At 36.2% G+C, this 54,861-nt stretch overlaps 2 protein-coding genes across 2 annotated transcripts; one reads left to right on the top strand and one right to left on the bottom strand.

Annotated features, from left to right (window-relative positions):
• Window positions 1-574: 574 nt before the first annotated feature.
• LOC129266810 (glutathione S-transferase alpha-4-like) lies at window positions 575-12,507 on the top strand. Its single transcript, XM_054904603.2, has 6 exons — window positions 575-879; window positions 5,654-5,705; window positions 8,944-9,076; window positions 9,899-10,055; window positions 10,466-10,609; window positions 11,238-12,507. Exons 1-6 carry the CDS (start codon window positions 790-792, stop codon window positions 11,364-11,366), a joined length of 705 nt encoding a protein of 234 aa, XP_054760578.2. The 5' UTR covers window positions 575-789; the 3' UTR covers window positions 11,367-12,507.
• Window positions 12,508-19,137: 6,630 nt separating this feature from the next.
• On the bottom strand, window positions 19,138-52,780 carry LOC129266328 (fasciclin-2-like). The gene is made up of 18 exons (XM_064103567.1): window positions 52,762-52,780; window positions 49,712-49,864; window positions 42,519-42,656; window positions 40,550-40,723; window positions 39,993-40,142; window positions 39,004-39,138; window positions 34,952-35,234; window positions 34,534-34,738; window positions 33,541-33,697; window positions 32,272-32,465; window positions 29,383-29,476; window positions 27,919-28,086; window positions 26,719-26,874; window positions 25,197-25,319; window positions 23,638-23,768; window positions 21,558-21,765; window positions 20,696-20,918; window positions 19,138-19,873 (listed from the first exon to the last, which is right to left on the bottom strand). Exons 1-18 carry the CDS (start codon window positions 52,769-52,771, stop codon window positions 19,810-19,812), a joined length of 2,766 nt encoding a protein of 921 aa, XP_063959637.1. The 5' UTR covers window positions 52,772-52,780; the 3' UTR covers window positions 19,138-19,809.
• Window positions 52,781-54,861: the final 2,081 nt, after the last annotated feature.

Genomic DNA, 54,861 nt, shown 5'->3' on the forward strand with positions numbered 1-54,861 from the left:
ATTATGATAAGAACTTCACATATACTTTGTAAAAAAAATCAAGCATACAATTCTCATTTGTAAGCAGGAATACTTCTTATGTTGGTGGGTCAATTATTCCAATTACCTCCTTCTCCATCTGAATGAGTTTGATTGAGAGTAAAGAGAGAAAGATAAAAAAAGCAAGAGAGGTGGGGGTATATATATATATATATATATTTGCGCGATCGCGACATGCATTGTTCAATGGTATTGAAAAGTTTTATCAGTTGCCTGAAGATCGCACCTCACGTAGGTTGCGTGAAACTCAGAGTTGCAATTACATTTGATGAACCTCCAGTCAACCTTGTGAACTTGTGTTTATTATTATATATGTATATATATATATCCACTTGGTATGGGATTGGTTGAGGTTTAGAGTGGTCAATGCCGGGGCAGAGCAATACATGTATCTTGAAAAAATGACATATACTCTGCCCCATGTATTTACTCTTTATATCCGACAGTCGCCATTGTGCATCAAATGATTAATATAACTCCCAGACATCGGAGCCCCAATTAATGTTGTTTACAGCTAGACCCCGGATATTCCTTGATACGACCCTATTTATGTTGTCCACAGATGGCTGCACTTTAATCATTGGTCTTTTTAGGCCTTGATGTCTCGCTCTATTTATAACCTTATTATTGACTATTATATCCTTACTCCGTTAAATAAGAACGGAGTGACCAACTGCAGATATTTTCAAAGGCGATTTGACTTCGTGCAAGCGAGGTTTGGTGATCCATGTTAACTTCTCTTGTTAAACGATGGCAGCAGATATAGTTCGTCTATCATATCCGGCCTCAAGAGGACTTGGAGAACCAATTCGACTCGCATTGGTTGCAGCTGGTATTGAAGTAAGTATATGAATTCGAATCAATTCACAAATGGAACTCTGGGATTCATGTTAATGAATTGTTGTAAATGACTGAACAAACCTATTGGCAATAAAGTGCTTATGGACAAGATGGAGGGATGGAGGAATGGAGAAAGATGTAAAGGGAGACGTACCAACGTGATATCATAGAGATTTCGCGCCCCAATGCTGAGCGGGTTCAATAAATTATTGAAAAATGCCCATCAAATGACGATAAAGAGCCAGGAAGGTCTTTGTCTACTTTGGCTCACCCTATATTATTTCGCAGTTCTATTTTTGGAACATCGATGCTTACAGCCATGACAAAAAATGTTTATCTGTTATTGCATGCATATCAATTACATCTAATTTTTAACGATGTTTAATTACGCATTTTTCCCAAAAAAATTACTGTCACCCTTTCATGCCTGTGTTACGGAATGACATAAGACTTTAAAATACTATAAATGAAGCCTACAAATTAAATATCTAACATTTTCCCCAAAAAAAAATTACTAATTAAATATGTTGCAGATTGGAGCTAACACGCACCTGTAGCCAATTCTTGCTTTTTTCAAATTTGTCAAATTTATTAAAATGTAGTTGTTCTTTGCTTTTAAACTGACTAGAAGTATGAGGCTGACAGTCAATAAAAAATAATACATGTTTAATTTTCTATTTAATTCTAGCTAACTTAATTTACCTGCACGCTTATATCTTCTTTGTGAATGTACATCAACTTAAAAAGTGATGCCCATAGTCTTTAAATAATTCTAAAGTGAAATTAGATCCAATCTGTAATGAAATTAAAAGAAATTAAGAAAAAGGTTTTTGAATGTATATTTTGGCAAACATTTCCCTACTTAATCGTATATATTCTTAGACAGATCATTAATAATCTAACTGTATATAATTCCAAAAGTGGGTTTTTGATAATAATTGAACTTTATTTTGTTTAAGTAGTGACATTTAACGCAACAAATGTTTTAAATGTACAAAAATCATGAGCTAAGCATTATTATCCTTTACCGCATCCACCGGCTCCGCCGCCAATGTAACTTCAAACTTAGTGTGCTGTAGTTTTTGTTGCTAATATCGTATGGATATATTTCTAGCTTCAAAATGATACCTTACACAACAGATTTGGCCATGGGCCTGTGATGTAGCTACAATTTATCCACGGCACTGCGTGAAAGTTTGTTCATCCGCCACCCTTTTTGCATATACCCACATTATGAAATGCGACCATCTGTAACGCTATTTTGGTTAATGTGAATGTAATAATACCTGGTGAAAAAAATAAACACACTCAGGCTTTGGTTCAAGAGGACTTTGATACCTTTAACTCATTATCAAGGAGGGAGGACACAGGAACATTCTACTATTTGCACACATGGGGACGCTACATAAGAGCTAGTAGGCAGGACCAGGTATTGAATGTAATAATTAAATGACCGACAATGATCACCATCATGTTAATAGACCCTATTGTATAGAAAGGAGTGCATGGATTTTTATTCGGTTTGTCGTTTGAATCATTTCTGGTAAACAATATATAACCCCTCTCAACAAAAAATGGTTGTGTCCTTGAGTTGAAGGTCAGTTAAGGGTCAAGTCTACAGACCGTGGCAATGACACAAAACAAACATTACATACACATGTTTTCCACGTAGATCATGTAGAAAGAGGAATGTAATGTTTCTGTGATCTGCCAACCTCGTTGAAATAACAATGGCAGCAAGTAATATTCGGTTGACATACTCCGCTACCCGTGGACTCGCGGAACCTATTCGACTCGCACTGGTTATATCTGGTATAGAGGTAATTCAATTTGATTATTTATCATTGATAATGATGCAATAATGATGATTTGATTTGACTGATTTATTTATGTTTTTCTACATAACAATGTAATATAACATAAAAATAACAAATACATTTTTGACAATAAATCAGACATATATATTGAACATAAAATCAGATGCAGAAGATGAATTGCCATTGTAAGCAGAAATGCTTGAAACTATGGCAAACCGAAACATAAATCATATTAATTATATAATCTAAGAATTATCAAAGCAAATATAAATTCAATAAAAAGAAATAAAATCAAACAAATTAAACACTTGCTATAATATATAACCTTGAAAAAAAAAACGATGATGGTGAAAATGATGACGATGATGATGATAGTGATGGTGATGATGGTGATGATGATGATCGTGAAAATGATGATGATGATGATTATGGTGATGATGGTGGTGGTGATGATGGCGATGATGGTGGTGGTGAAAACGATGATGATGATGATGGTGATGATGGTGGTGATGATGATGATGATGATGGTGGTGATGATGGTGATGATGATGATGGTGAAAATGATGATGATGATGATGGTGAAAATGATGATGATGGTGATTATGGTGATGATGATGGTGATGATGGTGGTGATGATGATGATGATGGTGGTGATGATGGTGATGGTAATGATGATGATGGTGAAAATGATGATGATGGTGATGATGGTGATGATGATGATGGTGATCATGATGGTGATGGTGATGATGATGATGATGTTGGAAATAATGAAAATGGTGGTAGTGGTGGTGCTGGTGGTATAGGGGAAAAGGAATAGGAAATGATTATGACACAGAAAGTTTACCTTGCATATTCCGATCGTAACATGACCTTAAATTCAGATTTAAATGAGTGTATGAAGCAAGATGATTAAATTGAGTCTGGGAGAAGATTCCAAGGGTCAGGACCACGGTGTCGTACGGATCTCTGGGCAATAAGTAGTAACCACCATTACAGGTTAATTCATATTTTCTTAACCCCCCCCCCAAAAAAAAAAAAAATGGTCCGCGAATTTGCAGCTAAACTTGTTCTGAAAATGGAGGCATGGATTTGCCCCTGGAACGAATCTGGAAATAACGATTGTTGAACGTATAGGTTTCACACCTCTAATTTTAAACGAAACAAAAAACAAAATAAATAATTCGACCCAACCCATTCTCAAGATGTTTCAAATTAAAATACATCTAGCAAATTGACAAAAAAATGTATGCATATGATATTTGCCATATCTGATTCTAGGAAGGGTAATCTATGAACTTCCTTTGCCCTTTGGAAAGAATTATCTTATGCTTTTTGACAGTAATGACTGTCTGAAAAAATAAGGATATTCTATTGTTTCAGAAGATGAAAGAGATCGCCTCACGAGATACGTTTTCAGACATGTTCATTTATTTCTGAAATGAGGTGGTTGCAGGGGCGGCAGAGCGATGTTGAATGTGTGGGGGGGGGCAGGGGAAAAAGGGCACCTTTTCTTTCGAAAACGTCACTGTCGTAAAACAAAGAAACTCACATGACTCGTGAAACTTAAGGCACGTATGATTATTCTTACAATATTTTTTTCCTTTATAAGTAGTAACATATGAAAATGAGAATCACGTTTTCTTGTTTTTTTTACCCAAATCGCTTAAAGAATTTGAACGAATTCGCTAAATATCACTAACAAGGGGAGCGTTTCATAACAGGACCTTTCGGGCGTTTTATCTGACAGGTCCTGTTTTATCCATTAGTTGCCATAGTAACAGTACTCCTCAGCCAATCAAAATCAAGGAAAATTGTCAGATCTGACAACTTGGATGGAAAATGTTGATGAAACGCTGTCCCATAACACAAAGGTTAGCGATTAATCGCTAAATGAACTGGCCTATCAAGATCATCGGTGTATGCACATTTTCCTTCAGTAGACTGACCAGGAACCAATCAGAATTGTTCTTTCAAATTAGCGATTAATCGCTAACCTTTGCGTAATGGGGCCCTGATCTCCTCAATATCAGTAGTTTCAATAGATTACTGTATAGTTTGAATATTTAACATAGGCCTACTCAACACTTACCTTTTATCAAAAGGGGAAACTCTGAAAAGAATGACTGTCTCCTCTGATAACTTGACGCATTTCTATTTGATGTCCTGCGTGTGACACGCATGGAACATTTCAGTTGCGCGTATTGAACACGCTTACGTTTTCGTCTGCGCAGCGTTTTGTTAGAAAAGCAACAGCCTCGTATATTCCTCGAAATAATTATGTGAAATTCATCAATTAACTTTTTTTTCAGAATTATAGAACACTTGTTCCAATTAAAGGACAAGGAATCCCATCAGAACATTAACAGACCGAACATTTTGAACAAACTAGAAATGAAAACTTGCTAGAGGCATAAAACGAGTCCTTCTCAGGTATGAAAAAAGGCACATGACAAGTTCGTGAGGGGCACTTTGCTTGGGTAAAAATGGGCAATGATTCGAGAAAGGGCACTTACAAGAAGGCAAGGGAGCACTTGCTCAGACATAAAACGGTTCCTTCTCAGGTGAAAAGGGCACAGAACACGTTCGTGAGGGGGCATTTTGGGAAGATAAAAAGTGGCACTCATACGACATAGGGGTTCGTGAGGGGGAATTTTGGGAAGATAAAAAGTGGCACTCATACGACAAAGGGCACTTGAAACACCTAAAACGGATCCTCTACTGATGAAAGGGACACAGTAGACGTTTGTGATGGGCATTTTTCTTGCGTAAAAAGGTCACTTTTCCAGTGCTTCAAAAAGTGTGGGGGAGGCACTGTACCCCCCAGGATCACCGCCCTTGGATAATTGCTTGTTTGCTGTTGTGTGTTTTACGGGGGGGGGGGGTGGTTAAGACATATCATTTGGCATGCACGATCCTCCCTATTTGCCATTAATCTGTATTTGTTCTTTTCGTTGCAGTTTACTGATAATTACCTAAGAACCAGAGATGATATGGTCAAGTTAGTGGAAGGTAATCATATTTGTTAAGGGGCATCAACTTAATTAAGCTTATACACGGGTAGACTATACAGTTCGTATCAAAAAAAAGTTTACACTTTGAAAAAGCCCTGGGAATTTAAAAATATACAACATGTGGGTAATTTTTTCACATATAATCTTGGGTTTGGGTCTCATCTATCCAATGAAAGTTAAAGTTTTGACAGAATGTTACACTTGAGTGAGCACTGTCCATTTTTGTAAAGCTCGCAGAAATCTGTTTGCGCAGAAATGCTCATTTTCACGCTGTGTCAAAGGGAAAGGGCAAAATCAAACTTACCCTGCGAACATTTCTCATACATTTCCCTTGCACTTTTAGTCAATTGAAACAATTGAATTCAAGTATTTTGTAACAATTTTGCCACCCAAATTGAAATTTCAACACTTAATAGGCGCAACCTTTACCCTTTTTGTGCCAGCTGGATCTGAAGACATAACTGAATCTGAAAAAAAATTATGTCAGACATCTCCAGCATTTTTTCACTAAGTTTTTATCATTTAAAGTGGGTTTACATTTCATTTTTCATTTAATACTTGTTTCTCCACACTTTTCCCGAGCTTGACGATGAATAACAAAATGAAAATCAAGCCTAAGCCATTTCATGTAAATCACAGTTCAATGTAAAGCAAATATCGTCACGATGGCCTCGGTGTGTGGGGGAGTTGGGTGGGGTGCAATGCACTCTTCGAAGTGTTTTGGGCAAGGAAACAAGTTAAAAGGGGTATAAGATATCTTCAAATAAATTTTACTAGATAATTCCACATGTTCTTCATGATTAAGGTCTGCTTTTATTCGCATAACCAGTCAGTCCGCAAGCCCCTGTGTTAATGAGCAAATGAGCAAGATTTATCCAAGTCCTCTCGTGGCTGAATTCATGTCCCTGCAAAATCTCGTGAATTGTGAGACTTTCTTTCTCAAAGAATTTAACCACTTTCTCCTTGAGTAATATTGATTATTTTTGTACCATGGGCAAGAGTAAATGTTACTCTTTTATATTGGTCATTTCTTTTTAATGAAATATTTTGATAAATAAGTTAATTTTTTACGTGAAAAGATGCATCAAACAGAATTTTCTTCCTCTGTTTTCACTTGCAAATTGTGCAACATTATGTGTTTTAGGCACCAACATTATTTATATCATCAGAAAGCTCAAACTCTATACTTTCTTCCAATGTCACTCTTGATATGTGGCATCTTTTAGATGGGTCAGCAGCCAGCTTTTTCCATCAAGATGCAAGACGAGATTTCTGAAATTTCTGAGTAACATAAATTCCAGAGTTCTGATTGGCTGAATACTGTTTTCAAAACAAACAGGCGCGGGTAATTTGAAGAGATTACCACATGGTGAGTGTGACTTTGCAGAGGCCCAGTGTGGGGAACATTGAAATTTGCGTGGGTGTGAGGTCTCTATGACCAATCAGAGCGCAGTATTCTTGTTTTTGAGCTGCAAAATGTACTTGGCCTATGAAAAGCTGGCTGCTGACCCATCTAAAATACATCTTCTTATAAAAATTATATCATATTAAAGCTTAGATCTTCAGCTTTATCATGATATAAAAATCATTTGTGCCCAAACAGAAATTAAGTGTGAAAACAACAACTTTTGTTGCATGAAAAAAAATATTTTGTTTCATGTTTTAGATCAAAAGTTTTTCCTATATTACAACATTTTTTTAAATATCCGAACACATGACCTGAAAGAATGATTCTTCTTCTTTACAAAGATACCAAGAACATGAAATTTGGTCAATATTTAGAGCAGCAATGGCCGAATAAAAAGAGGTGTTTTGGTTCGCACCAAGCTCATTAACTATGCAAAAACCCTCTAGTCATGAATATCACTTGGATAAAAGAAGCTACTTTTTCAGGGCTTGCAGACTGACTGTAACTATTTCAAAGTTCTGCGCAAATCATTTTTCACCTACTTTTCAAAAGTACAGTGTAAGTGGTGCTCACTCAAGCGGAAATATTTTTCGACAGTTATATCGTCAAATGCTTAAATGGATCTGTACCAATGATAAAATGTGGAAAAAATCTTCAGGATATTACAAATGTATAATTTTACAGGATTTTTCCTAAGTGTAAACTTTTTTTTTATACGCACTGTATAGTGAAGATGAAAGACCTAAAGGGAAGTTCACCCTGACAAAAGAACATTGTAAAAATAGCAGAAATATAATACAAAAACATATTTGTACAGATTTGAGAAAAATCCATCAAAGATTAAGAAGGTTATTAGAATTTAATGTTTTGTTTTGTGACATCATATACAAAGAGCTGCCACATTTGTTATATAATATAAAATGCATGAATGAAAACAAAATGATGGTTCGTGATGACTCGTGTTTTTATTACTTTCGGGAGCGCGTGTGAAAGGATTTGACTAATGATATACTGACGGTACAACAAAAACTGGTTCATTTTGCCCCCGACGAAGATTCTGCTAGGATCGAAAGCTTAGGCCCCTTTTGACTCTCTAAAATGATTTCCCCTTAGACATCAATGTACGTCACTAGATATTGTGCATTTGGAAAAATGTTTCTGCAACATCCGGCCACTTTCTACTCGTGTAGTCTGTTTTTCTTGTTTCATTGATTAGTGAGTGATAAATGTGTTCCAGGGGGTGCTGCCTATGGAGAATAATACACGCCGCACTCCCGCTTCCCAGGGCCATGGCCAGCACCCCTTTTGAGAAAAGCGTTTTCAGACCTCTGCCTCTCTCAGAAGGCCTATAATTTTTCTATTATTTTCATGTTGTTTTAATTTCCCTTTAAGCGTTTTTCTTGCATAACAATCTATCCTTCTGTCCGCCCCTTGGGTTTGTTTCCGCGCAAAATCTTGCCTGATGAAAGTTATTATGAAACGAGCCCGAGGGTCGGGTTTGGAAACTGACTAATTGTGAAAAATGGCTGCCAAGAAAGAATATAACAGAGCTGGTGAAAAGGCAATTACCCACAGGTCCTAGTATTAAATAATGTAATAAATGGAGAACGAAGGCTGATAATTATCTGGAATTAGAAAAAAAAGAACAGTGTATATAATAAAAAACCCATTTTATTTTTTATGTCTTCATTGTTCATAACAAAAAAGGAGATAAAATAAATTGAGATAAGATGAAATGAAAACAAAAGAAAGAAAACAGATTGAATAACTTTAAGAAGAGAGGAATTTTGTAACATGAGAAATTCTTCATCTTTTCAATTGCTTTTAGGTGGAAATTTGATGTTTAAGCAGGTACCTCTGTTGGAGATCGACGGGTTAAATCTTATTGGATCTGAAGCTATCCTCCGCTACGTTTGCCACAAAGGTGGACTCGATGGAAAAACAGACGAAGAGAAAGTGAAGTAAGCAAGTTTGGAGGTGTTACGGATGGGGGGGGGGGGGGGGGGGAGCGGCGACCGTGCCCTCTCCTGAGAGAAAATTAGGGTTTATTTTCAATTGGTATACTGCCAATTCGTCCAATAACCAACTCGGCTAACTTATCATTTGGTCTACCATCAGTTCGTTCCCTATCCACATGGTCTAATTACCATTTGTCCACTCACCATTTTGACCTGTTAGCAGTTGGTCCTATGGCCATTTAGTCCATATACCATTCGGTTAAATTGGACTAAGTGTTAATTGGGCGAAATGAATGAAAATCGGGCAATTAAACCAAAATTATGCACTGCTTCTGAGTTTTGCACTGACACTAGTCCATACTTTATATCAGACCACTTTAAATTAATAAATTTTGACATTTTTACCAATTTTTTCACTGTTCCTGCAGTCAGATTTCTTGGAAAATACCATATTTTCAATTCTTATACATGAACAAAGGTCTGAGGAAAAAAAATCATACTTTTGTCCACAGTGTCCACAACTGGGGTATTTTTACACTAACAGACCAGACTATCTGGTAAAGACACACTGATAAATATTTTCAAAAAATATATAAATTGCATATTATAGTTTCGGTTAGAAAATTGAACTTATTTCTCACCAAATGTGAAAAAGGGGGAAAATAAACAAAATTAATATTTTTGTATATATTCTATACAACTTAATTCTACTACATTTTAACCCAATCAAACTCTCTATTCGATCCTTTAATCCGACTGACCATACTCAATGTAACTCATGTTCTATATCCCGCCGTTCCCCAACCCCCTGGTGCTATATATCAGAATTGACATGCTGTCTATGGGAGCGAAAGACATGGTGTTCCACAACGTCATATATTCCCGGTTTCACGAAATCCTGATATCAAAGGAGAAAGCCGAAGAAGATATCCGAACCGCCATCAAGGAATGCAAGAACCGATACCTCCCGGTTTTTGAGAAGGTAAATAATTAAGTGCCTCCTTTTAGTCAACATTCAGAATTGGGTGATCATTATGGAGTAATTGTCCTCTGGATATTATTATCCGGGTAGAAATGGTGCAAAAATTATACACGACCAAGCGAAGGTTTCACATTTGTAAAGCTAGGACACTTTTTTAGAATGATGAAGGGACGTAAAGTGTACTTGAACCTATAAGGTGGATCGATAAGTGTGTTTTTATCTGGAAGGGGGGGGGGAGGGGTAATGATGTACCAATACCTTCTACAAAGCAATTATAAACATTCAAGGAGGTCAACATTCACCACCACAAGAAATTTGACCTGGTCCCCCCCCCCCCTCCTCTCTCTCTCTATTTATACCCCTCCCTCGATCCACCTCTCTCTCCCCCTTTTTTTATATATCATTTACAGGTATTGTCGGAGAGTAAATCTGGTTTCTTCGTTGGTGAATCCCTTACTATGGCTGATATCATGCTATTCGATGCGCTGAGCTGCGTCAACGAGATACCCGAATTTAAAGAAATCCGACTAATGGACGAGTACCCGCTCTGTGTGGTAGGTTACCCGGTTAGGCATGTCGTTTTTTTTTCATATTTTTTTACAATTATAATTAAGGTTGGTACGAATCAAACGTGTTTTTCCCCCTTTTTTCTTTGTCCCTTTTTTTTATATTTATTTTTACTATCTTATGTAGCGCGATTGCATATCATTAGTTGTTAGATGTTGCAGTTTTAATTGAAGCCAGCAAGGGCATGGGGACAATTCTTAAAGGAAAGAGTGGTGCTGTTTCTTTTTTTTTTGGGGGGGGGGGGGGGTGACAACAAGCCAAACTAAACAAACACCATACCCAATGAAAATGATTTTGGTCAGCGGAAAGAAATTGACAATTAAAAAAAAGGATAATTTTACTACCACTGATACCACTGAAGGTGACTTGGATCAATTCTTTTTTTTCATTATATTTTACTCCCCAGCATGCACCCCCCTCCCCAGCAGCATTAGTACGATCTTATAATCATACGCATCCTCCCACCCCACCCCCTCCTCATTTTCCTATTCGGTCCGACTCGCTTATATTTTCCTCTCATTATTTTGATCTCTCATTCAAAATCTTATTTCAGTTATCTGTCTTATTTTTCTTTTTTTCTATCACTCCATTTTACAATTAATTTTTTTTTCTCAGGCGTTCATTGATCACTTCTCCAACCAACCGAGGCTTAAGGAATACCTCAGAAGTGAGAGGCGCCATACTGTTATTGACCTTGAACAAGCAGCTTATGCCTCCCGGGTAATGGGCTGGCTACCATCTTAAGATATCTAAGAACAACCAGGGGGGCGTTTCATGAAAGGACTTGTCGGACGTTTTATCCGACAAGTCCCACTTTATCCGACAGTTACCATAGTAACAGTACCTCTCAGCCAATCAACATCACAGAAAGATGTCAGATCTGACAACTTGTCAGATGAAAATGTTGATGAAACGCCCCCCAGGGCCCCGGCCCCCGTTTTACCAAGAAAATTAAAATGCGATTGATCTGATCAACCACAACTTTGATACGCCATCAACGTCAGCATATAAATTGTACCTTTGTTCAAAATGCTTTCTATGTTTGATGCATAAATTCACCGAGTTATTGACAATTCATTATGCTCCTATTTATTTACAAAAAGACATTGTGCAAATTTCCTGAAGGAAAATTTATGACAGTGATGGATTTCCATGTAGTTTTGGTTGATCGGATCGATCGCAACTATTTGTAAGAAGGGGCCCTGGTATGTTTATCATTGGTGCGGATTTTAAATCATAGAAAATGATTCAGGTGCTTTTAACTCTTTTATACCTCTTTCCACGCTGAAGCTGCAAATCTAGGAGATAAAAAGGAGAATGGTTTTTATAGATTCTTTGAATCTAGATATGGATATTGCACCAAATTAATGATGTTGCCCTAGAACTATATCGTCTTTATTACCTTATCCAATATACTTATACTAGCCTATCTGTTACGACAATGAATATTACGAATTGACAAAAAATTGGAACATTGCATTTGTACCAATCGGTAATCAAATCAACAGTTTAAGGCTGTTTACCTTCAGTACATAAACTATTATTGAGTTGTAAATTTCATTTAAAGGATACACCCCCTCCTTTCCGCCAAATATATACAATTGCTTCGGCTCAGTGTATAAATTTATATGAAGTCAACATTTTCTTCACCTTCCAACAACACGACATTTAGCCCGTTTCATTTAACCTGTGATAAGTTTGCCAAAATAGTATAAAACTACTAGAATCATTCACTTGGATTGACTGGTAGAAGTTATAGAAACTGATTTTTCCCCCAGTTTTTCCGCATCGCAGAAAGCTAGGTGTTCAATGCTAAATTTTCTCCATAGCGTGGCACAAAGCAGTACAACAACAATAAACACCATGCTTAAAATTTTTACAAGTATTTTCACGTTTCTATCGTTGTTGATTTTTGTCATGAACTGAAGCCCAGTGCAGAGAGAGAGATGATGTAAAACTATAAAAAAAAACAATAGAGTGCAGAAGCCAAAAATCAGAGGCATGATGACTTGTGCCCAATACTTTTTCAGTTGTGTTTAAAGGCAAATTTCATTTGCAGAATGCTCCTGGTATGGATTGGCCTGTATCTTCAGGGGTGTGAGTGGTCACAAATAAAAAGATCTGAAAAAAGCTGAAGGGTGTTGAAAAAGTCTGAAATAGAAAGAGCTCCCATACTTTTTGTACAGAGGAAAGCCAAAAATAGGCTGAAATTGAGCTGAAAAAAAAACCCCTGAAATGGCTAAAAATCTGAACTCTCACACCCCTGTATCTTCTATTTGTATTACTTTCTCTCTCCTCATATCCAATGCTCTCTACCCCTCTCTTTCCTAGTCTGTATTTTTCTGTTTCTTTCCCTCTCTTGCTTAAGGCGGGGTTACACCGGAACCGAATCAGCTGCGAATCCATCCGAAAGCATTGGTTTCGGGACTATTCTGTGCTCCCTCTGCGAATGCGAGGAATTCAGGAAGGATTCGGGAACATTCGAAACCATCTGAATTCAGCTAGAATCAGTCCAAATTTAGTCGGGAGAATTCGTTTTTTGTGTAACCTTGGCTTTAGTCTATCCTATTCCTGTCTCCATCCCTCTTTTTTCCTCCCTTTATACACTCTTACAATATACCCTGAGAAGGAACTCTAACATTAATTGCTTTAGATTAAAGCAAGAAAATTTGGGAAACATAAATGAAGGTTTTGCTAAAATCCATTTAAAAATAAATTAATTTCATTTTAAGTTCTTATATGGAAGCAGCTCCCTTTCATATGCAATATAAACTCAATAAATAGCCTTTTCCTGAAAAACAATGACTTTACCAATGCATTCAATAAATTGTAAAACATGTCATTTATTCTTGTTTCTGTTCAAAGTAAATTGAATATTTATAAACAAAATGGCACTTTAAGAATTGTATACTACACGATATAGATAAGGAAAGCAGCTTCCATGTGACATCACAAAAATCAAATTTTAAATAACCAAACTGATATTTAGACAAAAAACTTCATCTTAAATATTTTTTCATATTTCTCTTCTTTTAAGACTATCACATAACAAGAGACAAAGACATGAAGAACAGAATTACAAATACACCAGAAAAATTCAATAGAAAAAGCATTTGCAATATTATTTACAGCTCTTCTTGCACAAAGTATGAAACTATTGATTATGAAACAATGTATAAAGCATATCACTCCTGGATCATGTTTCACAAATATTTAAGTGCGACTTCAAAGTCTTGCTAAATCACCAATGCGCACATCGTACATAACATTATTGACACATATGCTGTAGCACCCATCCACTGAGCCGATGCATTACATACCAAACTCAAATGGAAATTTAACTGCATTTTTAGTCACACTTAAATCTTTGTAATAGCACTCCCTGACTGATATAGGCCCTATGCACTACTTGGACTTCAAGTTTAAAACAGAGGGATAAAAATTTCCTTGTGAATTATGCATCAGACCATGAAAATAGGAGGATGGTCAAGGATATGTATTTTCACCAATGCATTGGTTATACTGACTTATTATTTCTACATTAGTGTACAAAATACAAATGGGCTATTCCACGGTTACTCACGTTACATTTGGAGACACCTTGACTCATACTTGGAGCTGTAACTCCATTATTATTGATAGGAACTAAACATCTTTTTATCACAACATAGTACGCAGTCTGACTATCCTTTGTATAAAAACAAAACTTGGGAAATTTCATTATGCTCCTGGCAAATCTTTGAAATGTGTCGGTTACTCATGTTACATGATTTGGACATGCATAAAATGAAAAGTGGACATAAGTGAAAAGTGTCCTCATGCAAGGCTTTTATGAAAGTTGATTATATCCATTTCAAAGAAGTTTATTAGGGAGACAAATTTGTATATAATTCAAAAAATAAAGAACACATGGTTTTTACTAGGGGTGCAGATAAAGTGGTTACTCACGTTACAGTTCAGATGGGCTATATGTACAAAGACACATTGAGCTCATGCCCACCAACCTATGGAATTGCCCAAATTAGGAATAAAATGTGAAGTGCAGCTTTTCCAATTTGAAGTTTGTTACATCAATATCATACATTAAGAATGTTTGATTTGGTAAAGCCACTTTCATTAGGATTATGTTCTAGAGGCACACATTTAAATTTTAAGTAAAAAATAATCTTCTTTTGCTCATGAAATTGGCAATAATCATTAAAGGGGAAGTTCACCCTGAAGAAAAGTTTGTCGTAAAAGTAGTAGAAAAAATATTGAAAATATTGGTGAAGGTTTGAGGAAAATCCATCAAAGATTAAGGAAGTTGCCTCATATGTTATGTAATATGAAATACATAGATTTCACATATTTAATGGTAAGTGATGACTTATTTTTGTTGTCTTTTTACAAACGGGTGTGAAATGAGTTGTCTATTAACATACTAAAGGAACAGTAAAAACCATCATTTTCTGAGAAAGACATTTTATTGATTTTTCGCTCTATGGTATGTAGGAAAGCTGCTCGCATATGACGTCACAAATCAAATAATCAAAATTCTTATAACTTTTGTATTCTTTGATAGATTTTTCTCAAACCTTCAGCAATACTTTTAATTATTTTTTCTGCTATTTTTACAATATTTTTTTTTGTCAGGGTGAACATCCCCTTTAACTTTCCAATCATTGTAACACTGAAAAAAAATATGGATATGACAAGAGACAAAATGATAGATAAAATAATCAACTTATGGAAAAATTCTAAATTTTCACTTTAAGACAGTGATTTTGTTGTTCAGCTGGTACGCATTTATGTAAACTTTAAACATTCTGATTAGTTTCAATATCATGTTGAGATATACAGTCTTATAAAACATATTATGAAACTATACTTTACATGTTCTTACCAAAGTTCGTTTTCAGCCTCTGTAGTATAAATAGGTGCAGAATAATAAAATGATATGGATTTTTCCCAAGAAAATTTCGTATTCAAATAAACTTCAAAGTGATTATTAAATGATGTGGCACTTGCTCTCCCCACACATAATGAAATAAAAATCTGTCAGTAAACGAATGGATATTAAAAATATAAGGCCTATTACTATCTTTTTGTTTGATTAAACTGGAAAATAACCTTCAATATTCAAGAAACCCTGTTCCAGTCATTGCGAGGTATGGTGTCTTAAAATAAACCTCTATAAAAACAGCTACATGTATCAGCAGTATTCAGCCAAAAAGAGCACCTAAAAACATGATAAAAGTCATTTATACAGAGGCACTTCAACTTCAAGGTCCAGAATACAATAGCAAATAACCTAAAACGTCTTCTAATTTAGGTTTATGGATATGATGTCAAATGACTGAAAAGATCTACAAAGTTAAGTTCCTCCATTATGAATTCAATGGGAAATAACTTAAAATGTCTTTTATAGTTAAGTTTCTCCATTATGAATACAATGGCAAATAATGTCAATGGTCTACTAAGTTAAGCTTCTTGATTATGAATACTATGGGAGAAAACTTAAAATGTCTTTAAGTTTATGAATATAATGGTGAATGACTTCAATGGTATACAAAGTTAAGTTTCTCCAATCTGAATACAATGGCAAATAATTTCAATGGTCTACAAAGTAAGTTTCACCATTATGAATACAATAGCAAACAACTTCAATGTCTACCGAGTTAAGTTTCTCCATTATGCCTTTGGCAAATAACGTCATATGTCTACTAAGAATAAATTTCTCCATTATGAATACAATGACAAATGACTTCAAATTTATCCATTATGAATACCGGTGCGATGGGAAAACAACTGCAATGGGTCTACAAAGTTAAGTAACTCCATTATTAGTATAAAGTAGCAAATGACTCAAGAAGGTCCGAGCTTAGTTTCTTGATTGTGAATAAAATGGCAAATGGATTCAAATGTAACCATCATGAATACAATGTCAAATAACTGCAGCCAACTTCTATTAAGTTAAGTTTTTCCATTAAGAATACAATAGCTAACGACTTCAAAGTTCCGTAAAGTTCAGTTTCTTACAAATACTTTATATTTTTTCTACACTGTCACCATCAACACAAGAAATCTGAAGTCAGCAAGTGGAATTCATGATATACACACAGTATGCTAAAACACTGATCAAAAGACTGTTTCGTGAACCATCTTGTCGGTGGTTTTCACTGATAAAATTTGCTCTGAGCCAATCAGATGCAAGGATTTCAGTAGCTTGTAACAAAAATATGGGAAATCAATGACTACATGTACGTGTTTCATGAAATGCTCCCTACGAATATTTCTCACATTTCCATCAATACATGGTCATTAATTTGCCTTTTATCAACAAAAGATATTTAACTTTCACAATAACAATGCTCATTTATGTGGCATACACTGTACCATACCCAAAAAAGCAGATATCATTGTTACATTAAAAGAAGCAATGATCCAGCGTATAAGTATACAAAAAAAAGAGAATGAGAAAATTAATGACTGGAAGCTGACGTTAATCTCGGAGTTATACCACTGTACCACTCACATGTTTCAAGAATAAGCACAAAAGACAAATGTACACATTGAATACAAAATTAAATGACAAATACAGGAATACATAAAGCAGAAATTTGTTTGTTTGCAAATATTATGTACACACAATTGCTGGTATAAATATATATATACAAGTACCTTAAAAGTTCTATATCAAATTTTAAAAAGCAGCTATCTCACTTCCATTCACAATATAAAAAGAACATTTATAAACATACAATACGTCATTTCATTTTTTGGTATCGACATCAGGCCTTCAAGATGTTACAAAACTACAGAAATGTGACAACACTGAAACTTATACAGCTTGTCTTCAATTTTATAAAAGTATTGTCCCTGGCTGAAGAAAAATTGGTGCTTGAATTTGAAATACTTTCTTTCAAGACCATTTGGAGGAAATTACACCACTATATAATGTTCGTCACACCAACAAAATTTGACTCCAGGCTGATCAAAGCTATTATGTTATTACCAAAGGCACAACATCAGTTGGTTAGGAGTCACCTTCGTTGGTTATGACTATAGCATTAGGCTAATGATCATCAAATCACATATGACATCAAGTAGCCCCTAGTGCAATCCAAAAGCTAAATTACAGACTTCTGGGGAACATTTCATCAACATTTTCATCTGACAACTTTTCTCGATTTTGATTGGCTGAGAAGCACTGTTACTACGGCAACTGCCGGATAAAATGGAACTTGTTGGATAAAACGTCCGACAAGCCTTTTCATGAAACGCTCCCCTGAAGTACGTACACCTGGCGAGCTTTTCTCGTAAGGACTTGTCGGTCGTTTTATCCGACAGTTACTATAGTAACAGTGCTTCTCAGCCAATCACAATCAAGGAAAGACTTCTGGAGAGCGTTTCATGAAAGGACTTGTCGGACGTTTTATTTGAGTGTCTATGCTTCTATCCGACAATTACTATTGTAACAGTGCTTCTCAGCCAATCACAATCAAAGAAAGATGTCAGATCCGACAACTTATCAGACAAAAATGTTGATGAAACAGTTCCCAGATCTGACAACTTGTCGGACAAAAATTTTGATGAAAAGCTCCCCTTAATATATCAAATTCCATTATCACCTTTTTTAACTCAAACACTATCTCTCATTTCTTTTTCCTTTATATTTGCAACACCCCTTCTCTCTCTCTCTCTTTCATTATCTCTATACATGTACCTATCATTCTTTCCTAATATCTAAAATCAAAGTGGAACAAGTAACATCTTCCTACAAAAAAGACCCTGTACACTTTAAAGGATAATTATACAAAATATTGCATTAACTAAAAACTTCAGAACCATGAAAACCAAGGACAAGCAAAATCTGATAATTCATATTAGAATATAGTAGTAAGCATGAAGTACTCAACAAACGAGTATATGCATGAGGCCAAAAAATAGTACAAAGCATGATAGGTATTCATAGAATATGGATTTGGAAAATAGTACTGAAAAAAGAAGATATTTACTACATGTATAAGCTCAAACGAAGAGTTTTGCAGTAAAAACGATGAGTACCATTTTGTTATATTTCAAAGAAAACAAGATGTCATTATCACTTGAAAGTAAATCTCTATGCTCATTTTACATCACTAATAATTTTTCAAGTAATGATTGAGTTCATAATTCAACTGAGGGATTTTCAGCTATAAACACCATGGCAGCTTTAATAGATATAAGGCTTAGCATAAAGGCATGCTTAGAATGTTTGGATTTGCACTCAATCAATAGAAATGCAAGAATTAGCAAAGCACATAATCAACAAAACAAAAGAGAAGTTAAAATGTTTTTTTTTTTTTTGCGGCAATTTTCGATATAAGTGACTGACACTAAACCAAGGTTTAGTGTCAATTTTTCAATAAACATCATTGTCTGATAGTTAACTATAGCCCAGAAATTGGTTTGCGCTTTTTGTTCAATTTAGCTTTATGCTTTTCTTTGTTTGATTTATAGCTCCTTTTTATTCTTTTGTTGTTTTTTTCTTAAGAAGAGTAGGTCAAATCTGTTGACCATGTCTATACATAATTTCTTACATGATTTACCAACTCTCATATCAGATCGCAAAGCCTGGCGTACCATTGTTGACTCATTCTCAGATGCGTCCGACTTTTAGAGTTGTGTACGTCTATATCCGGCACTGGTCTTTGTGGTACCAAACAGCTTTTTGAAACCACTTTGGCGATAAATCTCTTTAAAATCAATGCACAATGTAGAATTGTTAAATTCTTCTCATCATAAAGGCTCATCCACTACAAGGGACAACAGCATTCTGATTCATTTTTTTTCAATTTCATTTTATAATTCATTTGAGGAAGAGGAGTAGAAAACATGATATATTGAGTATTAGATTATTAAGTGCTTATAAAAATCCCTTGTGACTTGATTCTGGCATTTTGGAATAAAATTTCATATAAAATTACATACCTCTACTTCATCTGTTGCAAACAAGTATAATTTAGCCAAAATGATGAAACATCATTCTGCAGAAACATTACTGAACAATTGATTGTTTTTAATCAAAAACATTAAATGAAGAACATTTTTTTATATAAATTGGCATGTTTAGGAATTGGAATATACTTATTTCAACTATGGAAATTGATTACATGGCGAGAATTCCTTTGTCCATTCACATGTGGCGGGGTCCCTCTCTAGACTGTCAACGGACTTCAAACCGATGCTTCTCCTCTTCCAAACTATCCCAATCTCGCACACTTTCAGTTCTGCAAAAAAAGGGTAAAATGGGAGAAAACATGACAAAAAGTTGTGACAACACAGGACAAAATAAAATGTAAATGTTTCTTTATTCATTCTTCATTTGAAATAGAAATAAAATATCACAAGTCAACCTCCAGTAAACACGAATATTTACTCAAGATGAATAATTTTTACACCACATTATGCAACCTGGAGGAGGCTACGATATACAGTATAATACTGTGCATATGCGACATGGACCTTAAATTGTACTCTAGGAGTTTGTTTGAGGCGCTGATTAACGGAAGGTAGTCAAGCTTTCAAGAACTTATAAAGATGGAATTTCCTCAAAACTGCAAAATAGGAAATTATAAATGGGAGATGAGAGAATGGTGGAAATATTTTGTTGACGGATGGTCATTTAAAATTTGATTTAAATTTGGGCTGAGTCGCAATGTTTAAAAACCGTTCAAATTATTAAAGAAAATTCCCTTTTTTCTGGACTCGATCTACCAGCATGAAAGTCTACAAGTGGGAATACAATACATAGAATATTGCAGTCCCAAATTTGTGCAACCTCCTAATTGATGATAATGTTCTTCTTTTGCTTGTCAGAGGACCACAACTACTTCTGGGTTTGAATATGATTGAATAGACCAATCTCTGCCAGAAAAAAAAGTCTGGTGAGTGATGTGGACAAGCAAAGTCCGGCAGTGGGGCAGGTATAGTGATCGTGCATGGTCTGCCTCTTCACCGCCAGAGTTTTTGTTCTTGCTTGCCCACCCGTCTTGATGCTAATTATACATTCAAGCTAAGACAATATTTACTAATAATGAAAAAGTTCATACCCATATTCATTCTCGCCGAGCTCTATTTCTTGTCTCGTAGAGGGCGGTGTCTTCCCGCAGCACGTCACACAAATGAACATCAGCAAGCCGCAGTCATTGATACAGTAGCAGCAGACGTCGGTGACGATGATGAAGACAAAGATGAGGACGACGATGACGATGATGATAATGACTGTGGTGTTCTCGTTGAAGAGACCCCAAAATCCTGCATTCCTTGGTCGTGCTATGATGACAGATGAAAAGACGAATTCGAGTTTTTTTCCTTTCAAGCAACTTTGGAGATCAAATCTGCTATGCCAAGGTAGGCAGTTTTTAAATCATGCAGCATGTCAGACAATTGCTCAAATCAAATAACAATAAAAGCTAGGCTTTATATAGCGCTTTTCCCATATATGGCTCAAAGCGCTTTTCAGCATATTATTACCCTGTCATTGGATTCATTTCCATCCCGCACAAAAGTACACATTTTCCACTCCCTGGGGAGCATTCCTTGCAGCCTCATAATGTCGCAGGCAAATTCAAACATACAATAGATTTCACATCATACCAGGTATCCAATTAACACCTGGGTGGAGAGTGGCAAGCGCAGATCAATGCCTTGCCAAAGGACGCTAGGCCATGGTGGGATTCAAACACACAACCCTCTGATTGAAAGGCAAGTGTCAGAACCACTAGACCATGACACAAATTCTGTTTCAAGCCAAATAAGTGGATCAACATTTTTACTCAACTAATTAAAATAAAATAATTTGAAGTATGTTGTTCATGATTGGAGAATTTCCATTAAAAAACAAACAAATAAAGACATCATAAATTTCAAAATACAAGAAATACATAAGAAAATGTGAAGCAATAAACGTACTTGGAGGAGTTGTCATGAAAAAGAATGTTCCAGCTGTCTCGATCACAAAGTAGGATGGATCGCTGAAACCCAGGTTACTCTCCGCAGTCAGCTCGATGAAGTAATATTGTCCTTGGTTTAGAGGACTTAGTTGTACTGATGTAGCGTTCCCATCAACGCGGACACTAACTGGTCTTGGTGACAGTTCTTCTACATCCTTATCTCGAGACTGCAAAATGCAAAATAAGGAATAAAACAAAAATAAGTGAATCGAGTGAAACACCACTTGCAGTCTTGCCTGCATTACGCAATTCAATACACCAGCAGTGCCTTTGAAACCAGCTAAAACCTAAAATGCGCTGCAAATGTGACCCGCTTCGTTGCAGTAGGATCGCAGACCAAATCTCTTAGATTTGACATGTCAAATCTTTTTGTGATTTTTCTGCCATTTTGCTAATTTAAGCCAATCAGATTTGTCCTAGACGTCATGGTCAATTTGCTGCACTCCTGCAGCCCAGACAACATAAAGAAGAGGCGCCATGAGAGCAATGTGTGCCCAGGTGGGTGTTTCATAAAGCTGTTCGTAAGTTAAGAGTGACTTTAAGAACGACTGGTAAACCTTTCTTGTGGTAAATGGTATGTACCTAAATGTCCATTGATGATGGATTAGCACGTAAGAAAGGTTCACCAGTCGTTCTTTAAGTCGCTCTTAACTTACGAACAGCTTTAGGAAATGGCCCCCTGGGCTGCGATGGGATTGCACTAAGATGGAAATGGAAACTTGTTGCAATCGGATCTTGGTGCAATCACGTCGCTTAGTGTGCGCTGGGCTTATTAGATAAATGATTTTTTAATAAGAAAGAAAAAGACAACATTCTTTTAGGAAGCGCCACCGGCAGTCTCACCTGCATTACGTGATTCAATATAGCAGCAGTACTGACTTTGAAAATGACGACAGAATAACCATTCACACACAAAAAACATTCATATGATGATAAAATACTATGTTCATTGACCCAAAATGAAGTTTAACCTTGATCATGTGACCAAAGACATCTGCGAGACGATCAGTGATACTTGATTACCCTTATGTCCAAATTTTATGAACTACATCCATAAACTTTCAAAGTTATGATGGCAATGCAACAAATACCCCCAACACAGTCAAAATTCATTGACCTCAGTCATGTGACCTGAAACTCATGCAGGATGTTCACTGATGCTTGACTACTCTTATGTCCAAGTTTCATGAACTAGACCCATATACTTTCAGAGTTATGACATTTTAAAACTTAACCTTGGTTAAAATGTCATTTTGATTCCCAAACATAATCTTAGTTCATTGACCCTAAATGACCTCTGACCTTTGTCACGTGACCTGAAACTCACAAAGGATGTTCAGTGATACTTTATGTCCAAGTTTCATGAACCAGATCCATAACTTTCAAAGTTATGATGGAAATCAAGAAATACCCCCAACATGGCCAAAGTTCATTAACCATAAATGACCTTTGACCTTGGTCACATTACCTCAAACTCTGGCAGGATGTTCAGCAATACTTGATAACTATCATGGCCAAGTTTCATGACATAGGCCCATATACTTTCTAAGTTATGATGACATTTCAAAAACCTTTGATTAAGATTTGATGTTGACGCTGCCATCGGAAGAGCGGCGCCTACAGTCTCTGCAGGCGAGACAATAAAATTGTAAGTTGACCTCAAATGGACTTTGAGCTTAAATTCATCTCATATTCTTTTTTTATGATATCCAATAACCATTTAAGATCTGAAAGAACCTTTGGCCAGGTAACCTTACATGTAGACACATGTAAATATATGAATATTGTCATCTTATCTCTGATATCTCCACTAAACACCGACCGGGGGGCCGTTTCATAAAACTGTTTGTAAAAGTTAATAATAATGTTAATGATAATAATGTTCATTGGTGATTATTTAGCATGAAAGAAAGGATCACAGGACATTCTTAAAGTCACTCTTAACTTAAGAACAGCTTTATGAAACACCCAGAGTATTGGAACATGATAATAAAAGAAAAAAGATTTAACATACAAAATATCACTGTTTTCTTACTGACCTGGGAATATTTTACATGATAATAGTTGACCTTTGACCCTCCGTCATCATAAGGAGGCCGCCAACGAAGGATGTAGCGATCTCTTCGGTCAGACTCTCTACTGGAAATGATGATGGGAGGATCTGGCACAGCTGAAAAGGAAAAGAAAAAAAAATTATTATAGATTCAAGATTTATTTCAATATTCCATCCGATAAGATACAAATGCACATTCAAATTCACACATACATGTATACAAGATTTACATTTACAAACAATGTAAGTAATACAAACACGAAAAGGGTATTGATTTTACATACAAAGAAAAAAAATCAAATGGAATAGGGTCATTGCAAAAATTGAAAAAGACTTGAAACATGCGACTGTCATTGTGCTCTGAATATTATTCTTTGTCTACTTTGCTCCTACTGTGTTCCGCCATCAATTAGGCAATGATTTTAAATAAGCAATTCGTGATTAGATATTCGTAATTAATATTAATATTGCACAAACTGTATGTGCAAAAGATGATAAGTCACTCAAATCCTGGAAAATTGATGTGCAGTCCTGGTTTACCTTTGGTTATCTTAGTTCCATCTGTTTTATTTGGCAACATGTATGCAAATTTCAAGATAGAGGTAATACTCTGATTGATTACCTGAGTCATATCGTGTAGAGAACTGTTGAGGTTATTTAGTGCGTGCGGATAAAAATAGTAACCCATTTTATGTCTCAAAATTGTCTGCTTCTCAATTTTGCTGCTCCAAATCTAAAGCATGTTGATTGAAAAAAAATTCTGATTCAGGGCATCAGCCAACAAATACCAAACCCAAGAAAACCATCCCTTAGTAAGTAATCAGATAGGCCTTGGTAGTCGCTATTGTCAAAACACCTGTATGTTCTCATTAAGATGCACATAATCGCTAGGTGGCAGATTTCATTCGATCAAGGAAACGATCGCATGGAATGTCAATCTCTAATAGGTCCATGCTTAAATCTTAGTGAAATGTGCTCAAGGTAAATTTCCATTTGAGTCTTGACAACATCATATGTAACAAAGTGAAAATTAAACAATTTGGGCATTGGATATAGACTATTAAAATGACAACTAAAATACATTGGTATAAGGCAAAGTGAAGTGCAAACCAAATAGCTATTACACTCAATTGAAAGGAGACCGAAAGGCCCTTATTCTAAAGTCATGCATGTTTAACTTAAACCACGGTCCAACTCTGTGCTAAGAGATTATGGGTCGCCAAAATTTAAAAATTCTGTTTATATTGTACATTTCTTATGTTTACTATTTTCATTCCTCTTGTTTTCATAATAAAGGAAAATACTTCAAAATACTTCAGTTATCATTCTCAAACAATTTGAGTGTCAAATGAGCTAATATATTGGATGTGCAAGGTTAGGGATTCGTGCCCCAATCGGATCTCCATACTTAAACCACAACTTTAAACCAGGGTTTAATTCAAACCTGACTTCGGAATACGTGACAAAGGGTTTAGCCTGTTCGGTAATAGATTTTCCGAGGAGTACACAAATCGCTTATGGACTAAATGAATATAAACCACTTACAGAAAAGATCAGTGCCGCGCGATTCTACGTTCGAGAAATCTCCTGGTCCGAGCTCGTTTCTAGCAGCAACACGGACCTCATACGTCTGTTGAGCCCGCAGTCCTCGTAAATGGACCACGATAACTGCCATGGAAAAGAGATGCAACGTTACTCAGACAATTGTAACACTATAAAAAGCAACCAAAACCCAATGGGACAATTGTTCATATTAGAAAGAGTTTAACCCTAAAATGGCCGGGGGGGGGTTGAATCAACCCCCCCCTCAACATTTTCTGCGATCCTTCCGCCGCGCGAATTTTTTTGACCGCGCCACTCGCAGAGTTTATACTTTTAAGTCTCGCGCATCTTTTGAGACCAAATTTACGACGCCCGGGTACGCGGTTCCGAAATTACGCAACATTTTGTACGTGCATGTCATACCAAAAATTGTTCCAAAACGTGATTTTGTGTACAAAGTCAATGCAAATTGAGTTTTCTCATCTTATTCATAAAGATATGATTATTTTTACTATAAACAGCTGAAAGCAATTGATTTTAGCATAATTATGCTTCAAAAAGGTTGTGCAATAAATCTGGTGAAAAAAACAAAGAAAAACAAAAGGTTGAAAAACAAAGAAATACATAAGAAATTCATAAAACAATAAAATACATAAGAAACTGATTTCCAAACCGAAGTTTTTTTCAATTGCCATTGTTAAGAATGCTACAAAGAATATTTTTACCAAAAATTAGCATTCTAGGAGCTTTATTTAGTGAATTAGAGCAAAAAGTATGATTTATGCATAAATTAGCATAATTAATTCATATAAAATAAAATCTCATTATTTTGGAATATTTTACCATACAGCCTTGTAGATTACATCGCACACTACCAGCGTGCAAATTTTTGCGGCGCTCGCGCGATCGGCGGCCGAGATCTCAGGGGGGGGTTGAATCAACCCCCCCCCGGCCACAGAACAGACAAAAAAGCCCGGCCTAGTTAGGGTTAAAGCAAGTTTTATCAAAGAAAGTAATGGAAGTTAAAAAGTCTTGTACAATTTATGGGGTCCTCAAATTGGCGAACATGCTTAAAAATAGATGATTTTGTGGACAACTCTCCATTCGTTTATTACCCCTATATTTTATATATTTCTGATTATTTCCTCCTGACCTTGATGTATGTCGTGTGAATTATATTTTCCTAAATGATTAATATTTTAATACTACATGCATATATCATTGAATGAAATACTAAAATGTTTGTACAAAAATAATAATTACTAGTTATTTCTACACTAGTACTTGCCTTTTTTTATACTGAATTTAATTTTAAGTATTGTCATCTAATATTCAAATGGACGCTTTATCTGTTTGCATCCATTATGTAAGCGTGTAGTCACATTCATTGTATACAATTTTTATGTAATAATTGCTTTATATCTTCAATATTGTATTTTGATGTTGTTTGACTCGAAGTTGTGAACGAAACAAATTTCCGATAGGGACGAATAAAGACAGACTTCGAACTTGAACTTTGACTTACCACCCTCATATAGAGGTCTATCAAGGCAGATGCTACGATCTGCTACCGGACAACAAATGTAAAACTGAGAGTCCTCACAGTAGTTTGTACATTGTAACTCTTCACCGGTCAACATTGGAAGGATCATTCGTCGGCACGTCATTTCATCTGATACAGCTGTGGAAATTAAAATTTGTATTTAGCAGGTTTATTTTGTTATTGTCATTAGTATTATGATAATTATTATCATTTTCAGAATCATAATTACCATTATTATCATTTTCAAGATCTATATCATCATCTTCACCACCATCATCATCATCATCATCATCATTATCACCAACACCATCATCATCATCATCATCACCATCATCATCACCATCATCATCACCATCACCATCACCAACACCATCATCATCATCACCAACAACGCCATCATCATCATCATCATCAACATCACCATCATCAGCATCATCATCATCATTATCTTCATCATCATCATGATTTTTATTACCATTATAACTATTATTAACAATAATAATATTACTATTTGAAATTAATATAGTGCATAATAGTCAAAGAGACTCTCTATGAATTGTATAAATAAAAAATTTACTAAATTATCCAAATTATACATTAAATCTAATCTATTACGCTGGTGAGTATGCTGCAATGATCTGGTAAAACTTCATACATGCATCTTTTTTAAAAAAATGCACAAAAAATAGTTGAAGGTTTTTAGTAGGGTATAAAAGAGTACTTATCCCTTAAATCACAAAGACATAAAAACAGCAAGCATTAAATTTAAACTTTGAATGAGAATATCTCTAAATTGCTAAAAAGAGAGATATACATGTACATACATGTAGTTTTTGCCATATCATGACTGGGGCTTTTATCCTGTCCTAAGTTATGGACGCCGTCTTACAAAGAGTTCCAATTAATCCAATTAATCTCAACTGTATGGAAATCCATCCATACCATAATTTTTTCTACAGGAAATTTGCACTATTTCCTTAATAAACAAAGAGAATCACACTGAATCTTCAAGAGAATGACAAATGTAAAGTATACTTATCTAGGAAATATTTTGTACAAAACATGCATTTCAAATGTTGACCATGCTGGCTCTCCATACACGTAGTTGCGGTTGATCAGAACAATCGCAACTCTTTGTAAGACTGGGCCCTGGTTTCCACACAACTTTGTATATGTACTTACAACTTTCATACTCAAGAATGGTTGGTCTTGAATCGGTGCGGACTTTGTATTCAATGGTATACCCAGTGATGAGAAGCGAACCATCGTCATTTGGCGGACTAAACTGAATAGACATGGTTGACGAGGTTACGTCTGTGATGCGTAGGCCTACAGGTGCGGATGGCCTCTCTGTAAAGAATCGATTACCATTATCATTTTATCTTTTATCAAATCATTATTATCAAAATCATTATCGTCATCAGGGGCAGATCCAGGATTTTCGAAAGGGGGGGGGGGGGCACATTTTCTCAAGGAAAATTTGACATGCAAAATCAAAAGGTTTAGTTGTTTTGTCCACCGTAAAATCTGACAAAGCAAAAAAAAAAAAAAAAAAAAAAAATTTGTGCTTAAGGTCATATTCCCCTTAAAAAATGCCCTGTCTCTCAAGAGGAGGGCAAGGGGCACACTTATGTATTAATGGCATATTTACATTTACATTAAAAAAATTGACCATGGCTCTCAAGAGGGGGAGGGGGGGGGCACAGGCTGGATGTGCCCCCAGATCATCATCATTACGCATAGAGACCTGTAGGTGTTATGCATCTATTAACCCTAAAAAGACTGCTATTTCAACACCTAAGATGGGGGGGGGGGGCTGATTGAGCCCTCCTTCTACACTCCCAGTCAGCTATCTTTGACTCACAATTACCTGTAAAGACAGATAATGGTCAGTCAAAGATAGCCGACCGGTTGTGCATGATCTCGGCCACTGATCGTGTGATCGCAACGAAAAATCGGCATGCACATTGTCCATGGCATAATCTACAAAATTGTTTGATCGAATTCTTCGAGAAAATTCATTTCTGATTAATTATGCTAATTTATGCATAAAGTATGAGCTTTGTTCTAATTAACTAAAAAATGCCTCTAAAATGCTAAATTTTTGTTCACAGACTCTTCACAGGATTCCGATCAAAAGAATGTTGCGTAATTTTGGAACTGCATACCCGGAGGTCGCAATTTTGGTCTCAAAAGTTGCGGGAGACTTGGAAGTAAAAAATCAGTGAGCGACAAGGCCAAAATCTATTGCAAACATTTTTGAGGGGGGCTGAATTAACCCCCCCCCCCCATCTTAATACTGTACCATTATTATTACTACTATTACTACTACTACTATTACCATCATTATTATTATCATAATTAATATTATCATTATCATTATTATTATCACTATTATTATTATCATAATCATTATTATTATCATTACGATTATCATCACTATCATCATCATCACCTCCACCACCATAAAAAAAGAAAATATCTTAGTAGCCATTGCCATTTTTCAATGAAGATCAAATGACTTTATTATTCATGAACAAAATTAATAATACTACAATTCTGATTGCTTGATGAAAAGCTATTTTATGGATCAAGGCTTTTAGTCAGGCTTCAAAGATGTCATTTCAAGATTTCGTTTGAACTTACCCGCTTTAGTAAGTTCCTGTCGATGATTCAAGAAGCCCTTGGTGTTTGAGCCATTGCAAAAGTAAGCTCCAAAATCCTCGTCTTCGGGCGTGATCTGAACATTCACAAACAAAATTATAACAGTACAGTAAAAGATGCTTCTTTGCTTGTTTAAAGGCTTGTTCTCATCTGCCTAATCTCGGCAGGGCTTAAATAGTTTTATTCATGCTCTACTTGGTTATCTGTGCACAAGGAACTAAGAATGAAAATCAATGTTCAGAATTAAAAGGTAAGTGCATATATATTGGACAAGGAATGCAGTAACAGACAGAATATCAGGGAGCATATCATGAAAGGAACTGTTTTATGTTTTATCCAACAAAGAATGATTTATCCATCTAACAGCTGCTACAGAATTATTACCTCTTGGCCAGTCAAAATTTAAACATTGTAAGATACAAAATACTTGTCAGACAACAATGTTGATAAAATGGTCTCCAGGGTGTAAAGAGTTAAAGGAAAATGAAAGGATAGATTTATTATCTGGTCATAAGCCTATTACATTTCACTAATTAAAATAAAATTAAAATGAGGCAGAACGCCTTCCTATTTCCCATGATATCCCAAGTCAAAGTTATCAATATTCTGATATTCGAAAGACCCGTGGAGGTCACCATTTTGCTCATACTCCACATATCTCAGTGGGGGGTTGTGACGTCAGCGACAAACAACTCGGTGTCCGACCCCGGCGCGCACCTGTGATTGCTAGCGTAAAACACATAGGCCAATGCTGATCAGGATGGTATACTGCCAGGCGTATGGCTGCCAAAATCGGTCAGAAAAGGGGACAAAATGCAACTAGCTTTTACAGAATTCACGATCCGCAGAAGAGGCCAGAAATCTCTCTCTAAAAAAAATGGGTGGCTGCTGCTGACTGTGCGCCGATGTGCCTCTATATACTCTAGCTCTGCTCGTTGAGCGATTTCTTCGGCCGAGTATTGTGGCTCGAAGTCGTAGGCTCTCGGGCCTTCCATTTCAATACAAACGTGCGCGATAAGTTTTGTTTTATTTAAAATCAATGGTAACAAATAATAAACAACGTTAGATATACAAAAATATAGCACAATCAACAATTTCACGATATTTAATCAGGATAAATAACCAAACTTCCAACATAACACGATCACTCGGTTCAGGGTATATGACCGTCCATACAAATTTAGCTTTGTCAAATTTGCCAATTTGGATATCGTAAATAAATTTGTAAAAATTTTCATAAAAACTCATCAATTTGTGTTTTTCAACCATAAAATAATTTCAATAGCTTTTTAATAATATTTTCAAGTGTTTTATGTGTATATTTTATTTATTTCTGATAAAAAAAAAAACTATATTATGCAAACTTGGGGCGGTTTCAGCCCGTATAGCTAGCTATGTATTATGCAAATGGAAGTACCGGTCGCGTACCGGTACTACCGAGAGCAGTTGTTCATCGCTGACGTCACAATTTTGAACGAACCCCGCAACAATGGCGATCTCCATTCAGAGACTTCGAACCTGAAGAAGCCCAACTTTGAAGAGGTGGTACTCGATACTGGTAAATCAGATTGGTGTTTAAGTGGATTCATTTTGATTGTCATGTACTTATCAATGATATTATGTGGTATTAAATTTTGGGTTTCATTCTCCTTTAACCCTAAATAGACTGGGCTATTTCGAATCCTAAGACTGAGGGGGGGGGGCTGATTGATCTCGGCCGTCGATCGTGCGATCGCGACGAAAATTGGCACGCGCGCTTCCCATGGCATTATCTACAAAACTATAATATAAAATTCTGCGAAAAATCTCATTGCTCATTAATTATGCTTATTTCTGCGTAAAATCATAAGTTCGCTCTAATTAACTAAATAATGCCCCTAAAATGCTCATTTTTGTTTCACATACTCTTTATAGGCATCTCATGAAATTAATTTTTTTCAAATGTCAACATCACATTTATTTTCTTATGTATTTTATTGTTTTCTAAATTTCTTATGTATTTCATTGTTTTTCATTGTTTTTCAAAGGAAATCGTTGGGGACTTTATTTTGAACATAAACAAGATAAAATTAATTGATTTTAAGCAGTAGAAGGAAAAATAATGATATATTATATGAATTTTGGCTAAAAACACTATTTGCATTGGATTTGTACACAAATTCATGTTTTGGAGCAATTTTGGGACTGCATGCACTTACGAAATGATGCGTAATTTCGGAACCGCGTACCCGGAGTTCACAATTTTGGTCTCCAAAGTTGGGCGAGACTTGAAAGTAAAAAGTCAGCGAGCGACGAGGTCAAAAAATTTTGCGTGGCGGATTTATCGCGAAAAATGTCGAGGGGGGGGCTGAATCAGCCCCCCCCCCCGCCAGTCTTCTTAGGGTTAAGGATAAACAAGGAGAACACTTATATGGCAAGAAGACAGATGAAGAATAATGACAAAGAAAGACTTTGGAGGAATTTCAATGAAATCCTAGGGGCATTTATCCACAATGGGGATTGAAGTCGAAATTGCAATTAAAATGGCAAGGACTTGCATGGACAAGAGCTTGACCACAATTCAAAGAGCTGGATCAACACATGTATGGTACGCACATACAAAGGCATCATTTCTTTACGATTATACGCTGTGCATTGTGGGATAGAAAAAAAAACCAAGATTTGTAAAATTTCAAATCATTTGCAGATTCACACACCAAGTCTCAGCAAAGTATCAAAAAAAAAAATTTTTTTGGGGGGGATTAAGAAGATCAGCAATTTGGATCACAGCGGCTCTTTATGATTTCCTTTCCAGACAAGCAAATATGCAAAAATAAAGAAATTGTTTTTATAGTTTCCTTTTTCATCTGTGTTTCAATGCCACTACCGTACCTGGATTACAGAAGTTCCTGGAGGTAGGCCGTCAATGACTGTCACATCTAAACCATCAATGAGTTCTACATTATTCTTCGTCCATTTGACGGTGGGAAGTGGGTAGCCAAAGAACACGCAGGTGAGGTTCGTCAGTCTCCCGACCCACGATACAGTGGTCAATGGGGTCCTCGTCTGGTCTATGATAGGCTTGTCTGAAAATGTGATCAAACAATACATTTTAATCAGCTTTTGATCCTTAAATTGGCCATAATCATTATGTTTCAATCTCCTTTCTCACTATAGAGTGCTCAATGGGGTCCTCATATGGTCTATGATAGGCTTGTCTGAAAATATGATCAAACAATACATTATGGAGCATTGTGGGCCAATGGATTAGTCTACACACTTTGAAACAGAGGGTTATAGGTTTGAATATCAGCCATGGCATAACTTCATTCAATAAGAAATTGATCCAGAATGTCCTGCCCAACTAGTTTTATGTTTGGGTAATGTCGCCCTCTACGACAGTTCACTGTTAAATCCGCCCTTGCTCGGCCGGCGCTTTTCTCTGAGGTAAAGCCCGACAACGTAAACAAGGTGGATAGGTGCGCTATACAAATACCCTATATTTTGTCATTATTATTAACAATAATAATGTAACTTATAAAGTGCCAAATCCAATCTGTACATGTAGAGTGCTCACAGCGCATAAAGAGCCAAGAATCGAATATAAGAGTTTTGACAAGATTTTTATAGTCCTGACAGAGGCACTTTTTTGATGTCTTCAGGAATGCTATTCTAAAAAGTGGGGCATGCATAAGCAAAGGATCTTTCCCAAAAAGTTTTTGAAACTTTTGAAATAACATAGTGGCCAGAAGTTGATGAGCATAAAGACCTACTTGGTCTGCTGTAATTGATAAAGGAAATACTGTATTGTGGTGCTGATCCATGAATGCTATGAAAAGCAAGCAACAAACTCTTAAAGATTATCAAATTTTTGATCGGGGGCCAATACAGCGAATTCAAGATGAAAGTTATATGAGAGCGTTTATTTGACAAAGCGACAATGTGAGTCAGAGCATTCTGAAGCTTATATAACTGAGCCTGGGGTAAGTTGAATACAATAACATTACACAAAAATCATCTGCATTTGCTCTTCATATTGAGAACAGTCATTATCATTATCATTATTTCATAACTCTTTTCCCTGATACAGTGGTTGACAGAGTCCTTTATCTACTCTGCAAAATATGTAAAAAACTTGAAGATAAAGATCGTAACACTTACATTCAACCAGGAGCATGTGATCGACGTAGACATCGCCGGCGGGGCTCTCAGCATAGCACGTCCAGGTACCTTCATGCTCTCGTTGGATGTTGGTGATGGTCAGAGTCAGGGCCCCGGTAGCGCTATTCTGTGTCACAACGACCCTGGAATCATCAGGCTAGGTCAAAGGTTAGAATAAATACAGTAGAAGGTATAGAGCTATGACGACAGTTGCCTGGTTCTAAACATTCATGTATGAACCCGCCAAATGAAAGCGTGTTTCTCATAGGAGAAAATGGCTGCAGTCGGAATTTGATCGCTCGCAACCTATTTTTCAGACGACAAATGTGGACAGACGATCGTCAGCTGCGACTCTGTTTAGAACCAGCCTGCCATGACACCATAGCAACTGACGTCACACTTCGGTACTTAATCTACACATGGTTTTCAGGTGACATAAACTGACATGACATTTGCTCCTGTGACAATTGCTCCGGGCTTTATTTCATCTAAGATATAGGGTTAGGTTGCTATAGGGCATTATGTTCGGTTATGTTAATTCCTTAAAAAAATTAAGTGCAGCAGCTAGGTCGGTAGCCTAACAAGGTGGATATGTGTGCTATACAAATACGCTATATTACACCTATTTACGACACTGTTATGTCGCCCTCGTGAGCCATATAAATGAAAGTCGGGTTGGTCAGTCCATTATCTTTTTAAAAATATTTTTCAATACCTTTGCTGCTGTGCATGAGAAATGGGATGATTTACTTATGCAATAAAAATTGCAAATTTTAGAGCCCTTTTAAGTTATTTATCACAAATTTGAACAAATTCATCACACAAATCTATCATTTTCTCACAAAACATTACATTTGTATATATAATTTTGGTCTGCTAGAAGGACAGAAAAAGAGAAAAATACAGAAACCCTGCTTTTTGCATATGATGGTCACTCGTTCAGTCAGATAAGAGCAACACAACAATTTTTAATTTAATAGGCCTTAATAATACCTGAGAACCTAGCTCCAGCTCATGCATGGCGGTACGCCCCCCACGTCTGAACGAGAGGGTAGCCTCTGAACGGAAGTTAGTAATGGCACATTCAAAAGATCTTGTATTGCCTCCTTCAGCGGTCTCATCAACGGTGTATATCTGTTGTTGCGTTAGGACCGGTGGTACGAGCACATTGAGCTCGATGGTGTGCGTGATTGCAGTACTGAAAGATTAAAAGATAATTTAACGAAAGAAATTTGATGAAATGAATTCTACTCCTACTACTGTAATAATGCAAGACCCTGTTCTCACTATACTCTTTAAAACTTGTTTACTGGAATCCGGTTTAGGAAACCTGTTTGTTGATTTTAAATCAATATTATTATTACCATAGCAATGAAAAAATATATATAAACAAGGCCTGAACATATCATACCTTGTCCTAGCTCCCAAAGGGTCGTTACTCGCTGCACATTCAATCGTGATTCCATTGTCGTCTTGCGGTAATTGAATATTTATAATCCTCAGTTGCCTATTTCCAACAGATGACAACTCGTACATATCTGGAATGTTGGTGATCTCTTCGCGGTCGCTACCGATCACATGTGTCCATGTGACCTGTGGGTCGGGTCGTCCAGTGGCCACGCACACCAGGGTCACGTCTGAGTTGATGACAACGTCCCGTTGGGATGGGAGGGTACCAGCCCATTTAGGTGGAACTACAAGGAGTAAGAAATATATTGATATACAGTACATCCCAGAAAAAAGGAAACCAGAATTCACATGTCTTTTTTTCTTCAAAGGAAAATGAATTATGATATTTCCTTTACATAATCATACAATTCAATTATTCCTCTTTATTTTGATACTTAAAGCTAAATGAAAGTAGTTGCAGTAAAACACTGATTTCGTGAGAAAGTCTGTAAAACCAAGGTTAAGTATTACTATATCATCGTGGATCTAGATCTGGTACAGTACTTTGTGAAATCATAAAATCTAAGCTGAAAAATTATCACACTGAAGATCACAAACACAGATACATGTAGGCACACATGGGACAGTGTATTATTATTGCTGGAATAAAGACCAGACGGAAGTGCCAGAATCCTCGCTTATTTTGCTTATTTCTCAGCAATTACACAATTTCTTCCAGCACATATTTTTTATTCATACAAACAGACACTTGGATGGTCATTATATTGGACTCTGTAAAAAGTCATTTTGGAGATCGTTACCACAACTGGCATTCATCTTTAACATGAGACAAACACTTCATGCTTTAATGAGAAAGACAAGTTTGAAATTTTAATGTCAAACCAGGTTGTGCAGAAAAAATTGACAAGATTGGTTCTTGACATGATGACAGTGCTTATTCCACGATTGGCTCATTATCATTTGTTTTGTATTCTTTGTTAAAATTCTCTCACTGATCACTGAAATGAGTGTGGATTCAGATTCACACGAGCTTCTGCGCAAATTGTTTCTGATATGCCTCAATATTTAATGTTTGTTATCTGCCATGCGTGAACGATTTGCTTAGCTGTCGGTTTCAAATTCGAGATGAGATTCCACTCTTGCCAGAAGTATCAAATTTATGGCAAAAACATATTTAATAATTGTGAAATCTATCCCTGAAAACAGGTTTCCCTTTTTTGTGGGACGCACCATATAGTCAAATCTGTATTGAAGGAAGGCAAGAAAAGAGGTCTTTGTGATTTTTAAAGACAAGTACATTTCATACTTGCTTCAATGATGAAAATTATTCAAGGAAAACTGAAAACGTGATCTTTATGGACAGATGGTATTCATTAAGGTTTGTATGCATACAAATAACTTATTTGCAATAAATTACAAATTCAATATCAAATTTAAATTGCAAACTTACAAGTGGTACACAGGGGCCGCGGAACGGTTTTCAAAGTGGGGGGGCTGAGCCAAAAGTGGGGGGCTGACCATGCTAAAAATCACAATCATATGGTCATTTTTACGTTTTTGTACACGGTTTTGGAAAAAAGTGGGGGGGCTGAAGCCCCCCCAGCCCCCCCGCTTCCGCGGCCCCTGGTACATTAATGATAACTCTGGCAAAATAATACATTCATCACAAGACGTAGCCAGGATTTAATTTTGGAGGGGGCGGTAAATGCACGCGAAACGTGCCAACACTTACAGAGTGCGGAAAGCACATTCCCTAGGGGGAGGGTGCAGGGAGGGGGGAGTTTCCCCCCTTTAGCGCGGAGCGCGAAGTTTTTGATATCTCATCAAATTCAAATCAAAAGAAGACATCTCTTGCGTCTGTAGCACCCTTATCAACTCAAATTCAATTGACCTGCTGTGAATTTAAAAAATTGTTTTGGAAAGAGAAATTATGAGCGCCCCAAAATGGGAAAAGATTGAAGAATTAAGAATAATTCCTCTTACCACTCGAAGCGCGGAAGCTTAAAACGTTTTATAAAAATAGTGAACAGAATTTTTACAATTATGCCTACCTTGGTCAAATCAGATTTGATTGTGAAAACTTTATCCACACTAAATTTCGTTAACTCAAGTCGCAAAACAGAAACAGGTATATACAGGAAGGAAATAGGCCCTATTCCTTCCGGGAATGGCGTTGAAGCTCTGAATAATAGAAATTTCTCTGAAACTTTAACCTGTTCTAATTTTGATATTTCTTAGATTATATACAACTCGATTAAGATAAAAAACGTGCTCAAAATTTGAAAGGGATGATGCAAGCTAGAAGAGGGACTTTTCCTTTCCCATGCTCGCGAAGCACGGAAACCTCTGTGATTTATTTTGGAAGAAAAAAACATTGCGTAATTTCGCTCATATTAAGCGCTTCCTTTTGTTTGATCAAGAAACTTCAGTGATATTCAAAATTTCAAATCAATGGCGCAAAACAAGATAGGACATGGATGTACAGCGATACAGAATAAAGATTAATATCGTACATATTTGTGCATATACCACGGCATGAATTTAATGCCTCCTCCTTTGAGCAGATACTTCGCCAAAAATTACTTGCTGAAAAGCGTAGAAATAGCATTTGGGGACTCGGGTAGTGACCGAAAAGTCTCCCCGCTCCGAACAGAAGAGCCAAAATATTGTGTCAACGCAAACAAAATAAAAATACTTTGCATAATCTTTACACCCCCCTATGTATACTTTATAATTTCTGGCAAGAATATACGCTTCCCCCAGCCGGGAAGGGGAAAAACGGAGTAGAAAAAAAGGTGTGGGAAACAAAAGGGAATAGCAAATTTGAACGTCTCGTTCAGGTTTTTATTCTCTTGACAAAAAAGAGGGAAAAAACAACGAAGCTTTACCTTTCTTCCATTTTCTCCTTTCGCTTTTTCTTTTTTTTTTTCTTTCCCCCTTTTTTTTTCTTTTTCTTTTTGGGAGCATTTTTTGGGGGGTGACCGCCCCCACCGCCCCCCCCCCCTGGCTACGCGCCTGTCACAAGAAGCAGATCCAAGAGCACTTAAAAGTAAAAAAAAAAAGGAATTTCTATCAAATCCAGAATGATAACAACATTCTACTTTCATCCCAACAACATCTCCAAAGCGCTTTACAGATATTACCCTGGTTATCAGATTCTGAAAAGCACAAAGAGATACAGATATTATTACCCTGGTTATCAGATTCTGAAATGCACAAACATTGTACAATGTATGCAAAGTAAACTCTACTTCCACTCCCTGGGGAGCATTCCAACAAGAGTGTCTGTCAAGGCTCAATTGCTAGCTGGAGTTTAAATGAGAGAACTGAATTTCAGAATGGTAATAATAGCCCGGGGGGGGGGGGGGGGCCACTAACATTGACAAGTGGATACCATACGCGACCAAAAAACATGTAAAAAGGATGTCTTTTTCAAGATAGGGAACGGTACGTACGTAACGTGATAAGGGTGTCAAAAACACAAATATATTGAAAAAAGGGTATTTCGCTCGGAAAAATATATTCGTGTTTAGGGTCAAATATGCGGGATGATAAAACGAAATCAAAATTTTATAAAGGATGTCTATTTTGCCCCAACACTACGTTTAGAGTCCGATTTGCGCGAGGTGTGGAAGGTGGGGCCGTACTAAACCAAATTAATGGTGTGTAAAGGTAAAACCGACGATCGACGGACCCGTGACATAACAATAAAATATCGCTGTACTTGTTTAGGGGTTCATTTCAGGGAATACTTGCCAAGAGTATCGTTTTGTTTCCAATACTTGTTAAGGGGTGCATTTTCAGAATATGGAAAATACATCGCTGTACTTGTTTAGGAGCTCAATTCTGGGAATACTTGCCAATATTTGTTTCCAATACTTGTTAAGGGTAGGGTTTCACACGCCAATACTTGTTAAGGGGTGCATTTTCAGAATATGGAAAATACGTGTTTAGGTGCTTTTCAAGACCCCGTGGTCGCGCATGGTATCCACTCGTCAATGGAAGTGGCCCCTCCAGGAATAATAGGCATGCTAGGGAACAAGATTTTCTTACCTTGTACTTGCACAGTGATGTACTTAGCAACACTCAGAGTTGTTTCTGGATAATGGGCTGTACAGCCGTATTCACCTTCATCGTCAACTTCAACATTTTTCACAGTGAGCTGGCCAAATGCCTCAATAAATTTTGCTGCAAGAGAAGGGGGAAAAGAGAGTAGAGCTCAATCGAGGTGTTATGAATTGAAAGAGGAAAATCTAAGAAGAAAAAAAAGCAGAATAGGATGATAAATGCATTAAGTTCTGGCATGTTAGGATTAGCAGGATTTGAGTGAAATATATGTAGTTGTGATGCTATTAGATGCTATTAGTCTTACAAAGAGTTACGATTGATTCAATCAATCCAAACTGTACGGAGATTCATCCATACCACATTTTTTTCTACAGGACATTTGCACAATCTCCTCAGTAGACAAAGAGGATCACACTAAATACCTAGAAATATTTTGAACAAATTAGCATTTTCCATGTTGATGTTGCTGTCCGTCCATATTTGTGGTTGATCGGATCAATCTCAACTCTACATCCCCCTTTTCCTTTTTCTTATGTTATTACAAGAAATCATAATTGTTTAATTTTTTCATAAATGTGTAAATGATGAGTCTCCATTATGATGATATAAGTTGCAGCTAGAAATAACTAATGCCCTTAATCAGTTGTCAATCCAATTGTTTTAGTTCTTGGTATAATTTTTTTTTGAATAAACCTAATTTCATAAAATAAAATACAAAAGAACAAGTCGGGGATATGACATCATCAGCCCACCTAATGAATATTCATGAAGACCTGCTAATAACTGTTTTACCGGAATAACGCAAATCTCTATAATTAATAACTTTATTATTTGTCATCAGATTTTGATCAAATTTTCAGCATTTTTCTTTGCTTTGTGAAATTTTCTCCTTTTATTGCAATATAAATATCTTCAACCCGGAGCATCCCTTTAAAGTGCATATCAAAAGAGATGCCTAAAACACAGTATTTTACTTGGACTTCCGACGGAACCGGCATCTTTCGTCCAAAACATCTGCAGTCCCTGATCGAGAGGCCTGGCCGTGCAGTAGATTGTTGAAGTGGTATTGTAGATAAGGGACTGCTCCTCTTCATCGCCATCATAGAGAGGAAATTCAATGTTTTCTGGAAAAGAAAAAAAAATAGTTCAAGTTAGATATATCCAAAGATTAAGACAAGTGGAAAGCCTATTTATCATACATTAATCATGTTTTTTTTCTCTCTATTTGCAATAATAAATTCTGGGATCTCACATGAGATCCCGGTCAAGATTAAATATCTGTTTTGGGGTTTTCTTTTGCTATAAAACCTTTAATATTTTTTATATGAAACCACTTCTCAAGCATTGGAAGAACTGGAATTTTCAGGAAATAATCATTGCCTTGCTGACCAGAGGCATTGATCCTGGAATTTGGCACATATTTTCAATTTATACAAACACTTGCTTGGGTGGTCATTTTATTGGATTCTGTTTGAACTCATTTTGCGGTCGTTACCTACCACAACTGGTATTTATCTTTAAAAATACTCACTGAAGATTTGAACATTTCTCGTTATCGTTTGATGCCCTTGCGCCTGGCACGAATAGAGACCCGCATCGCCGCCCAAAACGTTTCTAAAATGGATTCGGGTGAACCGACAAAGTGTGTCCGGGGTTGCACATTCTGTAGAGCTTTCCGTCTCAGTGACGTACACTCTGCCACTCCCTGAAAGATTGAAAAGAAAAGATGAAATTGGGCGTGGATCCAGGGGACGGGCACAGGGGACACGTGCCACTTTTCGGGCCCCCTTTGAGAAATTTTAAAGCCCTGCATAAACTTCAAATGTGATAGGGCAATAAACATACTCAATAATAATAATAATAATACATATGATTTATATAGCGTCTTTTCCATTTTGATCAAATGCTCAAGGCGCTTAGAAGAGAGCAAGACATTAAAGTAAAGAGAACTATAAAGAAAAGTACAAGAAAGGGTAAATTAAAAATGAGGAAAAATTACTGTCTTCAAACCTAGTACCTGCTGGTGAACAAATGCAATTTTAAGTTGCCCTTAAAAGGATGTTGCAGAGTTTGAGTTCTTCAGCTCCTGTGGAAGTGAATTCCACAGGGCTGGTCCGGGATGAGCAAAGGCTCGATCGCCCCAGGATTTTTTAGATAGTGGGATATGCAAGAGACTAGATTGGGATGATCGCAGTGTGCGTGCAGGTTGATAGTGGTGTATAAGAGACTTGTTGTAATCGGGTGCGGATCCATTGATGATATGATGAACCAAAAGTAGAATTTTGAAAACTATGCGATCCTTTATGGGCAACCAATGGAGGTCTTAAGAACAGGAGTGATGTGATCGTGTTTATTTGACAGAGAAACAATACGAGCTGCTGAATTCTGAAGTTTTTGAAGTCGGGTAATTTTAGAGTTAGGTATATTAAAGAGAAGACTATTACCGAAATCAAGACGTGAGGAAATGAGTGAGTGCACAAGTTTCTCTGTTGCAGAATGATTTAAATATTTTCGAATGAAACCAATGTTGCGCAATTGATACCAGACAGATTTACAAATAGTTGTGACCTGATTTGACATTGACATTTGGGAATCAAAAATGACACAAAGATTGCGGTATGAATCAGAGAGAGGAACAGGATTACCGGCAATGAAAATGGAGTCTATGTTAAGTTTACTTAATTGAGATTTGGAGCCAAAAAGCATTAACTCATATTTACTGTGGTTTAGTTGCAGTGAATTTGATTTCATCCAGGTGTCAATAGCAGAAATGCAATTTTCCAAAATGCGCAAAGCTTGGGAAGCTTGAATTTGGTCCGGTGGAAAAGAGACAAAAACCTAAATATCATCGGCATAAATATGGTAATGAACAGGGTATTTTGAAAAATATGGCGAAGACAAAGACCGAGCAGGTAAATTGAAAATAAGGTCGGTCTGCCTACAGAGCCCTGCGGTACTCCACAACCTAGTAATTTATCAGCAAATTCCACTGCATGTAAATGTAAGCTAATATGTAGATTTCAACCAATCATTTAATTAGGATCCCGATTGTTCATTAATCACTGCGAACAACGTGTACAACTACAGTGGTGTTCAAAATTAGTGAACCCCACCAGAAAATGAAAATACTTAAAGTGTTTAAGTTCTGCCATGTTTTAGATATTTCATTGTTGAGTAAGTCAGATAATTCGAGAAAGTTCCTTTCTATGGGCTTGCTGAACATTGTAATGTTGTTGTCTACATTCAACTCACAGCATGACGGAGTGCATTTCGTGGTGGGGTTCACTATAAACTTCTGAGCACAACTGTGCATACTTGAAAATCAATAAAACATGAATATAACACAGTAGTAATACCCAATACAGTGCACCACTGAATAGGCAACTAGATCATTGGCACGTCATAAATGCTAGACATGTTTTATTATTAGACAAAAGAAATGACGACAAGAATAAACAAGATTTAAAATTTGAAAAATGAATGAAAATGAAAGTTTTTACCGGCTGTTATAGCATTGCTTTGTTGATCTTCCCACCTTGGTTGGGGACCACTGATATCAGGGTTTTCACATTTGTAGAAGAAACCACTATCACCTTCAAACCTGGAATAGGAGTCCCTTGGAGTCACAATCAGTGAATCTGTTCAGAAAATAGAAAAATAACGATTTAGTATTCCCCAAAATCAGCAAATTGTGCTAAAGGCACTGTGAACAGAAATACTGTACATCTACATGTATGTTACAAAATGAATGACGATGTATGGAAACTACTGGAAGGCACTTTTAATTAATTGGGACTTTGAGATCTTGACCATGCATACTCTGAATCCTCCTTGAAATTATGAGGTATTGAAACAATATGCAATTTGGTAAAAGTATCTGAAGTACTGTACCCTAGAGATGACTTGTATAGCATTGACTATAAATTAGCAATATACTCTGGGCCAGATTGAAAGGAAGGTAAAGCGTGTCAAATAAATTATAGGAAGGGGTTAAGTAGCCTTGCTTTAAACATTTGTAAAAATTTGTCAGCATTTATAAGCAGTCTTGCTTCTTAGGGGTCCTGACCATTAAGTAATCTGTAACCTGTTATATTTTGAATGAGTTTGTTTGTATCATGTTATTGTTGTAAATATTTTGATGTCTTTTTAATGGTCAATAAATTGAAATTAAATTGAATTGAAATTGATACTGCAATACTAGTACATGTAGCTCTGATGGATTCACCATCTTGATATTGAATAAAGAGTTAATAGACCTAATGTATGTACATGTACACTGGTATTGTACTTGTCTGGATGAAAATAGATGGAGAAGGCTTTGAAGAAACATGGCAAACGCATTATCTGCAGGCACAGCTCCTGATCCATAATACTCAGTTTGATCAACAAGTTTGATCAACAAGTGGGTCTTCACTCTTCACGCAAGACTAGCAAAAACTTGCCGAAACTGGCCTCCTGTAACACAAGTCATTGGCAGGGACTCTACATTTTCAGACCACTTTTTTTAATGAAGCTTTTGCACAGTAAGACGGGCTACGAGACTTTTCTGAATTTTCTCCAAATAAATAATTTATCAAATTTTGACTTTTAAAATCATATCGAAGTTGACTTAAAAAAAAATGTAAGTCAATATGCACTGTGATGTTACATTTTTCTCCTCCAATTTTGAGCAAACATAATTGTTGATAAGAGCCTAATACTGTGCATTCTTATCTCCATGCAAAGTCAACAAAAAGTCCTCGAAGTGAAGTTTGTATTTCAATAAGCTGCACACGACCCAAATGATGATATGACTGTCCAATATTTGATCAGAAGCAGCTACCGTTGAACAAGGGTAACGAATAGATCCTGCAGAGATCCTTTCCTCAACTTGGAAAAAGTTATCTGGGTGGTCTGGATGTAGTACAAATGCATAGATCCACAGAAGGCCCCTCTCGTAATTTCAGGCAGGGGAAGTGGGGGGGGGGGGGCAGGGGTAATAAGTACAACATTTGGTGGATGATTCTTACCCAGCTGCCATATTGACTGCCATTTTTTTTTGTTTTTACCTACAATCTGCCAATCTTACAATGAGCCATTTCATCAAATAAAACATGGTTTTCTACTGGATGCATTTTACCAGTAGGCTACTACAGTATTTTCCAAGGAAAATTTGACAAGCAAAAAAAAAAAGTCTTCACTTTCAAAAGGGGGGCACTCTTCTGTTTTAATTTTTTAATTCCAAATTTTAATTTTGCTTCTCAAAAGGGGGACAAGGACTGGCTGTGCCCCCCCCCCTGCTGGATCCGCCAGTGCAGTACTAACTCTAAATATTTTCTCTTTTTTTTTTATTTCCGGGCCACTTCTCACAAGTATCTTACTATTTATGTAAATTAGCTTTAACACTGCCATGAAAGGGCATTTTCGTGGGCTCTTTTTAAAATTATTTTCCAGTGCTCTTTTGAGCATTTTACAGTGAGTGCAATCATTATTTCTTCATTATAAAAATATAATTGCCTCAGGGAATTCTGTCTTGAACAGTTAGGCCTACATGTACTTGTAGTTAAACTGGGATCAACTTGATTTCCATCACCTTTTCAATTGGTTCATACTAATTACTACTTCAGTTCTACATTCATGCTTGTAGGCAAGCACCCTGCAACCAGTGGACCGACAGCTTAAACCTGTAAGGTCGTATAATCTACCATTAATATGATTACAATGTATTAATTTTAAATTATAAATGAAATAATTTTTGTCATCATTTTTATACAAATAACTTTCATAATTTTATTAATATCACTATTTTTCATTCTTTCCATTATCATGATGCAATCATTATCATCATTATTATTAATAGTAGTACATACTAGTAGTAACTTAGTAGTAGTACTAGTAGTAATAGTATAGTAGTAGTAGCAGTAGTAGTAGTAGTAGTAGTAGTAGTAGTAGTAGTAGTAGTAGTAGTAGTAGTAGTAGTAGTAGTAGTAGTAGTAGTAGTAGTAGTAATAGTATACATGTAGTACATGTAGTAGTACATGTAGCAGCAGCAGAAGTAGTAGTAGTAGTAGTGGTAGTAGTAGTAGTAGTAGTAGTAGTACTTGGTATCAGTAGTAGTAGTAGTAGTAGTAGTAGTAGTAGTAGTAGTAGTAGTAGTAGTAGTAGTAGTAGTAGTAGTATTAGAAGAAGTAGAAGTATTATTTTTATTAAATTATTATCATTATTATTATAAACAACTACTACTACTACTACTACTATAATAATAATAATGATATAATGATGATATATGTAATAATAATAATAATCATGATAATAACATCAATAATAATTATAATATGAGAAATACTAAATACTTAGATACTTATACATGGCATTTTTATAGTCCTACATATTTTCATACTGCTATACATGTAGGCCTACAGTGCATGTGACTACATAATTCATGCTTGAACTACATTGTAGATACGTGCTGCAAACACGATAAAAGGGTCGACTGTTTGCTACATGTAGAAAACCGTAGAACAGCAGGGTTTCATGTAATTATGGGCCTTTAGAAGTATAAAGTATGTACAGCCTATAATTTGTAGGCCCATGAATATGTTGTTATTTCCATAAAATATACAAAACAAAGAAACAGAAATCAGAATGAATTCAAGTCATGAAAACAGTAAGACAGCCTCAGGCATATACATACACGCTGGTTCTGCATTTGATGATATTGAGACGATTAACAGAACTTTATGCACCCCTGATCAGTATGCAAATGAGGAGACTGCATAATCCACATTCCACTCACTACTTATTTTGTATTTTATTATGAAATATGGAATATTCTAATTAGGTGGTCTGTCATTAAGATGACAGATCACCTATTATATTCGTCAGAATTTACTTTATTTATTTTTATTGCCAAATCTTTGTCCACCTCTATCTCAAAATCGGGCATGTCAATTTCCTTGATTTTCATGTCATGTATGGGCATCATTATGGACATGGGAATGGAAACTTTTCAAGGTTATCAAATCATGATGACGTCATCTAGGCGCCATTTTGTAAAATTAAATGATTGATCATATCATCGCAACTAATCATAAAAAATCATCCATATTTGCATCATATCAAGTTCAGGTGACAGGTCATCAGGACATATCATCAGAGGTCATGCAAAGGTCACGACGCGCACGTACGCGCGCGTCAAAATTTTAAATTTCCCCAAATCGACCGTGGTCAAGTTTGGGTACGTTTCTGGTCATTTTGAGCATGTCAAGAATTTGCGCGCGCACAGGTATGCGTGCGCGTTCTTGCACCTACCATCGTTATGCATCTTCGAGTCATCATTTCTTTCATGTCTTTCCATTGTTCATTATCTTCTGATTAATTTGATACCTCATTCAGCCTCTTACGACCAATAATACGGGAATGCGCGTCCATTCAAATTTGCATTACGCGCGCGTAAATGGGCTAAAATATGCCTATATAAAATTCACTGTAGCTCTTCAGGGAGTCCGTTGACCCCAATTTTTCTTTTCATATTCGAATAGAGTATGAATAGGAGATATGATTTCATGCCACATTTGACTCTTAATTACATCGTGACGTCATCAAAATGGCGTCGGAACTAAGAACAAGTGTTTTCTGTTTCATGATGTCACCACAGTCATTTAAATTGATTTTAATTCCGTAAATCTTGGTCTGTTCTCGCCAAATTTTCAATATGTTTTAGCTTAGAATGTATCCTTTAGACAATACCTCCACTGTTTCATTTTAAAGCTTGTACTATTCTCAAAACTAGAATTTGTAGAGTTTTGTCATCATGCCAATTTGGAATTGCAAGAATGTACATTCAATGTCAAGTTGACAATATGTTTCCTATTTTGCTCTCTGTGCTTGTCGAACACACTGTGGCCGACTGGATAACACACCTGACTGGTATACCAGGGTTCGGTGGTTCAAACCTCGCTGGACCCCCTTTTTTTTTTTTTTTTTTTTTGGGGTCCTTTTTAGGTGGTCTGTCATTAAGATGACAGATCACCTATTATATTCGTCAGAATTTACTTTATTTATTTTTATTGCCAAATCTTTGTCCACCTCTATCTCAAAATCGGGCATGTCAATTTCCTTGATTTTCATGTCATGTATGGGCATCATTATGGACATGGGAATGGAAACTTTTCAAGGTTATCAAATCATGATGACGTCATCTAGGCGCCATTTTGTAAAATTAAATGATTGATCATATCATCGCAACTAATCATAAAAAATCATCCATATTTGCATCATATCAAGTTCAGGTGACAGGTCATCAGGACATATCATCAGAGGTCATGCAAAGGTCACGACGCGCACGTACGCGCGCGTCAAAATTTTAAATTTCCCCAAATCGACCGTGGTCAAGTTTGGGTACGTTTCTGGTCATTTTGAGCATGTCAAGAATTTGCGCGCGCACAGGTATGCGTGCGCGTTCTTGCACCTACCATCGTTATGCATCTTCGAGTCATCATTTCTTTCATGTCTTTCCATTGTTCATTATCTTCTGATTAATTTGATACCTCATTCAGCCTCTTACGACCAATAATACGGGAATGCGCGTCCATTCAAATTTGCATTACGCGCGCGTAAATGGGCTAAAATATGCCTATATAAAATTCACTGTAGCTCTTCAGGGAGTCCGTTGACCCCAAATTTTTTCTCACTCTTTTATATATTCAATATTTCATTTGGAGATTTTGTAATTACGTCAATTTTAAGTTATTAGTGAAAATTACATATTTCCGCAACAAACGTCAATGACTTGACCGTATCTTCGTTTTTACTGGTCAGTTTTCTTCCAAATTTTGATATCGTATAGTGAAGACAATTCTCTACAAATAACGTGTGAATAATTTTGACTTTTGACCACAGCATCAATGTGTTATGATGTGTTTAAATTTTTGCAAATTTTTTCTGGACGTAATTTTTGAGAAATTCTTTAGAGAAATGTTTTATTAACCAATTGTACAGTCTTCCTGAAAATTTCAAGCCCACTTGCCTTGCATTTTTTTATGTAGGACAATTTTTGTAATTTTGCCGGAACTTTTTAAGGGGCAATTTTAACATTGTAAAACATCATTTATGTATTTTTTAGTAAATGCTGCAATATTTAAACGCTATTGGGTTGAAAATTTTCATTCCGGACATTTTGCGGAAATTCCTGGATTTTTTTCTGTTTGTTCATTTTTACTTAATATAACATATAACAAATTTTCAGGTACCTTCTGTGAAATGAAAAAATTGTGCAATTTAGTTAATTACACATGTTCCCGAAATTTTGCGGGAAAATTGCCAGTATTTGAATCTTTTACCTGACTTTTTTTCAGTAAAAATCATCAAGAAAGAATTTTCAAGTAAATGTCAAAGTCATACACAATTAATAAATGGATATTGAAAATTTTTGACGGAAAATATTATTTGAAATGTTTAAAAATTTTCAGAAATTTGGCAAACATTTACAAAAAAATATGGTTCTTTTATCAAATACATCACTCATGAGTTTTGAGGTGAATGCTGTGAAATTATAGCATTACGAAACTTCTCATTAAAATCTATTGAAATGTAGCAGAAAATTTGAACAAAAATATTTAAGATATTTTAGCTTTTAAAAAGTATCACCTATGAATTTTCAAGTATTCTGTGAAATTAATACCCACTGACATTGTGAAATGTCAGTGGGTGAAATTAAAAAAAAAATGCTCAAAGTACAAAGAATTTTTAACAAGAATTTGCATAAAAAACATCAAACTGTCGATTAAAAATTAGCTGCTGTGAAAATTAAGGCGCCTTTCATTGCGCAATTTTGGAAAGCCAATTTCGGTAAAATCGTCTGAGATTTTTGGAGAGTTTTTAAGCCGGCATTTTACGTGCTCCTAACTTTATTTCGTATTTAACATATTGCATTATCACCACCATCATTATAATCATCACGATTGTCATCACTACATTTATAATCACATTTAGCAATGGTCAAAATTTATTCCTTTGATGTCTATGATCAAGATTATCAATCATATCTGAATGATTCATTCCCGGGATTCATTTTATACAACATTAGCCGACAATGAATGAAAAATCATGACAGACCACCTAATTCGTCCGCATGACGAATTAAAATCTAGTTTTCTTCTTCTTATTCTCATGTGAAACAAAGTCTAATTCGTCCCTCAGCATGTGGAATTACCATTTTCAAAGATTAAATGGTTCAGTCAAGTTGGTCATTAATTCAGAATTCAGGATTGATAAGGTTGAACTAGATCTATAGACCTAATACAAAAAAAATATGTTACAATCATCAAACCTCACAGTATGATGTTGATCTTATGTTAGACAAGCCATTTAGAAATTAAAATGGACATATTGACAAAAATATGTCTAGACTCTATTCTACTCTACTGCAAGCAACACACTCTTCCTTGTCTTTCTGTAGTTTGAATTAATGATACAGAAATAAGAATCTTCTACTTCAATAAAAAAAAAAAAGAGAATAGGAATCCGGGATAATACGTGTACAACCCCCCCCCCCCCCCCATAATTATTATTTATATTCGCCATTCCAAGTCCAAATACATGTAACACTAACAGTAACACTGCGTTGAACTTGATCTGAAGAAACACTTTCCCAGAAAATATGATAAGTGGAACTGGAGTGGGAAATGTAAATCGTGGTGAATTCAGCACTTACCTCCTAATTTAGCAAGAAATGCCGTAATCATAAATATCCTTATAATCATCTTCACTTGTTTACATCTCATTTGATGAAAAGAATACGTTGAAACTGTCCAATAATCCCGGAAATATCCCCACTCTCTCGCCTCATCAGCCTGGCTATTCAACAGTACACACGTACGTGCATAGCGCCAACTTAATGTGTTCCGCCATCTTGCTTGTTGGTTGCCGATAACATGCGCATTTTCAGATTTTTTAACGCTCAGTTATTATCCATGACTGAAACATTGACCAATCAAAAACTAAGATTCTACAAGAAATATGAATATTCATATACGAAAGTATAAACATAGATAATTCAGTTTTATGTGAAATTTAAACCCAATACTTCAAAATATGGTTAGTTTTATGTCTCTAAAATAACCCTTAAAACCAGAATTTTATTAGTAAAAAATAAAGGTTTTCCCAAGTTGCCATGGTAACGCGGTCTGAGATATAAAAGCTTAGCAAACACTTCATTTCAGTGATCGAGGATGTATTTGTTTACGGTTTACGTCTACATAAATTATAACATTTTTTTCCAGACCATGGATGAACTTTCAAAAAGAGACATTTTAGGCAAGTTTTTACGATTTCCGGCAATTTTCTGACACAGGCACTTTGAAGAGGTAATTTTTACAGAATTAGAAGAAGACATCATGGATTTTCCTAATTATCACGACGGATATGCAACTTACTTGTAAACAAATCAAACAAAGTCTATGATACATTTTCGATAATGCAAAAAGAGACATTCAAGTCTCTGATTGAGAGCCGCAGATTGAACATTCGCACGGCGCAATGGTAGCGTTTTCGCCGAATTCGTCGGGGCGAAAACTCCAAGAGAGCCGTACCACTCACCAGTCCCGAACGCTGCGCTGTATGTTTGATGATTTATCTGGTGCCATTTCGTGCTTATAAATTTGTTTTTTCTACAATGCCACTATATCATTAAAATTGTTTGTCATGATAACATTGGAAATATTATCGTTTAATGGCCCAAAGGATCGACTGTAATAAAAGATACTTTGAAATATTGTCAGAGAGTGATTAGTTAGGTGATGTTTATGGTCAGAATTTAGTCATGGCTTCGGGTGAACTTACGCGAACGCGGTCACTTGCTCACGGGGCGAGTCGGGCTGGCCCTTTGGTGGAAGGCCGTTAGGCAACGTGCAGTGCAGCTAGAGCAGAGTTGGGGAGTTATAGGTATAAAAATACTTTGAAATAAGTAATCTGCAAATATTTTTGTCTTATCCCTTTGGATTACTTAGATAAGAAATTCAAATTCTCAAAGTTTAAATCAAATTTTAGACAGTGACAACAAAGAGTGGTGCTGTATGGGGGGGGGGGGGGGGTGGGGTCTTGCATGCCCCCAATTCACGAACAAGAAAAAAAAGGAAAAGGTAAGAGAATCTTGCGAAATTGTTCAATTGGATTTTTGTAACCAAAAGTCAAAATTATGCTTATGTCGCTTGCTTGCAACTATATATTTTATAAATTTTGCCTGATACGCCATATCGTAGTCACGGTACCCTCAATTATTTTCACTTGTTACGCCACTGACATGACTGATATAACATCTACTAGTTTATGATAACATTATTTGGTTGCGGGATCAAAGCATCAGCTATATAGCTAAACATATACTTTATGCCTGTTCAACTTCCAATACAGGTTTAGGCCTGTATTTATGAGATGTTAAGATCTATGGGTGCCTTTATTATTTTCATTTTCAATTAAAACAATTATTAATTATGTATTAATTTAGTATTAACCTCGATGATACATTTTATTGTATTAAATCGTACAATTTCTGTTGTATTAAGCCCCTTATTAAGCCCTTTTAAAAACATGCTCAGTAGCAGACCCCCCCATATATAAAGACAATAGAAGTGTATATAGAATTAATTGAACCCCCCCCCTTATTGAGGACAAAATGAAAAAAAAATACTCAAAATAATCGACCGCCCCCCCCCCCCTTTGACGAGGCAGCTGTCGGTGGCCTGATGTCTTCATTGACTTCTTTTTGCTTGTAAAAATAATAGTAAAGAAATAGGGGCTACTCTAAGTGTCCCCTGTGAAAATTGATTTGGATCTGCAAGTGCATGAGGCTGCGCCCCCTCCAACGTCATAGCTACCCCATATTTTTAGGTTCTAGCTCTCATATTTTTCAGCTCCCTGGTTTTTTGGAAGAAAAAAAAACGAGGCGAAAGAAAAGAGTGAAATAAATGAAATACGATTAATCAAAATTTGAGTTGTTTGAAAAAATTATACTTATCAGAGAAACTAAATTAAATTCTACAACCATGAAGAATAACAGCAATCTTGATAAATTCTTTTTTTTTTTCAAAATCAGAACCAATCAACCTTTTTCTGATTATTCTGTCACTTTCCATATTTTGGAAAAAAAATAAAAGTGTTCATCGACGCCCTGTACTGCATGATGAAACTGTATCCCCACTCGGCCCTCGTAACCCCCCCCCCCCCTCTCTCCCTCTCCCCCTCCCCCACCACAATGCCCCTTGCTCATTTCTCTTATCTCGATCACCTTGACCTTAATTAATTAATCTTAACTATTTGGCGGTACAGTCAAACGTGACTGGTCGCCATCATAGTTTCATCCCCAACAAACAAGGAACAAACAATAACAATTCTGTTTTTCGACCCAACATCATTCCTTTCAATACGCGTAAGGCTATACGTGGGCATGCACAAACAACGTGGGTTAACAAAAACTGACCCGCGTTTGGACTAAAATTGTGATTAAAATAAAAATGTTATAAATATGAAAAAAATATGTGTATAATGAAGGATATCTGATAAACGGAAAAACATCGATCGCTAATTCATAAAAATGCTGGAAAAGATTTGACAGAGGTTTTTAACAACGGTAATCAAGGGGAATTAGTGTATGGGTGAATGGCGTTCGAGCGTTAGCCGGAGAGGGCGCGGGCCAAATCTGCCTGAATCTGGCAATATGGCGTCGTCCATTAAGCTGACGTTAGCCAGCGGCGACTGCACGTACGTGTACAGGCATCAACCGTTTCGCTCTTTCGTCATTGCGATATCACGGCACGGTAGTTCGGCAGCAAAACGGTTGTTTGTGATGGAGTCCCGTTCGCTCTACTAGTCTAGTATCTATTGTTCATGTGCAAAGGAATGTAACAATGGAGAAACAACTCGAAAGCTTTCCCCATGAATCATGCGACGATTATTTTAATCGGGGTGATACTGATATAACCTGTATTGTCTCCAAAGAAAAAAACAGCTGACAGGCCGGTAGAATATTATATGTTAATTCAGCAGCGATAGCATTTGGCTTTGGTGAAAACGTCGTACCAATGACAATGTCAATTTTGGAGCAAAAGGCTAGCTGGATGCCCGGGCTGCGCTGGATGCCAGCTCCGATCTTATTGGTTAACGTCGAAATGAGACCGTTTTTCTACTAAAGGATCAGGAGGGGAAGGGAAAAAAGGTTATCTTCGGTCTTCAAAGGTCAATATATATACAATTAAGCATATTCCATCAAAAAGGACTTTCAAAAGCAGCTGCTAACATGATTGTTAACAGGAATCGGCAGTCTATCAGAATGGTATACTGCACCCCACCGCACCAGGAATTCGAAGAGGAAGGCACGGCTCCAATCCAGCTAACAGCATGCAGGAGGGCCGTGGGCGCGCGGCACCCTCCCCCACTTGGCAAAGGGGAAATAGTCCAGGATAGAAGGGGTCGAACCTTGTTTTTTTATATATACAATGTTTTTTTATGGTTTCTTGTCAATTCGAGGGTGCTGATTCCGAATCTGAATGATGCCACTCGTGTAACCTTGAGCATTTTCTGCAAATTGGCAAAATCCAATATGGCCGCCAAAATATTCAAATTACCCATGAAAATCATAAAATTGTCCACACATTGGCTTTGTACATGCAATTGTGCTGCCGGAGTGAAATAATATCTGAAAAAATGATTTTTGTCAAAATATTTATTTTCTTGATATCAAAATGGCCGCCATCATAGACCCTGTACAATATGAATGGGGAAAATTATTTTTTACAAAAATTGAGCACTGAAATGCAAGTAATTATGATCTATGAGTGAAGCAATGTCTGTAAACATGATTGCTAACGATATATATCATTTGTTATGTCAGTTATGTGATAAATCCTGTATTTTGATATTCAAAATGGCCTTCAAAAGCCCTATAACACTATTATGTACAATGTGAATGGTGACACAAAAAAATCACAAGAGTAAGCACTAAAATGCATTTTGTTGAGATAAACGAGTGGAATACTGACTAAAAACATTATTGTTAACGAACTTTATTATTTAAAATGCCATGTATGTGATAAACCCTGTATTTTGATATTTAATATGACCGCCAAAGGCCCTAAAATTATGATCTACGATGTGAGATAGGACAAAAACAATCACAAGGTGAGCACTAAAACGTATTTTTTTGTGGTAAATTAGTGGAAAACTGTCTTCAAATATAATTTGCAACGAAACATATTATTCGGGTTTCATATTTGTGTTAAATATTGTATTTTGACTTTCAAAATGGCCGCCAAAAGACATTGACTGTATTATGTACAATCGATCTGGGAAACCAATTTTCACATTAGTCAGCACCGTAACATGCATATAATTGTGATTTAAGAGTAAAATATTGTCTGAAAACATAATTCCTAACAAGATATACCATTCATTCTGCCAGGTAGGTGATAAATAATGTATTTTGAAAGTCAAACTGGCCGCTACAGGCCCTAACGGTAGGCCTATTATGTACTTTGTGAATGGGAACATATAATTTTAACAGAATTTGGCTTTGCGTGACTAAATGGTGTTGCATGTATGAGTGAAATATCGTCTGAAAATATGATTTTGTAACCAAATAGATCATTTCTTATGTTATTTAGGTGATAAATGCTATATTTAAATTTCAAAATGGCTGCAATATGTTTCTTTGTGGAAATTATCTTTCCCCATTCAAATTTTACATATTAAAATAAGGGACTATGGCGGCCATGTTTCATTTTTAAAAGGCTGCATTTATCACCTTTATGACACAAGCTATGATATATTTCGTTAGAAATCATTGCCGGGTTTAGACAATACTTAACACTT

The sequence above is a fragment of the Lytechinus pictus genome, chromosome 8, assembly GCF_037042905.1.
Source record: "Lytechinus pictus isolate F3 Inbred chromosome 8, Lp3.0, whole genome shotgun sequence".
In the NCBI taxonomy this organism is placed as follows: domain Eukaryota; kingdom Metazoa; phylum Echinodermata; class Echinoidea; order Temnopleuroida; family Toxopneustidae; genus Lytechinus; species Lytechinus pictus.

Bases quoted from the DNA above. Each gene is read 5' to 3' on its own strand.
- LOC129266810 (XM_054904603.2), top strand. From the start codon at position 790: ATGGCAGCAGATATAGTTCGTCTATCATATCCGGCCTCAAGAGGACTT. The intron at 5,706-8,943 runs GTAATCATATTT...AATTGCTTTTAG, and splicing joins TATGGTCAAGTTAGTGGAAG to GTGGAAATTTGATGTTTAAG. The intron at 10,056-10,465 runs GTAAATAATTAA...TATCATTTACAG, and splicing joins ACCTCCCGGTTTTTGAGAAG to GTATTGTCGGAGAGTAAATC.
- LOC129266328 (XM_064103567.1), bottom strand. The intron at 35,235-39,003 runs GTAAGAAAATCT...TACTCCTTGTAG, and splicing joins CATCACTGTGCAAGTACAAG to TTCCACCTAAATGGGCTGGT. The intron at 21,766-23,637 runs GTCAGTAAGAAA...TGCATTTTGCAG, and splicing joins ATCATGTAAAATATTCCCAG to TCTCGAGATAAGGATGTAGA.